Source organism: Pseudorasbora parva, chromosome 14, assembly GCF_024679245.1.
Source record: "Pseudorasbora parva isolate DD20220531a chromosome 14, ASM2467924v1, whole genome shotgun sequence".
Classification (NCBI taxonomy): Eukaryota; Metazoa; Chordata; class Actinopteri; order Cypriniformes; family Gobionidae; genus Pseudorasbora; species Pseudorasbora parva.
The window spans coordinates 30328096-30400184 of record NC_090185.1 but is presented as its reverse complement, the minus strand read 5'-3'; the positions used below and the strand labels follow the sequence as shown (position 1 = coordinate 30400184).

The 72089-nt window shown below is 39.7% G+C and overlaps 2 protein-coding genes across 2 annotated transcripts; both read left to right on the top strand.

Moving 5' to 3' along the window:
* The first annotated feature begins 34764 nt into the window (after positions 1–34764).
* On the top strand, positions 34765–55682 carry col8a1b (collagen, type VIII, alpha 1b). The gene is made up of 3 exons (XM_067414891.1): positions 34765–34996; positions 49476–49770; positions 52448–55682. The coding sequence occupies exons 2-3, from the start codon at positions 49479–49481 to the stop codon at positions 54355–54357; spliced, it is 2202 nt and encodes a 733-aa protein (XP_067270992.1). The 5' UTR covers positions 34765–34996; positions 49476–49478; the 3' UTR covers positions 54358–55682.
* A 3067-nt stretch (positions 55683–58749) lies between these two features.
* jagn1b (jagunal homolog 1b) lies at positions 58750–63222 on the top strand. The gene is made up of 3 exons (XM_067414890.1): positions 58750–58871; positions 59994–60105; positions 62316–63222. The coding sequence occupies exons 2-3, from the start codon at positions 60017–60019 to the stop codon at positions 62776–62778; spliced, it is 552 nt and encodes a 183-aa protein (XP_067270991.1). The 5' UTR covers positions 58750–58871; positions 59994–60016; the 3' UTR covers positions 62779–63222.
* The last annotated feature ends 8867 nt before the right edge of the window (positions 63223–72089 follow it).

Below are 72089 nucleotides of genomic sequence, written 5' to 3'. Positions count from 1 at the left end.
GCCATCTGTGCTGACTTTCCGCCATTAAACTGCCTCTCCACCTCAAATATAAAGGCCCTAAGGGGAGTACATTTCGGTAATAGACTCATCACAACCTCCATACTTTCACCGCGAGCCAGGCGAGTTGTGGCTTTGGTTGTACGTCTTCGGTTGGATGCAGCACTTCATCGTCCAACAAATTTTTCATTTCTTCTCACCTTCATCATATACGGCTGACATTACCGTGCACTCCCGCTGCACTTGTCTGCTTTTATCATTAACTTAACGACTTGAAGGGCTCGCAGGTGCTACAAACGAAACCGCAAATGTTTCTTCTTGAGTGAAAATGTCTTCTGTTTCACAAACTTCCAATCCTTGATGAAATAAACTACCAGGATGTGACATTTATTCTACTACGTGTCATGTTTTGGAACAGACACGAATAACAAAAACCTATGTTCTGGTGGGTGCATTTGGAGATAAACTGATTGGTTATAATGATTCTTTGACCTCATAAAGATACTAAGACTGTCTTCTAGAGTCTCTCAAAATATGCTGAAAATATATATGAAGACAAATATACACTTTCATAAATAGTCTCTGGTACAAAACCTAGTGAGCTACTACCTAAGTAGGGTGTTTTCCAAGTTAACTTCTAAGATTACTTTTTTTATCCACATTCTAATGCACTTTTGCATGTATTGCTTGCAGTAAGACAAATTCATCAAGCATCACGAGCCTCTTATATTAACCAAAAAATTGTTGAATGTAATTAACTTTGTAATATAATTGAACTTTTTTTTTTTAAGTAAGAATATTTGTGTGCTTAGCTGTGTGATGTTTATCAGAGTGTTGTGTTGTTAGCTTAGCCACATGCTAACGGTAAATCTTTTGTGAGTTGAGTCTGAGACCACATGCTTAAGGTACTAACAAGGTTACATTTTATTTAGTTTGCTGCCTTAGAAGATACCCTAGCTCACTAGGTTTTGGAAATGAGCCATTTTAAGCATTACTTACATGTTTTCTCCATGCGGCTTCATGCTAAGCAAGCTACAACTCACCTTTATAATGGCCCATTGAGAACCCTCTCTAAAATGACATTGTGTCACCGGTAGTTTTCCAAAGATTTTCCTGTTTTGGGCTACAAACAGAGCACTATGCGTTGAATGACAGCAGAGGGGAACGGGCCAAAATTTGGTCCTGACAAAAGCCATTCAAGCATGTCTGACAAGAAAATTGGCAAAGTTTAGTTTAGTGCTGCTCGGTGATATTTATATAAAAAAAGGTTTAATGCTCTCCCTCTGTAAACAAGCAGGATTTTACACGTCCCATTACCAAGAACACAGACAATGTGACTTAATGTAATATTATGCACAATATTTGGCATGTTTTAATATCTGGACACTTACCAAAAGTACATTGGCAGTGATGACGGTACTTGATAATATATATATTATTAGTTTGAATATACATTGAACCAAACACTATAATGATGTCTTAGTTGATGATTCATTATACTTTATTTTTGACAAATCATAGCATGTTTCAGTCATGACTGCACACATGGGTGTGTAGTCTCAGCCAATGGACTAAAACACACACTGTTTATATATTCCATATAATTCCATAAATCCATTCATAAGTGGTTAGGGTTCAGGACAGTCACCTCCCAATTGAAAGTAACTGATAAATTATGATTTTATATGTATTAAGCTTATGGATAGTTTAAATATTATTGTGGGATTAAATAGATAATAGAAGAATCTTAGTTAAGATTTGATGCTTAAATGCTTTTTAAATGTGTTTTTGGTTGTGGGATAACAGTTTGCACCAATTCTGTAGAATGACCTTTATATGTACAGTAACACACACACACACACGCTCTGACGCACGCACTCACAAAGGCAATTACTGCATTCAGATACCCTAGTATTTAGAATGGTACATGACCAAAAACCACAGTACTTTGTTGTAAGTGATATATGTAGGCCTAGTTAAAACTTAAATGACTCCAGAAGCAGTTACAGAAATCTGCAGCATGTTTACACGGCTAGAAAGGAACCGTGCAAGCGTATATATTTTTACGCTTATTTTCTTTTGCAAATTACTGCACAAACATTAATTTTACAGAGCCATGCCTTTTTAACTGGTCAATCTGTCAATTAACTTCACAATTTGGAATGGCTCCAGCTAATGTGGAAATTTACGTCTTTGCTATAACTTGACCATAGGTTTTTTTTTTTTTTTGGCATAGAGTCGACATTACAGGGATAAGTCACGCAAAAATGAAAATGTCATCATCATTTACTCACCCTCATGTCGTTCCAATCCTGTTTGAATTTCTTTATTTTGTGGAACATGTGAAGATGCTTTCGAGAAATGTCGGTAACCAAACATTTTTGATCATTTAACTTCCTCTGTATGGACAAAAAACAAAAACAAAATTCTTCTTTTTTATATCACGCAGAAATGAAGTCAAACAAGTTTGGAATAAATTATAAACTTTATTAAAAACAAGACAATACATAAAATAAACAACAAAACCACAAAAAGTATAGCAAAATGTATACAAATCAGTGTGTTGCAAAAATACTTGCAGACACAAGAGGTGTTTTGTCCATGTGATAATAGTAAATCGTGCCAACATATTTCAAAAATATAATCTGTGTGATCAGCAGAAGAAAGTCATACTGATTTGTAATGACATGAGGGTGAGTAACTGGTGACATAATTGTAATTTTTGGGTGAGCTATCCTTTTAATATTGCTACCTGGGGGGCGGGGCCTGTCTAAAAGAATGCTTAAGGGGGCAGAGCCCCACAGATTTGCGGTGCACCACTGATAGCCAGATAATGGTCTGTTTCCTTTGATTTAAGTGCTGTTTTACCCTGTCCTGCAAGCGGTCCTGACCTCATCCACCGCAGCGAGGGCGTTCCAGTGCCTTATGAATTGAACACAGTGATCTCGTAATGTTTTTATACCCTTCATGTCTATCATCACGTGCACTGGCTCATGAGTTCAGCATAAATGGTCTGTGGTGACGACTTTTATTACTCTGACTCAGGACGGACAGGTCGACGGAGAATAAACAAGGATGTTGTGAGAGCAGTTAGGCTCATTTTCACAAAAACGGGGCCTGTCGCCGGCACGTTAATGTTTGCTGTGGACGTCTGGAAGGGAACCTTTATAGAATTTCAGAACATGTGAATGCCTCTTTGATTTATTTGACCTGTAAATGATCGTTTCTGCGCCGTCAGGTCTGCACTCGGACAGGTCTTCGATCACAGAAGAGACGGATTCCAAACAGCAATTTCACACTGGGTGGTTTTGTGAAAGTAAAACCTTTCTCTAGTATGATGATGACTGAACAAAGTTCTGCATCTTCCAAAGCTGCTTCATTTTTTTAATACAGGTTTTAGTCCTACAGAAAATCTGGAAACGAGTCATGGGTTCATTTGTGCAATTTTAGAATAACGATTTACATAATATACTGTCAAAAAGACTTTCATATTCGGTACAACTTTCAGTGAAAATGGGTTTTATGGTCAGATGAAACCAAAATAAAGCTTTTTGGAAAAACACCACCAGAAAAATAGCCATGTAGAAAAGTACCTAATCCCCATTGTGAAGTATGTTTGTTCAAATGTTTTGTCCTAAGACCCTGGACAACTTGTTGGAATACATGGGGCCAGATTTACTAAGAGTTTGCGCCAGCGCAAACCCTCTTTTGGCGTTAAACTACTGTCAGGATTTACTAAAGACAAGCAGTGAACAACTAGCGCTGAAAAGGAATGGACGGTTATTTTTGCGGCTGACCTTATTGCATATGCATTTGTACACTGAAAAAAAGAAGCAAGTACAATTTACTTAATTTTACAAGTAAAATAGAATAAAGTAAACTCTACTGAACTAAGTTCAGTAAAATGAACAAATAAAATAAACTTTAAATTGGCCAGTAAAAGCTTGAGTAAGTTCTACCTAGAACTCAAACAATATAACACTGAATTAAACCACACCTTTAAAGTGTATGCTTTACTTAGAAACATCTTGTAGACAAAATATCTACGTTATAGTAGTGAATACGCAACTAAACACATATACATCAATACTTATTACCCAATACACAATGACGATAACATTCGATGGATTGTTTTTTGAGTAGAAAATGAATTCCAAATGTCACAAGATAGCAAGTTACTAAACCTAACAATAAAAGCAACGATAAAACATATATATACTGTTATCTGAGGTCAACTTATGACGTTTGCATTTTTTTAATATTCAAAAACATCATAATGAATATGTAAGAGGCCATTTTCTACCCTGGTTTTGAGCCTAGCTCCTGGAACGCTCAGTTTTTATGGGTGTGTCGCATTAAAGTGAACGCCCACTGCTATGATTGGATAACAGTTTAGCATATTATAATGTGCTTTGGCTTTGATTCGCCCTCAGGGCTCGCAAAATGTCTTTATCAATCAAACAATGATTTACAGTATTGTTCAAAATAATAGCAGTACAATGTGACTAACCAGAATAATCAAGGTTTTTCATATATTTTTTTATTGCTACGTGGCAAACAAGTTACCAGTAGGTTCAGTAGATTCTCAGAAAACAAACAAGACCCAGCATTCATGATATGCACGCTCTTAAGGCTGTGCAATTGGGCAATTAGTTGAATTAGTTGAAAGGGGTGTGTTCAAAAAAATAGCAGTGTGGCATTCAATCACTGAGGTCATCAATTTTGTGAAGAAACAGGTGTGAATCAGGTGGCCCCTATTTAAGGATGAAGCCAACACTTGTTGAACATGCATTTGAAAGCTGAGGAAAATGGGTCGTTCAAGACATTGTTCAGAAGAACAGCGTACTTTGATTAAAAAGTTGATTAGAGAGGGGAAAACCTATAAAGAGGTGCAAAAAAATGATAGGCTGTTCAGCTAAAATGATCTCCAATGCCTTAAAATGGAGAGCAAAACCAGAGAGACGTGGAAGAAAACGGAAGACAACCATCAAAATGGATAGAAGAATAACCAGAATGGCAAAGGCTCAGCCAATGATCACCTCCAGGATGATCAAAGACAGTCTGGAGTTACCTGTAAGTACTGTGACAGTTAGAAGACGTCTGTGTGAAGCTAATCTATTTTCAAGAATCCCCCGCAAAGTCCCTCTGTTAAAAAAAAGGCATGTGCAGAAGAGGTTACAATTTGCCAAAGAACACATCAACTGGCCTAAAGAGAAATGGAGGAACATTTTGTGGACTGATGAGAGTAAAATTGTTCTTTTTGGGTCCAAGGGCCACAGGCAGTTTGTGAGACGACCCCCAAACTCTGAATTCAAGCCACAGTACACAGTGAAGACAGTGAAGCATGGAGGTGCAAGCATCATGATATGGGCATGTTTCTCCTACTATGGTGTTGGGCCTATTTATCGCATACCAGGGATCATGGATCAGTTTGCATATGTTAAAATACTTGAAGAGGTCATGTTGCCCTATGCTGAAGAGGACATGCCCTTGAAATGGTTGTTTCAACAAGACAATGACCCAAAACACACTAGTAAACGGGCAAAGTCTTGGTTCCAAACCAACAAAATTAATGTTATGGAGTGGCCAGCCCAATCTCCAGACCTTAATCCAATTGAGAACTTGTGGGGTTTTTTTTTAGCACTTTGAGATTTTGTTTAATATAAAGTGCATTATAAATAAAATGTATTATTATTATTATTATATCAAAAATGCTGTTTCTGAAGCAAAACCAAGAAATGTGAATGAATTGTGGAATGTTGTTAAAGAATCATGGAGTGGAATAACAGCTGAGAGGTGCCACAAGTTGGTTGACTCCATGCCACACAGATGTCAAGCAGTTTTAAAAAACTGTGGTCATACAACTAAATATTAGTTTAGTGATTCACAGGATTGCTAAATCCCAGGAAAAAAAAATGTTTGTACAAAATAGTTTTGAGTTTGTACAGTCAAAGGTAGACACTGCTATTTTTTTGAACACACCCTTTTCAACTAATTGCCCAATTGCACAGCCTTAAGAGCCTGAATGCTGGGTCTTGTTTGTTTTCGGACAATCTACTGAACCTACTGGTAACTTGTTTGCCACGTAGCAATAAAAAATATACTAAAAACCTTGATTATTCTGGTTAGTCACATTGTACTGCTATTATTTTGAACAATACTGTATCTGTCACGTCACATACAATGGAAAAGGGTGCGAGGACTCAAGTGCAGAAAAGGATATATTTATTTATAACAAATAAAACATAAACTCAAAACAAAACCCACGAGGGGGAAAAACACACAATAGAATAATAAAATATAAACTTAAACAAACCAACAGAATCACAGGGAGAACGGGAGACGCAGACATTACACAAGGATCCAACACAGACTGACAAACACAAGGAGCTTATAAGGGGAAGAAATCAAGAGGGAACAGGTGGGGCAAATTAACCAATAATCAGATAACAAGGGGGAGGGATCAGACAATGACAGAAGCACAAAGGCCATACTGACAAAACCCACATGTGCACACAAGACAGGACAGGCATGTGACATTACCCCCTCCTTAAGGAGCGGCTACCAGACGCTCCACTAGGGACGGGAGGGACAGACCAGGGCGGGACGGGCGGGACAGACCAGGGCGGGACTGACCAGGCCGGGACGGGAGGGACTGACCAGGGGGGCACGGGAGGGACTGACCAGGGTGGGAAGGTTGGGACGGGAGGGACAGACCAGGGCGGGACAGGAGGAACAGGGGAAACAGAGAAGGAAGGAACAAACAAGGGAAGGGTCAACAAGGAGGGAATAGGGAAAACAAAAAGTTCAGGAGGCCATGGTGGCACACAAAGTTCGAATGGCCAGGACAGCCCGCAGAGTTCAGGCGGCCAGGGCGGCGCGGTGAGAGCAGGACTCCTGGGTGGCGCGGTGAGTGCAGGGGGCGCCAGGGAGGAGCGGTGAGAGCAGGACGCCTCAGCGGCGCACGGAGAGCAGGACGCCTCGGCGGCGCACGGAGAGCAGGACGCCTCGGCGGCGCACGGAGAGCTGGACGCCTCGGCGGCGCACGGAGAGCTGGACGCCTCGGCGGCGCACGGAGAGCAGGACGCCTCGGCGGCGCACGGAGAGCAGGACGCCTCGGCGGCGCACGGAGAGCAGGACGCCTCGGCGGCGCACGGAGAGCTGGACGCCTCGGCGGCGCACGGAGAGCTGGACGCCTCGGCGGCGCACGGAGAGCTGGACGCCTCGGCGGCGCACGGAGAGCTGGACGCCTCGGCGGCGCACGGAGAGCTGGACGCCTCGGCGGCGCACGGAGAGCTGGACGCCTCGGCGGCGCACGGAGAGCTGGACGCCTCGGCGGCGCACGGAGAGCTGGACGCCTCGGCGGCGCACGGAGAGCTGGACGCCTCAGGGGCGCACGGAGAGCAGGACGCCTCAGCGGCGCACGGAGAGCAGGACGCCTCAGCGGCGCACGGAGAGCAGGACGCCTCAGCGGCGCACGGAGAGCAGGACGCCTCAGCGGCGCACGGAGAGCAGGACGCCTCAGCGCCGCAGGCAGGGCGTTGGGGAAACTTCTCCAGTCCAGCAGTATCCACCGGCACTGGGACCACCGGAATACGATCTGCTGGCATTGGGACCACCGAAACATGATCTGCCGGAACTGGGACCACCGGAACACGATCCACCGGCACAGGGACCACCGGAACACGATCCACCGGCACAGGGACCACCGGAACACGAGCCGCCGGAACTGGGACCACCGGCACACGATCCACCGGAACTGAGACCACCGGAACTGCCTCCGGGGCTTCGGATAAAGCCCTGTGCTCCTTCCACGCATGCAGGACTGCCACCACAAAGCATCCCATCACAGCCCTCCAGGCCGTTTCCGGACTCGGGACCACCGGAACGGAGTCCACCGGCACAGGGACCACCGGAACGGAGTCCACCGGCACAGGGACCACCGGAACACGATCCACCGGAACTGGGACCACCGGAGTGGTGGATGACACCCTGTGCTTCTCCCAAGCATACAGGACTGCCACCACAAACCCTCCCATTACGGCCCTCCAGGCCATGTCTGGACTCGGGATTCCCGGACTCGGGACCCCCGGAACTGGCACCGAGGGAGAACTTCTCTGCTGAGTCCTCATAGTAGGGTTGGATCCTTCTGTCACGTCACATACAATGGAAAAGGGTGCGAGGACTCAAGTGCAGAAAAGGATATATTTATTTATAACAAATAAAACATAAACTCAAAACAAAACCCACGAGGGGGAAAAACACACAATAGAATAATAAAATATAAACTTAAACAAACCAACAGAATCACAGGGAGAACGGGAGACGCAGACATTACACAAGGATCCAACACAGACTGACAAACACAAGGAGCTTATAAGGGGAAGAAATCAAGAGGGAACAGGTGGGGTTATTTAACCAATAATCAGATAACAAGGGGGAGGGATCAGACAATGACAGAAGCACAAAGGCCATACTGACAAAACCCACATGTGCACACAAGACAGGACAGGCATGTGACAGTATCTCTCATTTACCCACGATTAATGAGAATGTTATTTTTTTATTACTTTGCCCGTTTGATCAGGGGATATAACCGCGAACCACAACACACACACACACACACACACACACACACACACACACACACACACACACACACACACACACACACATACACACATAGACACACATAGACGCGGACACGCACAAGCATCTGAAAAACTTCACTGCAGACAAATCCGCATGCTCAAAATGTTGATTTTCTCAATTCATGACTCCTTTAATTATTCAAACCCCAGTTGGGAACACCCGTATCGGAAAAAGTTGAGTAGTTTTATTTAATTTTATATAGTTTATATTTACGCTTTAATTTCTACAAGCTTGAACTAATATAGAATATTCTTAAGATTTTTCTTTTTAATTCTTGCCTGAACTAATGTTTTCTTTAGTATACTATTTACTTCACCACAGAATATATTATTTTTTATCAGTTTCCCTTTCAAAAGGCAAAATTGATAGGAGGAGAGTATTTAAAGGTGCTGTATGTAAGTTTTTCACTTTACTAAAGCATAAAAGTAACCTTAATATGTTGGCAGATATTTAGGATGCCGAGTTAAAAACTATACCAATATAAAATCAATGCTACAGCCAGTTATTCTACTTTGAAGTGTGCATTCCTTGTCGGAATGTCTGTTTTTGTTTTGGTATGTGCAAAATGGCACACTGCCGGTTTACCCAATAGTATTTCGACACCACAGGTCGCAAATTGGGTGGAAACCAACAATCTCTAATATTTAAAAATTGGATTGCAGTATCTACTTCGACCACAATCTGTCAATCCTATATACCGCACCTTTAAATCAATCACACAAGGTGATTTACTAAGGTTTATGCTCGTCAATTCACTGGTATTTGTCATTATTTACCGGCCGAAAAAAGCATGTCTTAAACCAGATGCTAATTTGCGCTGCTCTTGGCAGATTTCGTTGGCCATTATGAAAATGATCCGTCAGCATCTGTTCTTTAATTTGCACGCCGTCTGGCCCATGAAAAAAGAAGGTTTTGCCATGGACAGCAGTTCCCTGGGGGAAAAAAAACCTGTGGGATGAGCAGAAGAAATGATTCCTCAAGCATGGACCTCTGAATCTGAAAGATCTGGGGCCTCATTTATCAACAGTGCATAAAAAAAGTTCTATATGTTGTCCGTGGAATGAAATTTCAGAATGAGCCTAAGGACAAGAAAATCTTTATTTATCAAACATGCGCACACAGTTCTTCCGCACACGAGTAAGCAATCATTGTTGACGAATCCCACGTGTGCGTAATATGCTCACTCATGGTCATTAGTATTCGGAAACGCCTCCAAACAACCAAATATGCTGACAACACATCCCTTTAAAAATCACGTGATTGTGTTTTTTCCTCACCGCAGTAATGGCAAAGAAGAGGAACTTCCTCTTCTTTGCCATTCAAGCAAGTCGAGCAACGACGGTTAACAACAACAAATTTTCATCACAAATGATTTTCACTTTTCTATTTACATCATTAAATTTGTTGGTTGACGGTGCTTTTATGTGGGTACAGTCTATGGTTCCAGTGATGTTTGGGAATCTGGTGATAGCATGAAAGCCCCATTTTATTCCGGCTTGTTGAGGACTTCGGTAAGGGAACTGGGTGTAGGTTGGGGCCAAGGAAATAATTGCATCCAACATTTATCACACGTCTTTTATAGGGTTTGACACCAATTATGCATCGTGTTTAAAACTACAAAACGTATAAATAGAGTGTTTTTATAATTAAAGGAAACAGGACAAATGTGACTTGCTTAAACTGTGACATTCTTATATGCTTTATGTGTAGTGTCGCTATTCTACCACTAGATTCTCTGCGTAAGCATGCTCATATGTCTGCTTATATTTACACATTTATATGTATAAGTACAAGTTGGTAGATCCCACACTTTGCGTGAAATTGTTCTTACGCGCTTATTACGCACAGATCTGTGCGTATGCACCGTTGATAAATGAGGGCCCTGGAGAGGTTCTGTATGGAGGAATGATCTCAGATCTCTTGCCATATGCCACAGGAGAAGATCCAGAGCTGTTATCTTGGCAAAGGAAGGCTGCACAAAGTATTAAAAGAAGGTGCGCCAATAATTGTGGAAAATGCATATTTCAGAAAAAATGACACATTTTTTGGTAGCACTTTACATTTCTGTTCCGAATGTAATATTATCTATGTATTGTTATAGCAATTAGAATAACTGGGTTATAACTAGGTACTGCGACTAACCCTGAACCTATCCATAAACCAAACCTAAACCCATGAAGTCGCCTTATATTACCAGTACTTTCTTTGGTAACTACACTTTAAGGTCATGTACAATAAAATAAAGTGTAACTATTTTTTTAAATTTATTTTAACTTGACTTTAATTAAAGGGATAGTTCAACAAAAATGAAAATTCTGTCATTAATTACTCACCCTCACGTCGTTCCAGACCCGTAAGACTTTCATTCATTTTCAGAACACAAATGAAGGTGAAGATTGAAGATTTTGAAGACTTTGACTCTTAAAGTTAATAAAGGAATCTGAAAACGAATCCATTACAACTGAGGGGTTTAGTGCAAATGTTCTGAAGAGCACAACAAGCGTGCTGCAGTTCCACGTAACACACGAGAATGAACATCATTGGTTACGCACAACATTTGAGCTTCAGCTCAAGGTTTTTTGCAAGAATCATCAGCAAAGCTTGGCTCAGTGATTTACTGCAGACCAAGTACTGAACGCAAATATTACTGTCACTTGATGGTGGATCTGGTGAAGAAGCTGTCAGAGATCACAATATTTATTTTAAAGATGTTGAAAATGATAGTTTTGAGATTATGTTTGAGGTGGTGAATATGAGCCAGATGCTGAATGTACTGGGAAATGAGCTCTGACGAGGACCGTGATGATGGTCAAGTCAAGTCAACTTTATTTATGTAGTGCTTTTACAATGATGATTGTTTCAAAGCGTCTTCACAGTGTAAACAGGACAGTATTGCAACAAAATTTGATTTGGCTGTACAGTCGCTTTGGAGAAAACTGATGTTATCAGCTCATTTCAATTTATCATATAGCGACAATGTGGGCAGATCAGTAATATAGTTGATACAGTTAATTTAGTAATTCATAGTATTTGTATATTTAGTTGAAAACTAAAATAGAAATGTTAGTGTCCCCAACTGAGCAAGCCAAAGGCGACAGTGGCAAGGAACCAAGACTCCACCAGGGCATGATGGAGAAAAATAAACCTTGGGAGAAACCAGACTCAGTCGGGGTGCCAGTTCTCCTCTGGTCTATTAACACACAGTGTATGATTATTATTCTGGCAACCTTACAGGTCAGAAATCATATTAGATCAAAACGTTTGAGGTATCACGCAAGAGACGGGTTTATTGAGGATGTGTCGATTACACAAAAATATGAATATTTGAAGGATCGGAGTCATCTCGCCGGAGATGGGTTTATTTAGGATGACGTGTCAAGTAAGTAATTATTAAATATGAATATTCAAAAGATCGGAGTCGTTACGCCGGAGACGGGTTTATTGAGGATGACGAATCGATGAGGCAAATTCAGAGAGAAGGGTACAGCTGCAACTTGGCCATTCCCGTCATGAAACAAATACGCCTTTTGGGCGTTCCTGGTAGTGTCTCATCGACCAATCACAATGAGCCTCTCAAGGCACACTGGGTATGATGTCATTTTCCCTTCCATATGCGTGCTTTTTTCCCCCCGAACCAGTTCAGCGGAAATGCCCCGCAACTGATTCTTTACATTTTCATTTGGCCATGTCAATCACAATAACGATTGCCTACAACTAACCCTGATCCCTAAACCTACCCATCACAAGAAACATTCTGCATTTTTACATTTTCAAAAAAACATAATTTTGTACTTTTATAAATCCATTTACATTGTGGACACACACACACACAATGGTTTGTTTCGGCGTAGACATACACGCAGAATCACATGCGGGGATGATGGACATTAATGCAGAATCACACGGCGTAGACATACACTCGGATAGCTCAAATTGCGCACAGATAACACGCCACTTGGCTTTAGAAAGTGATATTGAATTCAGAGGAGACACCAGTTGACACGGGCTCAGCAGACGCTCCAGGGATGCGTTGGTCATGTCTGGGTGCAGGTCCACCATCCGGCCTGGATACGGCTGACTGCAGTATAGTATAAAACATCTGCTCAAACTGAACCCTTCCAAGCTCCAAAAGTGAACAAAAATATGCTTTATTTTATTCTTCTCTATTTGTTACTCTAATATCAGGAGAGTTTTATATTATCATGACAGATAGTGATCTATCCTTGTTAGATATAGATCCGGGTCGCCGAATATAATAATAATAATAATGATTGCTGAAACACTGTTGAACTGAAGGGTTAAACAGCTTTATATTCTTCATAGAAATTTCCATGACTTTTATGATTTTGTTAAAAGGCTTCCCAGACCTGAAAATCACAGTTTTAAAAGGTTTTCATGACCGTGAAACCCTGTAATCAATTTCATTAGTAAACTGCTGCAGCTTAATTTGTGTGTTCTACTGCAGAGTGAAAATGAAATGTCTCGTAAAACGTTTTCCTAAAGAAAGTTCGGTCAGGTGCAGATCGACCCAGACGAACCCAAACTGACCCTGGTGCTGTTCCATAATAGATAGTCCTGTCCAAGACTCCCCTAGTGGTTTACTGGCTGTTGTTGCTCTGAAAGAATGCTCTGCTTGCTCTACAAGCTGGATGTGTGGAAACTTCTTCTTTTTAGACATCAAGGAGGGTTCGTTGTTGTGTTTGATAAAAGACTGCTGCTCCCCGTGATGAATCACTTCCCAGAGAGGAGGAGAAGAATAACTTTGCTCATGTTTTGTGTTCATGAGAGTCGAGGTCCAGTTTTGCATAGGCATTGCTAGCATAAATCATTTACCTACAACATTGCTCATCTTGGAGCTTTTTGGACTCCGAAAAAACAAAGAAATAATAACAAACTAATCCGTATGCCATATGTGACTATTCATGGTCTTTGGCAATATGTGGACTAAGAATTGATTTAGTTCCTCAAAATTAAAATGAAATTAAATAGAAATACAAACCCAATTCCACAAAAGTTGGGACACTGTACAAATTGTGAATAAAAAACAATGCAATGATGTGGAAGTTTCAAATTTCAATATTTTATTCAGAATACAACATAGATGACATATCAAATGTTTAAACTAAGAAAATGTATAATTTTTAGGGAAAAATAAGTTTTTGAAACAGTGATTGTTCAAGATTCTCTGAATCTTTGGATGCACTGTAGATGATGATAACTTCAAACTCTTTGCAATTTTTTTCTGAGAAACTGCTTTTTGGTATTTCTCCACTATTTTTCGCCACAGCATTGGGGGAATTGGTGATCCTCTGCCCATCTTGACTTCTGAGAGACACTGCCACTCTTAGAGGCTCTTTTTATACCCAATCATGTTGACTATTGACTTAAGAAGTTGATCCTCCTGCTTTTCCTTGTATGTACATTTAACTTTTCCAGCATCTTATTGCTACCTGTCCCAACTTTTTTGTAATGTGTAGCTCTCATGAAATAAAAAAATGAACCAGTATTTGGCATGACATTTCAAAATGTCTCACTTTCAACATTTGATATGTTATCTTTATTCTATTGTGAATAAAATATAAGTTTAAGAAATGTCAATTATTGCAGTCCTTTTTTATTCACAATTTGTACAGTGTACCAACTTTTTTGAAAAGTAACCTGCACATGGGTTTTTTCATATGCTGATGTATATTTAGTTAAATAAAACACAGGTAAAGGATAATAGAGTTGATGATTCACCTTGGATATGAGTTAGAGAGAGCCTGCAATGTATTCGTGTATTCGTGTTGACCCGGACAACAACAAATGTGTGAGTTTAAAAACACCTAAACTAAAATGCAATTTTGCCCCATATCTGTTACGGGTACAGACGGACAGAGACAAGATGTAAGTCAAGCAGGTTTTATTCTTAGCACCAGTAGAGTGATAACAGTGACTGAGTGTTGACGTGACGGTGACTGGGCTTCTCAGGGTGAACTTCGGTGGATGTTGGAGAGACTCAGGAGGGGAACGATGGAGAACACTGAACACACACATGCTGGACACAGGAGATCGCTGGAGACTTGGAAGCAGACGTGGAGATGGGTAATTCTCTTCGAGGGAGTCCTTAAGGTAAGCATAACAGGTTAGTACCTTAGTGCAAACAAGACCGGACAGTGACTGGGTGCGTGTGTGTGTCTTTTGTGCTACTGGTGATGGGCGTGGTGATGTGCATCAGGTGTGCATGATTAAAACTCAGGTGAGAGCGATCGTGGAGTGTCTGTGACGTGGGAGCCTGGCGTGACTGTGACAATATCTTGAATTTTATGACCATTCTATCTACTCTATAGGCTTCATTTTACAGTGAGTTGTTGCCCTGCATCATATTCTTCATCAATCAACTTTATGAAATGTAAGATGACCTAAGTAGGTCTTGGGCGGGGGTAAGTGCATCAAATGCATTAATAATTTGAATGCGTTATTTTCCCAAATAACTAATTCATCTAATTAAACGCCTTAAATCGACACCTATAGTTTAAAAGGTTTTACGTTTTTTTAAGTTATTAAAAATGTGACGGTGTGTTCATTTACATTTTCATGCAATTGCCTTTCCTTGTGCTATCACAGGATATAGACTGTAAGTTAGCGTGCATTACCATATTTGTTAATTTTGTAAAAACAAAAACAAAACAAAAAACACTTCTACTGTGCTATTTTTCCATTCATTTTCTATGTGAACATGTGTTTGAAGAATTTTGACCGTTGCAGTTTTCTGGTTTACCAAGCGCACATTTCTATTGTCATGTACACTTATTATAGGCATCTTTGGGCTTGTTATTTTTTCCCATATTAATAGGTACATTGACAATTTAGTTCAGCTGGAGTGTGTACATAGCCTTTGTGCCTGTGTCACTTATTTGTAACTGAGAAAAATCAGCTGTTAAAGCGCAACAGGGGTGACCAGAGGGGTGAACAAGCTTAAATCAGGGGTACCCCGTAACTACACCCCTGCTACTGATATATACCAATGTCAATTAATGACATAATATTCAGTCTTTTCTTCACACTTGGCTGCTGTACGGCTTCAGAAGACTTGGAATATGGCGCAAAAACCAACCCAAAAAATAGTACATATAAACATTTGTCTTTTAAATGTAATTGCTATCAGATTTGCACTTGATTTATTTTCCCAAATCCAGAACTGATGTTATCGTGTTTGTTCAGTAGTCCATGGTCTCATTTTTAGCGCCGTCAATCATTGCAATGACATCATAAGCGTATAGCGTGAGTCGCATGTAAGAGGGCGATGACAGGCACATCCTTTCAAACTGAATTTACCCCCCAAATACGTTCCACATGATTTCTCCTCAGCCGGGACATAAACCAGAGGCTGACCGTGATAGCAAACACCAGAAAACGAATACAAGCCTTCAGAGAATTGCAGACTCGAGCTATTTAGGGAAACCCGCATGAAAGCTTCTCTTTGTTACATTTAGCCTTAATGTGTTTTTCACATTCACAAAGCGAGACCTGTTTTACATCGTTTGCTCAATTTGTCATGTAATATACCATTGCAGCATACTTTGTCATTCTCTTTGGTTTTGGTAGTATAATTTTAAGATAGACGACTGGGTCAGAGCATCTCCAAAACTGCAGCTCTTGTGGGGTGTTCCCGGTCTGCAGTGGTCATTATCTATCAAAAGTGTCCAAGGAAGTAAAAATGGTGAACCGGCGGCGGGGTCATGGGTGGCCAAGGCTCATTGATACACGTGACTGACCTGTGTGGTCCAGTTAAACATACCAGCTACTGTAGCTCAAATGGCCGTGTGCGTGTGCGCCGCTTAACTAGGGGAACACATGGCACCAGGATGCATTCTGGGAAGAAGGCAAGCCGGTGGAGGCAGTGTGATGCTTTGGGCAATGTTCTGCTGGGAAACCTTGGGTCCTGCCATGCATGTGGACGTTACGTTGACATGTACCCACCTACCTAAGCATTGTTGCAGACCATGTACACCCTTTCATGAAAATGGTATTCCCTGTTGACTTGGTCTCCAAATTCCCCAGAATCCAATCGAGCATCTGTGGGATGTGCTAAACAAACAAGTCCGATCCATGGAGGACCCACCTCGCAACTTACAGGACTTAAATGATCTGCTGCTAACATCTTGAGGCCAGATACCACAGCACACCTTCAGGGATCTAGTGGAGTCCATGCCTAGACGGGTCAGGGCTGTTAGGGCAGCAAAAGTGGGATCAACACAATATTAGGAAGATGGTCATAATGCTATGCCTGATCGGTGTATAAACAGATAAAAAAACTTGCTCACCTAGCTTATGTGCTAACCATATAAGCATGTTATCTTATTTGCTTATTAAACCACCAAATATGAACTCAAATTCACTTTAAATGCCAAATATCATTGAAAAAATATGTATTTAGCTACACTTTGTTGGTCAGATGTCTAATTTTGTTCATATAAATATGTCTCCTTTTAAAATCTCATCTTCTCATGTTAGTTCACTTAAGTGAGGATGTTAATGCTAACACAGCATTTTCTATGCCTCATGGTAGTTAAAATTTGACTTTCCCCAGAGCTAATCAACCAGCAGAGGCAAACTAGATCATGCTAACTAGCCAAAACGTGATCTTTCGGTGTATACCTGCAAAACAAAGTGTTTTTTGTTTTTCAGTTCTCTAGCCAATGATTTGAAGAAAGAAGATTTGCCAGTCTCTTTCGTTAGCCAACCTTTTTCAGGGAGAAAAATGTTTAGAGTAAAAATGTGCTGTTGCAGCGGTTCTTCTGCTAAGCGCATTCATTCAGAGCTGTCTGTTTACGTCTCCAAGACTTGAACAAGTGACTCTCACCGGCTATTAGAAAAGATTCAAATACCTTACAGACTTGAAAAAGTCCTCTGCTGTCTCAGACATGCCTTAATATTTCAGAAACCCCACTTGAGTGTGTCATGATGTTTTTATCTGAGCCTGTTTTATGGACTTTCTTCAGGTGCTGTGTTTGTGCTGAGAAAGCAAGAATTGTGAGAATTAGAACGAGGAAATGATCTCAAATATTTCCACAGCTGCATTGCATCCAGAGTAAGGCCTGCAGCGTAACTACAACAGCAGGCTCACATTGTGCTTTCACACCGACTACAGTTCAACAGAAACGAGGCTCTATACAGAAAACAATGCTTTATTTTATCAGCATTTCTTTCCATAGTCCCGATGAACTGTAAAATAGGGAGTGAGAATTATTATGAACTTGATGTCATTGCAAACTACTACAAATGTTATTCATAAAACATATGGTTAAAACAAGTTTCCAAAACATTCCCCTCATTTAGATTTGTGTATTTGTTGAATTATGATTATTGCAGTGGGACAAACTTGTCTTTTTCACCTCTGATCCCAAAGACCTATGATCTGAAACAGAAAAATGTTTGGGAAATATGACTAAAATGCACCTCCATTCAAGGTCAGGGATTGGATTTCCTTTATAAAAAATTATAAACTGAACGTGCCTACAGTTCAGCCAAATTGTGAAGGTGCATTATTGTTTGTTGACAGCAGGGGGCTCTATAGATGGGCCATTCTTCAATTAGACGAAAGTTTCTGTTTCTTAGGATGATTTTAAAGAATACATGGTTTTTGTTTAAATGGTCGTTGTTTTAAAATATAGATGATAATATATTTTATATTGCATAACAGTTCATATTGTTACTTTAAAACATTGGATATTTCATAATGTTGTGTTCCCTCTATAAGTGTATAAAATATATCTAATTTCATAAATACTTTAATACAATAGATAATTCAATAAATGTCAAATGTATTCATCATAGTCTGAGATTAGCTTTTTCCAAAGTTATTTCCTAACCAGTTTGTATTATGAATATGAATTATACTGTCACTACAGTGGACAGCGATTCAAAAAGCATTTTCTTGCATATGCATGGAGTTTTTGATGGCATAGTTTCACATCAACCTCTATAGTGGACGCTAGTGCATCTTATACACTGCCATCAAGTGGCAAGCTGTTGTATGTAGATTTTTTTATCCAAACCAAGATGGTCAACGGCCATTCAGAAATGCCACGTTGCTCCAGAATATCAATCCATTCCTTCTATCCTAGGAAACTCTTGCAGGTAAAAAGAAGAAAATAAAAAAAGTTGAATTCTGTAGCATAAAAGTAACTTCTAAGGAGTCATATCATTGTTAAATTTTCCAAGTAGTGGTTTTAGATTAAGAGTAATCATCTGTTCACTAAATTGGGCATCATGCATCACAACATCACTGTGACTGTTGCTCTTGAAAATACTTCATCTGCGTGAAATGTTTTGGCTGTAAATAAATACATTTGTGCTATAAGAATGTAAATTGCAGTTACATAAAAAGTAGCTTGATTATGTGCATGTTTCTTGTAATGCATTACTTTACTCTTTACTTCATAAAAGTAGACGGATTATGTAATGCATGTTACTTGTAATGTGTTACTTGTTAAATCAGAAAAGTAATGTGATTACTAATGTGTTACTCTTTACATCAAAAAAGTAGTCTGGTAGAATGTAACTTATAATGAGTTACTATACACATTATATCAAAAAGTAATCTGATTTTATTATGCATATTACTTGTAATGCTTTACACATTACATCAAAAAAGTAATGTGGTAACAAATGTTACTTGTAATGCATTACTTTACTCATTACATCAAAAAAGTAATCTGGGAATGAATGCTACGTCACTTTTCACTGTTGATAGTTTCACTCAAATCATCCTTGTTCACATTACTTATAAAACTCACGTAACTACATGAACTTAAATTTACTTCTTGAGTTGTTTCTACTAAAAATGAATATTATCAGCTTAAAGGGTTAGTTCATCCTAAAAGGAAAATTCTGTCAATAATTACATACTCTAATGTTGTTAAATACCCGTAAGACCTCTGTTCATCTTCGGAACACATTATATTTTTGTTGAAATCCGATGGCTCAGAAAGGCCTTCATTGACACCAATGTAATTTACTCTCTTAAGACCCATAAAAGGCACTAAAGACGACTTAAAAAGTCCATCTCACTACAGTGAGACAAGAATAGTGATGAAGCGACAAGAATATGTTTTGTGCGCAAAAAAACCCCCTAAATAACAACTTATATAGTGGTGGGCGGATTTCAAAACAAAGATTCGAACGGTTATGAATCAGCGTATTGATTCAGGATTCGGATCGCCAATGTCACGTGATTTCAGGCGTTTAAGCGGTTTAACACGTGATATGAATCCTGAATTGATACACTGATTCATAACCATTCAAATCTTTGTTTTGAAATTGGCCCATCACTATATAAGTATGTTATGTCATAGTAGTTCAGTTAGTTATTTAACATGAAGCGCACACACACAGCTGAACGGATAACCACTTTACTAGTCCTGTGCCACTCATTCTACAACGCATGCACACACTTCGACCAAAAACACCCCCTCAAACCTAGTGGCTCACACCCCCAAAAAAGAACTAAACAAACTGTGCTCTATCAAGCCTTTATTAGAGAAAAAATGACCAAACACCTAAGCATTGAAGTCAGTGATAAAGTCCTTTAGGTATGCAGGACGAGCCCTTGCTCGAATTGGCCGGCTCTCGGTTACTGTCGACTGCGGCACCTCCTGGCCCTCCTGATTCTCATCAAGCAGTGACTGGAAAGGTTGAGGCCCCACAGCTGGTGGAGATTGTTGTGGGATCACCCTGACAGGGGAACCTTGATGCACCCGGCCTGTCCATGGTTGTACTGGCCCTGGTTCAAAAGCCATGTTGTGTGTTGGTCCTCCACTAGGCTCCCTTGCCTGTGAGCATATCTTTGATTTGAAAGGGGTTGGTACTTTCCGCAGTCTGCTTTCATGCCAGCAAGAATCATCATTCAACAAGAAAGTGGCAGGCCCTAAATGATGATCCACCTGGAGTCGTTTAGACCAAAACAAATCCCATTTTGTTGCAGCGGTGGGGTCTCTGGACCCGAACCCAGTCCATAACTGTTATCTTACTGGGTTTGGCCTTATGTCTTCTGTCAAAGTTCGCCTTCATTCACTTCTGGTTTGAAGCTACGGCAGCTTTGGCTGCTGCCCTGGTGCCACCTGCCACTGCGGCCAACAATTCTTGTGGTCTGAGTCTGTCCAATGGCAATTCCATCTCTCGGCCAAGCATGAGCAGAGCAGGGGAAGCCTGAGTGGTGGTGTGCTGGCTAGCTCTGTAATGTATCAGTGTCAAGTTGAGTGCTGTCTGGAATGTATACCCCTGGGCCTGGTGTGCACAAATGTCATTCTTAAGGCTTTGATTGAATCTTTCGACCCCACCATTAGCCTGAGGGTGGTAGAGTGCGGCACGGAAATGCTTAATTCCTTTACTGCACAGGAAGGTGAACTCTGCAGAGGTAAACTGCGGCCCATTGTCAGTAGTGATGGCACGGGGCATGCCCAAGCGAGCAAACAGACTCTTCAGTATCTGAGTGATTGTCTGTGTTGTCACTGTTCCGGCTGGTATTACCTCAGGCCATTTAGAATGGAGATCATACACGACCACCAGAAAGCGCTAATTTTGGGGGAAGCCATGGCCATGAATTTCCCCACAAATGTCCAGTTGAAGGTGCTCCCAAGGATGAGATGGCCATGGAACAGGCTGCAAATGGGGTGAGACCGGTTGTCCAGTCTTTCCACTTAGTAGACATGGTTCACAGTCTCTGACAAGTCCTTCAATGTCGCGATCAATGCCTGGCCACCAGACCAGGTCCCGGCATCTTTGCTTGAGCTTTACAATACCCAAATGCCCCTCATGCGCCAATGATAAGATGCGTGCACGCAGGCTGCCCGGCACAACTGTACACAGGCCTCTAGAGACACAAACATCGCCCCAATATGACAGTTCATTTCGTACCTTAGCAAAAAGGTTTTAGCTCCTCAGGCACCCGTGCTGGCCATCCCGAGCGTATAAATGTATGCAGTGTTGACAGTGTGGGGTCACACTCGAGATAAGAGGTCAGCAACCACATTGTCCCTCACTGGCATGAACTTGTGTTGGTAGTCATACTGCCTTAGACGCTCACCCCATCTGTGAAAACGCAGGGGTTTATGGCCCGAGCCAGAGGGTGACAAAAGAGTGGTCAGAGCCTGATGGTCTGTGCGGAGGGTAAAATGCCGACCATAGAGGAAGAGATGCCACCTTTCAGTTGCCCAGACACACGCAAGGGCCTCACGTTCACCTACAGAGTAACCCTGTTCTGTGGGGGTCAAAGCTCTGGAGGCAAATGCCACAGGTCTCTCCACCCCCTCCTGCATCTGCGACAGCACTGCTCCCAGTGCCTGTGTGGAGGCATTGCAGGTGATGATAGGCTGACTGTTGGGATCAAAGTGAGCTAGAACAGGAGGTGTGGTAAGCTGGGACTTAAGTGTACGAACGGCCTCGGAGCATGCACTAGTCCATTTCCATGGCTCTTCTCTTTTTAGTAACTGGCGAAGGGGCACTGTGGTTTGGGAGTACTGAGGCAGGAAACGAAGGTAATAGGCCATCATGCCCAGAAATGAGGCCACCTAGGAGGTGGAGGGGGGCTCTGGGATTCTGTGTATCGCCTCAATTTTTGACTGAAGAGGGGCGATGCCCCTAGACGTGAGACGGTACCCCACAAAACCTTCGAACCATACAAGTAAGCGGTCAGTTCCTCAGCTGTGGGCAAGGGGTACTTGTCTGGGATAACCGCCTTATTTACAGAGCGCAGGTCAACACAAACGCATATTCCTTCCGATTTCTTATTTGCGATGACCAAATTAGAAATCCAAGGGGATGCATTGAATGGCTCAATAATTCCCATGTCCAGTATCATATGGAGCTCCGAAGTCACTTCCTCCTGCAGAGCTAGGGGAATTCTGCGCTGGGGCTGAATGACTGTAGGCACGCCAGGGTCAACTAAAGGCCTATGGGTGAATGTTTTAAGGCAGCCCAGTCTGTCGAACAGTGATGGCCATCTCTGTTGCCAGGTGGAGGTGACATGGTGGATATCAGAGCCCTTTTTATCTCGAAGTGTGAATCCCAAGCTTGTAAATAGATCCCATCCCAGAAGGTTGGCTCCCCGCTAAGTAATGTGGAAAGGAAATGATGGCAGATGTTTAGAGCCGTAACGCACTGAGACCCGGAGAACGCCAAGCATCACAATCTTGTGGCTGTTGTAACCACAGAGGGAGGTGCAGGGCTTCTGTAATGGCAGATGTGAGAAAAACTTGTAATACGTACTGGCATTAAGCAACGATGCCGCTGCTTCTGTATCCATCAGGAGTGGAAGGCTCACCTCCTCCAGCAGCACAGTACATGTCCTAAAAGCTGCCTGGCCAGCTGATCCATGTCTAATCTCAGTGTAGTCATTACAGACAGGTGAGGGTCTCCTTCGTGCTGCTTGTGTAGCGGGAGCCAACCGGCAAACTTTAGCAAAGTGATTTTTTTTAAACAGTTCCTGCATGTCTGTCCATGTGCAGGGCAATTTTGGGCTTTTGAATTGTGCGAACTGGAGCCACAGTTGCCACAAAAGCTCAAACTGCGTTGATTTCTCTGCAACTGTGCAAACTGCACTGGAAAACCTGCATTGTCATCTTCAGTCTTTTCTGTGGGTAAATGGCAGTGGCCTAAATGGCAGGAAGATCGGAGCTGTTGCTTGGGAACGTCCACAGGGGGGCGCGCGCCAGCGAGCAGTGTGGAGCATTCAAGAGCAGACTCCACTTGCAGTGCAATTACAACAGCTTGGTTTAATGTCCTTATGTTTTATTATATTATCATATATTTTATTACCATATACATATTATTAATGTTTTTCCCGAGTCTTGTCACATAGTATCCCTTCAATAAACTGATCACGAACAATGTGATCTTGAAGTGTTCCATAATTGAATGAGCCATGTCACGCAGATTAGTCACGTAATCTTGCACAGACTCACCCGGCCGCTGAAGACGCTTGCGTAGTTTATATCGGCGGAGTATGACTCGCTGTTGGCCCGTGAAGTGGTCTGCGAGAAGAGCGACTGCTTCCTCGTATGTCTCAGCATTCCCGAGAGCACAATATATTCTCTGTCCCTCAGCTCCAAGGCAGTGACGAAGCAAAGTGATTTTCCTCCGATCAGATATATTATCATAGTTCATGGCCTTGAGATACACTGTGAAGCCATCAATCCAGTCGCCCATGGAATAGGCGGTTCACCAGGCACGGGAAGAAAAGGGGCCGGCGGTGGTAAGCTAAACTCAGCCATCCTTGTCGCCAATGTTATGTCGTAGTAGTTCAGTTAGTTATTTAATATGAAGCACATACATACACGGCTGAACGGATAACCACTCTACTTGTCCTGTGCCACTCACTCTACAACGCATACGCACACTTAGACCAAAAACACCCCCTCAAACCTAGTGGTCGAACACAACAAAGTCGTTGTTTATTTATTTTTGCCCACAAAAACTATTCTTGTCGCATCATAAAATTATTGTAGAGCCACTGTAGTGAGATGGGCTTTTATGGGTCTTGAGAGAGGAAATGACATTGGTGTCAATGAAGGCCTTTCTGAGACATCGGATTTAAACAAAAATATCTTAATTTGTGTTCCGAAGATGAATGGAGGTCTTATGGGTTTCCAACGACATTAGGGTAAGTAATTAATCACTGAATTTTCATTTTTGGATGAACTAATCCTTTAATAAGTGTTTGTTCTGTTAACTTAACATTGCTGAGTGAAACAAACAAACTGGGCAGTGGATCTGTAGTTCCCAGCATGCTTTGCATGGGACTGATGCTAGTGTTTATGTTAGTATTAAATGTTCAGTTGCTGGACATTTAGAGGAGTTTCTGTAATTTTGTGGTAACCATTATATAGGAGAATGGTGCCTGTGTTTAGGCTTTGGGCACTCTTACTAATTTATTGGATGGAATTCCTGCCCTCAATAATAACCGTTTGTAATGATAAACCGTAATGATAAATTAAAATAAGCTGATAACATCACTGTTTTCTCCAGAACGACTGTACAGCCAAATCAAATTTTGTTACAATATTGTCCTGTTTAACACTGTGAAGCTGCTCTGAAACAATTGTCATTCTATATAAATAAAGTTGATTGATTGTTTGAAGTAAATTTAGTTTGTCCAATGAGTTATTTTTGCATTATATTTGTAAAAATTACTCAATTTAGCTGTGTGAGACCACTTGATGCTGCAATTTTAAGTAAATTCATCAGGTCATTTTTTTGAGTGTTGTAATGATTTACTTAACGGTTACATCAAAAAGTAATCTGATTATGTTACGCATGTTACTTGTAATAAGGTACTCCCTACACTGCTCGTTTCAGATGAAATTTGAAAACACCTGAACGCTAGTTTTTCCACAGTCTGAAAACATCAACAGATGACCAACAGATGACAGGTGACCAAATATCCTGTTCCCTATATCGAGGGAACTTCGCACTGCGTCGGAACGACGATTTGGGGATACTCCCTTAGCATGAACGCGTCTGAAGTATGAATGAAACTAGTCCAATCCTTATTGGTCCTACGTCATGACGTAGATGTGACGGCATACCCGGAAGCTATAAAGGGGAGCCCGGCGCATAGTAGCGTCAGTTATCGCTCTTCAGCATAACGCTCTGTGTGTGTTTGAACATTGTCTGTCTATTTATTGTTGTCTGTCCCATATAAATATATATATATTCAGTAAAAAAGAGACCTAAGAACGAAGATAATATGTCTAGTTCTGAGTTTAAGAGGTGCGTGCATCCGTGTCCCCGCTACATCTCGGGAACGGACACGCACTCTCTTTGTGTACAGTGCCTGGGCGTTCAGCATGCTCAGGCGGCTCTCGAGGGAGCCGCCTGCAGCCACTGCGAGCTGCTGACGCTCAGGGTGCTGAGGTCTCGGTTGGCGGTCTTTGACGAGGCCGGCCAACCACGCGAGCCCCGTGGTTCTGGGCCTGCGTCCGCTGAGGCGGCGCGGCGTCGCAGATCATGGGGCTCGCAGCTGGACGTATCAGCGGAGATTGAGACTGCCGAGGCACTTTCTCAATCTTCCTCTGATAGTTCAGAGATTCTCCCACCTCGTGTGGAAGCCCGCGAAGCGGCTCCTTCCCCCGGGGTGGAGAATCAGATGTTGATTCTCTCCGGATCCGAGGATCCGGAAGATATCAACATCGAGGCGGGTGGGGCCGCATACATGTCACCACCGCACCCACCCGCCCAAGAGGAGCTTATTGAGGTACTGACTCGTGCCGTGGCCAAGTTAAATATCGATTGGCCACAAGAGAGGCAGGAAGTCCAGCCATCCAGTAGGCTGGACGACCGGTTTCTCTCGCGCCGGGCTCAGTCGCCTCGCCGGGGCTTGCCGTTCTTTCCGGACCTGCACAACGAGTTGTGTAGGTCCTGGAATAGACCATACTCCGCGCGCATATCCAACCCCCCAGTATTAGATTATGCTAATGTCTTGGGTGCGCGCGAGGCAGGCTACGGGACGATGCCACGGGTGGAAGATGCTCTCGCGAGCTATCTGTCACCCGAATCGGCAACGTCCCTAAAAGCCCCGGTACTGCCCACCAAGCCATGCAGGGACACATCAGCGTTGGTGGGCAGGGCATATATGGCGGCGGGTCGGGCTGGTAGCGCTCTGCACACGCTATCGATATTGCAGGCGTACCAGGCCGACCTATTTAAAGAGCTTGACGAGGGAGAAGGTCCCTCCCCGGAGGATGTATTAGAGCTTAGGAAGGCTGCTGATCTGTCTCTCCGCGTCACCAAGGAGACGGCCCGTGCCATCGGCCGCTCCATGGCCTCTATGGTGACAGTGGAGAGACACCTGTGGCTAAATCTGTCGGGGATGAAGGAGAAAGATAAGACTTTTCTCTTAGACTCCCCGATCTCGCCTTCTGGCCTGTTGGCGACGCCGTTAATTCGGTCGTCGACAGGTTTCAGGAGGCGAGAAAACAGTCAGCAGCCTTCCGACAGTTTCTCCCCCTTCGGCCAAAACCAGCAAAGGCTGCCACTAGTGGGCAGCCGCAGCCGTCAGCCAGCTCCTCGCACCGTCAGGTGCAAAAAGAGAGCGTCGCTTCTAGAGCCCCTCCTCCGGGAGCTTGGCAACAGAGGCGGCGCTCTCACCAGCAGGCTTCCGTGCAGAAGGCCGATCTAAGGAACGTCCTTCTCGCTAAAAAGGCTGCTGGGAAGAAGTCCTAGCTGTGGTAGGGCTTCAGAGAGCGGTCCCCCTCGCGCGGGAACAACCGAGGTTGTCTCTCGCGCGACGCTCTCGAAGGGAAAACGATGTGGTAATCCCGCCGTCACAGACGCTTCGGGCCACATCGTTTTTCCTAGGGCACGTTTCGATCCAGTCGCCTCGAGTAAGACCTGCGACTGGGCGGGACGAGTGTCCAAATATCGAAAATCGTATTTCGTCCCCTGCCGGGCATCCGCTTCAGGGGACGGGAAACGAGACTCAAATAACACCCGAGACCAGCCTCGAGAGGCTGATTCCCTTAGTAGATTATCTCGGCGCATAGAAATGCCTTCCGAATATATCCACATGGGTCCTGCGTACTGTAGAAATAGGGTACAGACTGCAGTTCGATCACCCCCCGCCAAAGTTCAATGGGGTGACATGGACTGCAGTGGTGCCAGAGCGGGTTCGGGTAATGGAACAAGAAGTAAAATCCTTGTTGGCAAAGGGGGCCATAGAGTGGGTCCCGCCGTCGGAGAGGGAGGCCGGGTTCTACAGCCGGTACTTTATAGTTCCAAAAAAAGGATGGAGGGCTTCGGCCGATTTTAGATCTGAGTTATCTGAACCGGTCTCTAAAGAGATTCAGGTTCAAGATGTTAACCATTCCCACAATCGTGAGTCAGATCCAGCCCAAGGACTGGTTCGTCACGATAGATTTAAAAGACGCCTATTTTCATGTCTCCATCCTTCCATGCCACAGGAAGTTTCTGAGGTTCGCTTTCGGGGGCGAAGCGTACCTATATCGAGTGCTTCCCTTTGGTCTAGCTCTTTCCCCTCGCACGTTTACCAAATGTATGGATGCAGCTCTGGCTCCATTGAGACTTCAGGGCATCCGGGTACTGAATTACATCGACGACTGGCTTATACTGGCCCAGTCGTCCGAGATGGCAGTTCAACATCGAGATGTAGTTCTAGCACATATCCAACGCTTGGGGTTGAGGCTCAACACAAAAAAGAGCGTGTTGGCGCCAGCCCAGAAAACGACCTTTCTGGGGGTGGTATGGGATTCGGTTTCGATGCGGGCGCAACTCTCCCCCGCACGAATCAAGACCATCCTGGCGGTAGTCTCAAGAATAAAGCTAGGCCAGAGTATCACTGTGAAACACTTTCAGATAGTGTTAGGGCATCTAGCGGCAGCGTCCAACATTATTCCGTTCGGCCTGCTACATATGAGAGCTCTACAGTGGTGGCTGAAAACCAAGGGGTTTTCCCCCAGAGGGAACCCATTCCGTATGATCAGAGTCACGCGCAAATGCCTTCGGGCTCTAGGTATATGGAAGAAAGCTTGGTTTCTGTCCCAAGGGCCAGTCCTGGGAGCATCATGTTGCCGGAACACCGTTTCAACAGATGCTTCCCTAACTGGTTGGGGCGCGGTCATGGAAGGCCGCTTTGCAAGGGGTTTATGGGAGGACCATCATTCGACCTGGCACATAAACTGCCTGGAAATGATGGCGGTTTACAGGGCTCTCAGGAGTTTCCTCCCAGAGCTTCGCGGGTACCACGTTCTAGTCCGTACAGACAATACGGCTGTCGTGGCATATCTGAACCACCAGGGGGGGTTGAGGTCGCGCCCGCTATGCAAACTGGCGCATCTCATTCTTCGCTGGTCACAAGGCAGACTGTTATCCCTCAGGGCAATGTATATCCCGGGGATACAGAATCAGGGGGCAGATATACTATCGAGGCAAGGGCTGAGGCCCGGGGAATGGCGGCTCCACCCAGAGGTGGTGGAGGCGATTGTCAGGAGGTTCGGCCCAGTGGAAGTGGATCTGTTTGCGTCTCGAGAGACGTCCCACTTTCCACTGTGGTTCTCCCTCACGCACCCAGCCCCGCTGGGGTTGGACGCCATGGTACAGACGTGGCCGAGGCGGCGTCTGTATGCATTTCCCCCCGTCGCTCTGCTCCCAGGGGTCCTGGAGAGGGTTCGGCAACAGGGAGTCAGTCTCCTTCTGGTAGCTCCTTGTTGGCCAACTCGGGTATGGTTCTCGGACATAATAGCGCTGCTGGCGGATCACCCGTGGCAGGTCCCTCTGAGGAGGGACCTCCTATCACAGGCGGGGGGCACAATATTTCACCCCCGCCCCGAAATCTGGAACCTCTGGGTCTGGCCCCTGAGGGGGCCAGGTTCCGAGAGGAGGGCCTGCCGGCAGACGTTATAGAGACCTTACTTAGCTCTAGGGCCCCGTCTACTAGGAGATTGTACAGCCTCAAGTGGAATGTTTTCGTCACTTGGTGTAGAGAACGAGAGGTGGACCCAGTTAACTGCCCAGTGGCTTCAGTACTGGAGTTCCTCCAAGATCGTTTCTCTGCAGGGCTTACCCCGTCCACACTTAAGGTGTATGTGGCAGCTATTGGAGCTTTCCACGCTCCGTCAGGTGATGGGCCTTTGGGTAGGCATCAGTTGGTTGTACGCTTCCTTCGTGGGGCGCGTAGGTTAAGACCTGTAGTGCGCACCAGAGTTCCAACCTGGGATCTGACAGTGGTTCTCGAAGGCCTGGCTGAGGCCCCCTTCGAACCACTGGAGACAGCAGAACCTAAGAATCTAACGCTTAAAGTGGCGTTCCTCCTAGCTATTACCTCTCTCAGGAGAGTGGGAGATCTTCAAGCTTTGGCCATCACGCCAACCTGCTTGGAGTTTGCCCCGGGAGGAGTAAAGGCCGTACTACACCCTAGGCCAGGGTATGTGCCGAAGGTTCCATCCAGTACGGTCAGATCTTTGGTTCTTCAGGCATTTCATCCTCCGCCCCACATGACGGCGGAAGAAGGGAGATTATTCCTTTTGTGTCCAGTTCGGGCCCTAAGGATCTATCTGGAAAGGTCAGCTCAGTGGAGGAAATCAGACCAACTTTTAGTGTGTTTTGGCTCACCCAAGAAAGGGCTGCCTGCGTCAACCCCTACTATCAGTAATTGGATTGTGCAGGCAATAGCCTTGGCATATCAGGTGCGCAATCTGCCTTCACCTATTGCCTTGAGAGCCCACTTGACTAGAGGCATGGCCTCCTCGGTGGCCCTTCTGTCCGGAGTCCCTATGCAGGACATCTGTGAAGCGGCTGGCTGGGCTACTCAGCACACATTTATAAGGTTTTACAGCCTACACCTCCCTGCAACCCCCGGCGGCAGGGTACTCCAGTCCTGATTGTGCCTGGTCTCCAGCTCACAATAGGGCAGGCGTATCCTTGGTGTGGCCTAGTGGGTACTCGTTCCCCAAATCGTCGTTCCGACGCAGTGCGAAGTTCCCTCGATATAGGGAACGGCTCGGGTTATGTATATAACCCTTGTTCCCTGAGAGGGAACGAGCACTGCGTCTCGTCGCCACACCGCGTATCGCCTGAGAGCATTATGCTTCATCGCGATAATTGACGCTACTATGCGCCGGGCTCCCCTTTATAGCTTCCGGGTATGCCGTCACATCTACGTCATGACGTAGGACCAATAAGGATTGGACTAGTTTCATTCATACTTCAGACGCGTTCATGCTAAGGGAGTATCCCCAAATCGTCGTTCCGACGCAGTGCTCGTCCCTCTCAGGGAACAAGGGTTATATACATAACCCGAGCCGTTTTCCCAGGACATGTCCTGTTTTCAAGTCCTGTCCTGGCCTGGCCTGGCCTGGCCCTAATATAACAATTTTCTATCCATACAGAGGGGACATACTTTAAATGTATTGAAATTAATAAGGAATATTTAAGTAAACTTTGAGTGTTATTTATGTATCACATTGCCAGGCTGAGTGTCCTGGTTTTTGGTAATCAAAATATGGTCACCTTAGTAGAAATGTGTCATTTTAGAGCATATTCTGAATTATCAGCCAATAAGGGTACATACATTACATACTCTGTTAGACTGAAGAGAGCATGAGCGTTTTCTACATAGTCTGAGTTGGGTTTCCTCAGAGCTGTACCTTCACTGGTTTTAGAGATATTTGATGGAATAACATCCTCATGTTCTGATATCAAAGACATGCAAAGGTCAACTTGTATAAAGTTATTCATCTGTTGGTTGAATAGGAACAAACTCAGTTGCGTTTGCAATAACTCAAGCTGTATTATATTTTTTGTATAGCTATATTTTTCACATGATGGTTTTATATTGTATATATTGGTTAATTGTTCAATACAGTATCTCTTCAGTTAAAACAAAAGTGCACATCTGAAAATCTCTTTGAAGAATATGTGCAAATAAATACAATTTCAAATCATGGTTTTCATGCCCTAAGAACAAAAAAAACTGAGGCTGTCATAATTCATGCATAAAAGGTTTAATCAAGTCCAGGATGATAATCAGATTCATATTCTATTGTATGTCATGTGATTGGGTTGAAACAGTTCAAGAAGTCAAAGGTGCACCCAACTGAAGAATCACCCATAAAAAGCTGGAAAGGAACCTTTGAAGTAGAAAAGGCTGAAACGGTGTTTTCTTGTGCATTTTCTTGTTGCATTGCCAACTCTTTCTAAAAATGAATTTTGAGAATGTGAACCATCCTTTCTGCAAGTCAGTATAAAATAGTTTCACCACATAAGAATGATTCTTAACTTGTTCATTTGAGTATTAGTGTGAGCACTGGGAAAGATCGCGCCATTTACGCCATTGTGAATCCAAACAACATGATTAAACACGGTGGGTGTTTGGCTGTGTATGGCCGTGTGCGGCAACAGCAAATAATATCCCGCCATACAAGGCAACATTCCAAAACACAATAGCATAAGCAGCTTAAAGGGAATGTTGCTGCTTAAAAATCTGGCATTTGGTTTTGCCAAAAGGAAGATTTTTGCCACGCTTTGGAAAACACATGGGTTGGTGTTTGACACAGTGTTCTCTTGTCTCAGGAATGGAGGGGAAATGAATCGAATCAACAGCAGTCTAAGTCTCATTCACCCTCTTAAAATGAATAAATAAACTCAATTTTAGGTCAAATATTTGAGTTGTTTTTCAAATGTCAAGAAATCTCGCCCCACAACTTGTTCCTGACCTCTCAAAAGTTTGCTTTTTCCGCTGTGGAAGAAATAATCCAGACGCCTTCAGTCCGTTGACACTGAACACAAGAACAGAAGGGAATAACAGGAGGTTTACATACACCTGCTAGCGTGAGTCACCGGATTCAACTGCCAATCTCACAGATTAAAGTCGTTTCATCGCACAGCAGGAAACAGAAGATTAATAACAGCAGGCCCGGCTCCACAGTCAGGAGCTTCACCCACCCTGCCTACGTCATATAACAACCAAATGCAAGATTGGTACCATGTTTAATTCAGCTCGCATGTATACTGTGCTTTTTGGTTTCTTGGAATCAAAAATCAGCTTGTTATTTAAAAAACTAAAATGCCCATTTTGGCGAGTATCCTCATAAGCACAGTACATGAACAGTAGTGAGAAAATCAGATCCTTGTATTTGATCTTAAAGTGAAAGTAGCTTTATATACCTGCTGCTGTCTTGTGTTTTTATATACACTCACCTAAAGGATTATTAGGAATACCTGTTCAATTTCTCATTAATGCAATTATCTAATCAACCAATCACATGGCAGTTGCTTCAGTGCATTTAGGGGTGTGGTCCTGGTCAAGACAATCTCCTGAACTCCAAACTGAATGTCAGAATGGGAAAGAAAGGTGATTTAAGCAATTCTGAGCGTGGCATGGTTGTTGGTGCCAGATGGGCCGGTCTGAGTGCTGCCCAGTTACTGGGATATTCACGCACGACCATTTCTAGGGTTTACAAAGAATGGTGTGAAAAGGGAAAAAACATCCAGTATGAGGCAGTCCTGTGGGCGAAAATGCCTTGTTGATGCTAGAGGTCAGAGGAGAATGGGCCGACTAATTCAAGCTGATAGAAAAGCAACTTCGACTGAAATAACAGATATTTCAGATATTTTAATAACAGATAGCTGAGGTATCCAGTAAAGCATTTGTGAAGCAACAACACACACAACCTTGAGGCGGATGAGCTACAACAGCAGAAGACCCCACCGGGTACCACTCATCTCCACTACAAATAGGAAAAAGAGGCTACAATTTGCACAAGATCACCAAAATTGGACAGTTGAAGACTGGAAAAATGTTGCCTGGTCTGATGAGTTTTGATTTCTGTTGAGACATTCAGATGGTAGAGTCAGAATTTCGGATTAAACAGAATGAACACATGGATCCATCATGCCTTTTTATCACTGTGCAGGCTGGTGGTGGTGGTGTAATGGTGTGGGGGATGTTTTCTTGGCACACTTTAGGCACCTTAGTACCAATTGGGCATTGTTTAAGTGCCACGGACTATCTGAGCATGGTTTCAGACCATGTCCATCCCTTTATGACCACCATGTACCCATCCTCTGATAACTACTTCCAGCTGGATAATGCACCATGTCACAAAGCTCAAATCATTTCAATTTGGTTTTTTGAACATGATAATGAGTTCACTGAACTAAAATGGCCCCTACAGTCACCAGATCTCAACCCAAAAGAGCATCTTTGGGATGTGGTGGAACGTGAGCTTCGTGCCCTGGATGTGCATCCCACAAATCTCCATCAACTGCAAGATGCTATCCTATAAATATGGGCCAACATTTCTAAAGAATGCTTTCAGCACCTTGTTGAATCAATACCTCGTAGAATTAAGGCAGTTCTGAAGGTGAAAGAGGGTCAAACACAGTATTAGTTTGGTGTTCCTAATAATCCTTTAGGATTTCTATATATATATATCCTATATATATATATATATATATATATATATATATATATATATATATATATATATATATATATACTAATCAGGCATAACATTATGACCACCTTCCTAATATTGTTAGTCTAAATTTTACTGCCAAAACAGCCCTGACCCGTCGAGGCATAAACTTCACTAGACTCCTGAAGGTGTGCTGTGGTATCTGGCACTAAGATGTAAGCATCAGTTCCACAGTCCTGTAAGTTGCGAGGTGGGGCCTCCATGGATCTGACTTGTTTGTTCAACATCTCACATAGGCTCCGGTTTGATTGAGATCTGGGGAATTTGGAGGCCAAGTCAACACCTCAAACTCATTGTTGTGCTCCTCAAACCCTTCCTGAACCATTTTTGCTGCAAGAGGCAACAGTCACCAGGGAATACCATTTCTATTAAAATGTGTACATTGTCTGCAACAATGCTTAGGTAGGTGGTACATGTCAACGTAAATACGTTAAATAAATAAATACGTATATATATATATATATATATATATATATATATATATATATATATATATATATATATATATATATATGTCTGTTCACTCATCGGTATGCTGATCTGAAAACCAGCTGTGTTCAGGCGCATTATTGGCGCGTTGCTTTTTTGAGGATCTGACACGCCCTTCGGACATGCCCTCAGTGCACCTGCGCCTCAGACCATGCGCTCAGATTGTTAAAATAGGGGCCAAAGTATAATTTACTCAAACACTTCAAAACACTTAAGTGTACTTATACATTCAGGAAATAAACACTTGCTCCAACTTCCAAGATGAAGTGGAAGATCCTGATACTGGTAATGAACATATACTGAAGGAAGAAAGGTTAAGTTTAACATCTATAATAATCCAAAAATCAATATCACATTAATAATGAACAACTTCAGATCAATTTAACGCCCCTCCGTTTAACGCCTGGTAAATGTTTTTTATTGTGTTTACCAGCACTGTGTATTAGTGTACATATGAATACAATCATAAAATAAATAATTTTAAGATAATTTAACATGCAGTTTATTTATCACTAGTTGTTGTTACTCTGAACCCCCATACCCCCCCCCCCCCCCACAAAGTATTCAAAATAGCTTAAATAAGTATATGTTACAAATATATATTAGGCTACTGTGGATAAATGTCATAACTGAACCAAATAGCTACTGCATCGACGCCCTGGGTGGAGGCTTGCGTGAACGTTTTTCTCTCTTTTTCTTTTCCCCTCTGCCCACCTCCTTTGAGGAGTTGCCTTGCCCCTCCTACCTGCCCATAAAAGTGGAAACCATGCTGCCTGACGCCTCCAACTACATTTCTCCTTCTGTCTTCTGGATCGTCGTCACTTCTCACTCAGAGAGAGATAAACAGAAGGCAGAGACAGAGAGAGGCCAGGAGAGAGAGAGAGGTGAGTGCTGCACATACTGTATTTAATGCACGTTGTCAGGGGGAAAAATAATAATAATAATGAGTGACGTGAAATATTGCATTGATATTGATCTGAATGGGAGTTTACAAGCAAAGAAAAGTAATATCAGTTTATGATAGATGTTTCTTGTTGTTTGATGGTGCAGCTTTTGGGTTATCCGTCATTTTGGATTTGTAAAGATTGTGGAGTAGGGCATGGTCTGGGAAATCCTGTGGATATTAATGTTGATTTCCAGGCCTGAAAAAAAAAAGTTATGGTATTTATTTAAAATATGAAAAATTATGGTATTGGGTGTGAAATATTTCATTGACATGAGTACACAAATTATTTTTCCTGTTTCAAATGACTGGAAAAATATTGGAAAATCCATGGAAATTCAGTGGTCAAAATAGTTGGGAACCTAGATACTTGATTATAATTATTTTATTTAGGAAACTACCTTTATAAACCAACTTTTTTCTTTTAATCTTTACTAACAAGAAACCCAAGTTGCTGTCCAATCCTTTTGACAAATTAGATTTTGGCTTGATTATAAGTGTGTATTCTCATATCCTGCTGCATACCACACCTGCTGTTGTGCAAGAGTCTTTATCCAGCTCTGCTCAAGGGTTTGTATATTTCTCGAGCCACATTCGCTTTAGTTTCACTTTGATTTTCCTGGCGCTGGGCATGGCTGTGAGCCGGAGGACGGCTGTGTGTGATTTTCCCTGCTTCCTACAGCGATCAGTGCTGGATGTTATGTCTCCAGGGTTCAGAAGATCCATTCCTGTGGGCACACGACCAGCTCTGGACACTGAGGGAAAGCTGTGGTGCTTGTCAACCTTTCTTCCATTCCCGTTTCCTCTTGATCCAGATGGATTGCAAAAATGCAGTTTTTTTTCCTACTCCGGTCTTGACATTGATCACTAAATTGATTAAACTGTCTATGCAATTCAAATAGTGATGTAGTTTAAATCCAGGAGAAGTTTCTGTAGAGTTTGTGTTTGTAATAATGATTTTCTTATTTGTTTAGTTTGACGATCTTTAGCGATTAAAGTATTTTTACAGTACTTTCAAGGAAGCAATGCATTGATATTCCTCTAGATAATGAAGATAATTTCAATACTGGATTTATTGCAAACTTTATACTTAAAAGGATAGTCCACCCAAGATTTTAAATTCTGTTATCATTTACTCACACAAAAGAAAAAAAGAAAAAATGTAACACAAAAGAACAATGTTGGTAACCAAACAGTTTCTGGTCCCCAGTGACTTTATACTATGGGAGCACCATACAGTGGGGTCCATCAAATGTTTGATTACCCATATTGTTCAAATGTCTTCTTTTGTGTTCATCAGAACAAAGAAACTCAGGTTTAGAACAACTTGAGGGTGAGTAAATGATGACAGATGTTTCATTTTTGGGTGAACTAATCCCTTTAAAAGAAATTTTATGATTCTATTCTATATTCCAATTGCGGTTCCTTTATGATTCCATTACTGATTTTGTATTACTTGAAAAATAATTTTCCCAAGCTATATACTTAATAAATAGTGCTGTCAAAACGATTAATTCTGATTAATCACTTTAAGCTATAGCATAAAAGTTTGTGTGTGTATATATATATATTACTACCGGTATATTACTATATTACTATATATACAATATACAAACTTATATGTTAGATGCAATTAATTGCATTAATCGATTTCACAGCACTATTAACAAATATATTAAACAGAAACAATAATTTTTTTGTTAAATATTAAATATTAAAACTGTTTTGAATATGCATAATCTGCATATTTAACACATTGACATAAGAGCAACCAGCACCAGCATTTTTATTTTTATTTTCACAAAACTTTCATGGTCTCTGGAATATTTAGATATGAATATATGAACATGCAATATGTCAAAAGAACAGAGCTTCTGCTTTAAAAACAAACAAATACAAAGTAGCTTTTGCATAATTTTTTTATCAACAATATAATGTGGGTTCGTTTACTAAAAAAAAATAAACATTTTGATTTGAAAATTGCGTTTTTGTCAAAGACTACAACGTGCATAAGCAATGCTTTTATCACTTGTTTCTGCTTCCTATTCTTTTAACCTGTGTTTTGATCGGGAGATTTGGTACTCTTTCAGAAGATCTGTAATAGCGCCCCCTACCGTATAACAGCGAACGCATGGAAGTCCAGAAATTTCTGTCAAAGAGTTAACATGGCACAGTAAGGTTTTTTCTATACATTCAGGGAATAACCCTTCTTAACGATTCCGCTTCATTCAGTGAGTGAACCATTAGATTCAATCTTTCGGTTCTGGGGTTTTGGGAACCAAATGGACCACGTACTGTAGTTTGGATCATGAATGCAGCTATTGTACTGACCTCTATCCGAAGGCCAAAAGCTGTGTACCGTACAAATCTTCTCCATCGTAGACTATAGAATTACAGGTCTTCCCTGGAAATAGTTTCTCATGTCAAATCAGCTTTGTACTGAAACGAGAACACCAAAATGTGGCGGGGACCAACAGTTCTCTGTTTAAAGAGAGGTTTGGCTCCGCGCTTAGATTTGGTTTCTAAGACGCCAGATATTTGCAAGACTGACAAGGTTCAGGGCTAATCAAAAATAGCATTTATTATGTATACTTTCCTTGGAAAAGCCCAGAAATCTGTTACATATAAAAATATATATAAAAGTATAATAGGAAGCAGTTTGATCTTGTATAACGGCATAATTTGCGGTGTGCACACCCAACTAAAATAATGAGAGGAACTGAACTGGTCAATCCATTTCATATACTTAATGAGCTATCGAAATAGTTCATAGATTATAAAATAGATTTATAATTGTGATTTTATAATTTACATTTGAGTTTTGACTTGGAAATGAGCAAATACTCTACCGCAGGCTTCATCTCCAGATCAATACATCACATAGACTATTTATTTGTAAAACTATTAAATAATAATGTTCACGCAGAACCTAATTAATACTCATGATTAGCATTTTTAAATGTTTTATGACATCCAAACCTGCGCATAACTTGCAGAACACCTTATAGGTGTGAGGAAAAGCTGGATTTTAGACTTAATTTCCGTCAGGTCTCTTTTTTGGTCCCCTGTTTGCCCAGCCACTCGCTTCTGAGCGTGTGCAGAACTAGGGGACGTGGGCTTGGAATCTGACACATATACGCTCACCATGCACCAACACACACCTCTGATCCTGGTCTGTGTTTGCACTGATATAAATCACTGGCATCAGTGTGCATCAACAATGAGAGTCATCTGAGGCCATTTAATATTGCTGATATAGTAATCAGACAATAGAGATTGAGAAATTGATTGGATCTAAAGGACTGCACCGATGTCATTGGGGGCCATGCTGCTTGCCCTTTGAAAGCTTCAACTCTGCAGTAGGCGGAAACATATTTCATTTCAATTTTGGTTACATTTTTAGTTTAATATTTTTACACAAAAAAATCTAATAAAAAAAGTCACAAAATAGCAACAAATCACCATTACATCGAATTTACGTGTTTGTGTAAATCAAAATCAAATTACACCTGATTTGTACTTTTATATCCTTTCACTTGTGTGTGATTTTTTCATAAACTCCTTAAATCCTTATCATTAACAAAAACTAAAACCATAAAAAACAATGTTTTGTTACATGAAATAAAATAAAATACAATAAAATATAAAAAAAACTAAAAATATATTTAGTTGCAGCATATCTAATTTTCGTTTGGTTTAGATTGAAGTAGTAATTAATAAATAATAATAATGTTAAAAAATAATAAAATACAAGATAAATGTACACAAAAAAAGTTAATTATTGAAACTTAAACTGAATTTAAAAGGAAAAATATTAAAATAAAAGCTAATTAAAAATATTAATTAAATAAAAGAATATATTAATAACAATAAAATATAAAATATGTCTGTGTTTTACCCAGTTAAAACCCTTGGCCTCATATTTGGCTTGTTGATATACTGTCAACTCCAAAACGTGTGATCAATGTAACAGATCTGTGTGCTCAGTCTACACAACATGCTTTGAAAGAGAAATCAATTTTATTTTATTATTGTATTACAGCATTTGACTTAATCACAAGGCACACAAGAATCTACTGCCAGAGTCTGTATGGTATCAAAACATTATTATTTTTTTTCAGGCACAAATTTAACTAGTTCCAGAGTGGCTTTCTGCTACCTCATAATGGTTTATATACTGCCCCAAATCTCTTATTCCCCATTCACTAAACCTTATGGTTACATGAAAATCTCCCCTTCTACCTGAGAGAGAAGTGTGAGTTACTGAGTGAGCGAGGGAATGTGTTTTACAGCAGGCAACAGTTCTGGCTCATGGTCCGTTTTGTCAGCTGATTCTGCATTCCGCTGTCCTGAGGAATAACTGCAACTCAACCTCAGTGTATCTGTGCTATATCACACGAGCAAGAACGCAACTGTGCTGAATATCATTGCGATGTCTAGATAATATTTTGTAGCTTATGAATTTCTTACGAATTACTTCATTCTAAAAAGGCAAGATTTATGTTTGGCGTATATGAGAATTATATTTTGGGTTAGTAAGTAGTATTTTTTTAAGTAGCTTTATAAAAAAGCTTACGGTATGTGGAAATTTAGATAAATTATTAAAAAACAAGTTACAAAAAAGGCTTTTTGCAGCGATGCCATCATGAAGAATTTTTGTGCCATTAAGAACCTTTCAATGCCACTGTAAACTCCAATGCTCAACATAATTAATTGGTTTGAGTAATGCCAACTCAAATTGAACAAATTAGTTCAAACTAATGAACTTTTTTGAGTATTTAGACCTGAGTTCTCAAAACTGACACATTTTAAATAATCTGAATGGTTTCGTTGTTTTGAGTTTCATGAACTTGTTTCTTTTAATTTAGACTAACTTAAAAATAACCGAAACTGGGCTGGGATTTAGATTTCCCAGCATGCTTTGCCATGACACTCAAAAGAGAGAGTATTTGCCAAAATTAAGTGCTATGTAATGCTTTTTTTTTGTTTGTTTTTTTTTTTGCGCAAGATTAATTTTAAGTGGGAGATTTAGTAGTGTTTAATGTTTTTTTATGCTAGTTTAAAAGCTAGTTTTTGTAATACTAGTTTTTTTTTTTTTTTGTAGGGTTACTATCATGGTGACGAGTAGATTGTGAGCTTAATTTAAGAACAGATGTTAAAGGGGTCATGAACTGGCTTAAAAAATTATATTGTTGTCTGAGGTCAACTAATGATGTTTGCATGGTTTTTACATTCAAAAACATCATAATGAATAAGCAATTGACTATTTTCTATATTGGTTTTGAAACTCTGTCCTGCATACTCAGTTTGAATGGGCGTGCTGTACTGAAGACTTGGAAGTAAACGCCCACGGCTAGGACTGGATAAGATTTGCATATTTAATGAGCTTCAACTCCCTTGTTAGTACATCTGAGAATTGTTTTGAAAGTGTGTGGGGAAACGCTCACAGAGATTGCAAAATGTCTTTGTTAAACAAACACAAAGATTCATCTCTCATCCACCCACGAATCACAATTGATTGGAATGTTATTTTTTTATTAGCTGCTTGGCCCAACCATTGGTTGATATAAGCATGAACCACACACACACACACACACACACACACACACACACACACACACACACACACACACACACACACACGTATGCATTTCAAATATCAAGTCAAGACAGTGAACAACGCACATCAAGAAAGTTATTTCACTATTCAAGATTACGTTTCGGTAGCCCGTCTGAAAAACATCCCCAAGCCCTGGCCCATACATCTCCGAGTCTGATCACACAATGACAACACCTCAAATAAAGCATTATTCAGCCTTTGAAAGCATGCTAAAGTATGTTAATCAGTTAGACACATACACATTTTTAATACAATCTGTAACAATGCAATACTATCACATATAAAAACATGTTTTACTCACATAAGTGTGTTGCACCATTCCTGTCGGATCCAATAAAGAAGGCACAACATTGTGTTTTAATCTCAATATGTCTACAAATCCAGCTCGATTAGTGTCCTGTTCAGAAACTGTTCAGCTATGAAATAAAGCAAACAAACGTGTAATGTCATATGCACGTGAACTGGAACCGGCATGTTTATTGCTTGGTAGCACGATCCGTTTAGCTCCATGAGTCGGTGGGCGGGCTTGAGGCGGCAAGGTTTGGCATATTCTGAGATCTCGCGTTTTCTGGGCCTGCTGTCAATAAAAGTAAAAGCTTTTCTTTTACTATCAAGGAAGTTTTCAGCTCTGAAACGTACAGGATTTTGTTATATTACCATGACCTTTTATATATCAAAGGCTCAAGGAAAAGTATATTTCTCCATTCATCACCCCTTTAAATATATTATATTGCTGCCCTCATTCAGCAAGTAAAATGTTACTTAAACATTTCAAGTTCAGATTAATTTAAATGTATGATTACAAAATAAAAATCCTAAAATTTACATTTCTTAACTTAAAAAATATGATCCAAATTATTGAAATTCTGCCAACTTATTCAGGTTTACAGTGTGAACAGTTCTCAAAGAACCAATTCTTTCTTAATGTAAAGAACATTTTCCAAGGTTCTTCATGAAGCCATAAATGCCATTTTACGTTTAAGAGTGTAGGTAAATGGGTGTGTGTGTGAGAATTGTAGTTTCATGGGAGAAATGTCTTGACATTCTCTCTCACTCTTCCCATTTCCAGAGAAAGCAAGACCTGTAGTAATTGTAGGGTGGAAACACGGAGCGGTATTTGGGTGGGTGAGTGTGTTTTTTGGCATCTTCTGCTGTTTACTGTCAGCACTTTATTATCACGGTCATGCTGACTATAAAGCACCATAAGGTTGTTCAAATTCAGTAGCCAGAACTGAAAGAGAAACTCCAAAATGCTCTATCATAAATCCATTTGCCAGCATTATGGAGTACATCAACCTAAACCAGGGGCTTTCAACTCTGGCCTTCAAGGTCCTGCAGAGTTTAGCTCCAACTTTTGATCAAATTTCCCCTACTTATTAATCCTGAAGCTAAACCTTGATTAGCTTGTTCATGTGTTTGATTAGGATTGGAGTTAAACTCTGCAGGAAAGTGGATCTCGTGGCCCAGAGTTGAGAACCACTGCCTTAAACTAACCACTCTTAAAAAAATAAATAATAATAATTACATTTATGCATATTACGGACACTTGAATCCAAAGAAACTTACATTGGTTTTATCAGTTCATGCATTCCCTGGGAATCGAACCTATGACCTTTGTTTTGCTTGTCTGTTTGAGCTACAGGAATGTAACTGTACAAAATTATAATCACTATTAAAAAGACATTTGCATCTGTTCCATCTCATTTGGTTTAGTTGGCATGCTACAGATTATTTTTATCCAAAGTGTCTTGGTAATTTTGTTACATTGACTATCGCAATGTAAAAGTGCAGGGTTCCCTTTTTGGCTCACGAATTTCAATTACTTTTCCATGGCCTTTCCATTCATTTTTTTTAATTCCCTGAGCAGAGCATAAGAAAAAAATGGATATTCAGTATAAAAATATTAATGACAAATAAGATTTTATTAACTCTTTCTCCGCCCGTTTTTTTTTTAAAAAAAAGTTGCCATTCAACACCAGACTTTTTTTTAAAACAATTTTCACAAAAATTTTGTTTTATAAATATCTGAACATGCATTATGTAAAAAGAAAGAGCACAGCCTCTGCTTTTAAACAAAAAAGTGTTATTTTAGCTTAATGCATTTTTTTTGTTAACAATTGAATGTGGGTGTTTAATTAAAATATTCTATTTATTTACTATTATTTTAATTAAAATATAAAAAAAAAAAAATTTAAGACTACATTCTGCATATAAATATATATTTTAACTTGTTTTGATCAGGAGATTCAGTACTCTTTCAGAAGGTGTGTAATAGCATCCCCTACCATATAATCGTTAATACACGCAAAGCCGGAAAATTCTGTCAGTAGTGGTGAAGCATTTCGTCAAAAATTACGAAAAATTGTGCCGATTGCGAGCAAAGAGTTTATTTCTATGTATTTACTAGGCACTGATATGTTTTAATATTCTAATATTTACAGGTTTCACTTGAACATGGGAACTCTGAAAGTGTCTAAATGCAAAATGTACTGGATTGAGTTCAGATCCCGGATGAGCCCCCAATTTATGTCCTCGTAACGCGATATGTTGTTCAGGGAAGAAAGAGAAGGGAACTGTCGAACATTTCAAAACTTTAATAATAAATATATACAAAATGAAGGTAAAAGTTGCAACCCCTCACGGACGACAGCCGCACACACATAATAAAACATACAAAACACAACCTGGTCCTCTCTCGGCCTTCACCGTTGTCGTGCCTCCTTTTATTGAAGCTCCACCGTGAGAGATATGTGGCATGCAGGTTACATTCATTCTCAATCACGCCACTGGCCTTGCGCTGTTCTCTCGAGGCTCTCGGCCCCGCCCAGCTAGCCACAGTCCTGTCTGTTGTAAGGGTACGTACACAGGTCCCCAAAAATTGTTTAAACAATTTTAAACAAACATGTGTGCAATGTTTTGCTGTAAATTGTACACTGAAGCCAGAAATCAAAAGCAAAGGCTTCAGAGGTGAATAGGCCAAAATAATGTAAGGTTGAACATATCTTACTTTCTTTTCATGCCATCATCAACTACATGGTTGACACCCAGCACGTTCTTCTTTATTTGTTTATTGTGAATTGATGTGCACATCTGGAAGCAGTCAGAGAAGTAGGAATGGAAATTTGATTATATTAGAATCGGGGCAGGGCGATAACAGAGCTGTGGCATGAAACCAAGCAGACAAATGCTGCGGTTGTAAATTTTGGCCAAAAAGAGTGGAGGAAAACATTGGTTCCTGCTCTTCGTAGTGGACGTGTAGGGTTGCTGTTATTCCGTCATGCTAGTCCTTGTGGTTTTGACCCTCGCCTTTGGCTTCAGCACCCAAATCTGTTCAAGAGATTTTTCTGGAATCATGGAACATCCAATGTTGGCCAGGGGGAACAGCGTGAGATGCTTGCTTTAGCCTTGTGAATTTGATAAATAATCACAGAGATTTGACTGGGCCTGGTTGTGAACAGAGCTGTTGAGTTCAGAACGAACAGAAGCTTTTATTGGCCATGTTTTTTTTGTCCCCCCCCATGACCTCTTGAAATTATTCTCTTGAGATTGTTCCTGCATCTCATTTCTGATTAATGCCGGGTGGGTATCACAGATTCAAATGAGAGCTATTGATTATGATATTCTATGTAAATTTTCAGACACAGCCAGCAGCAATTGAGAAATGTTCAGATGGAATGATAATTTTTTGGGGATATAGGGTACGTTGTTGAATACAGACAAAGTATTGTTTTTTTTCCCAAAGTTACAGTTCCAGGCCAGCACTAAAGATGACACAAAATCCTCTGAAAACATCTCTGTGTGATAAAGAGGCCTAAGGAATGAGAATCATTTCTGAGGAATGAAGTGTATGGGTTGGGTTTGGTGCCGAATGATTAAAGAAATTAACAAATTAGATTAGATTAGATTAGATTCAACTTTATTATCATTACACAAGTACAGGTACAAGGCAACGAAATGCAGTTTGGGTCTAACCAGAAGTGCAATAGTAGAAAGTGCAGTATTTACAGTGGTTGAATAAGTGCAGGACATGGTTATGTACTGATATAAATAGAGATGATTATTGCTATAAACAGAATATACAGGTTAATATGTAGTATGTGAATGAAGAAATGAATGTCAACGGTTAAAACAAATAGGAATCAATTATCTCTTGAATAAATAGTTAGATAAAATATGTATTTAAATGAACCATTAAGTTCATTTGTTTAAAATGTTGCAATAAAAGAATATATTAATTACGTTTTGAAAAAGGGAAACTAATTTATATGTCAATTTAAAAGAGTAATTGCTCTTGAATAAATTGAAGTGTCACTCCTCATCATCCATACTAATGTGTTGTATTTTATGTCAGGATCTTTTTTTTAATTATTCATTCAATTCAGCTTCATTATTCATTGTTGTTAACGCATATGTTAATGAGTTTTTAACATGGTTAAATAAAGGTTATTAATTACATGCCTTAAAAAAAATGGGCTCCCCCTGAAAGAAACTGAACAGAGTAATTCTAAACAGATGATACTGAAGAAGGTTTAGATATGTGGAAGAGGTGGAAAGTATCTTTAGAGTCACAATCAACCTGGCTGGCAGCATCCCAAGAAAAATGGTTTACGTTACCTAGTCTTTTCATTCTATTCATGCTAGATCAATCAAGATCTCTGTTTACAGTAGCTCACAAAAAAGAATCAAAGCCCTGGCATCCCACCCACACACTGATCCCAATACGTCTGTATGTATTAGAATCAAGAACTTCCATAAAAAGCATTCCCGCTTTTAAGATTTTTTCCCCCCCGCTCTCAATCAAAGCAGTATGCCCCCTCCACTCTGGGGTCGGCTTTGGTTTAGGCTCACGGTTTGGATTGTACCGCAGCTGTCGGCTGGGTGCTAAAATGGCAACTCTGTAACGCAGTGGCTGGGTTTCCCATTCATCAGAGTTTCAGGAAAAGGGATGTGGCTGTGAAGCAACAGAAAGAATGTACAAAAAAGGTATAAATAAATCAAGTTGTCTGTACCGTAGTGTTTACCTTGACAATATGTAGGCCTTTTTCTGTATTTTGTGTAACTTTGAGTGTAAAGTTTTGTAAAAGTTGCAGTTCACATTGTGGGAGTTTACATTTTTTGTGCTTTATTGGTATTATCTGTGATCATTTATGATTGTTTCCCCCTTCTGAACAAAACATTGGATACAAAACAGTGAATAGTGGCTTTAAAGAAACAGTGTTTATATCTGTTTTGTGGGCAGTTACTGACCTCTAGTGCTCATGTTGTACAACAAACGTATTACTTCTGTTTTGGGTCTGTTACTGCAAACAAAGTCACTCTTTTTAATGCATAATTAATGTGACACTTCAATGCTGACTATAGTTTGGCATAGATTATGTAAGAAAACAATTTGCATCGTGACAGTGGTTATTGGTATTTTTGACGCAGTTTTTTTCTCTTCTATTTTTATGTATTTATTTTACTTTTATGTTATTAATTTATTGTTATATTTCAGAAACATAAACTTTTTTCTTGATCTGCTGTGAACTAAATTGACTCAATACAGTCTTTATATAAGTTAAGTAACTGTATAAAGGGCAGAATTGAATTGACAAAATATGAATATGAATTGATAAAAAAAGAGATTTTTTTTAAAGGGCTTTATATAGGATCATGTCATGAAGAATCACATTTTCCTTAAAAAATAAATAAATAAAGCATTATAAAACTGTATTTGCTATAAAACGAATTGAATCTTTTAGATGTTAAGACAACGTCTCAGCATTTATTGAAACGCAGCTGTAAAATAGCTAGTTCTAAACTTCCATAACTTGACATGAGAAAAATGGAAAAATTAAAACACCACCGTCGTTTTGCATGTTAAGAAAACCTAATAGATATTCAGAAACTTATTCTGTGCAGTCAGGAGGGGCTAGAAGTATGATAGATGTGGTTAATATTAAACAAAAGTACACCCAAGTTCACTAAAACGCCGTTCATTGCTCTGCATAGCACCTTCCACTCTACATATGCTTTTGAAGATAACAACAATATTAGAAAAGGATCTAGCATTTCAATTGTTATTAGTAATTTATGGTTGATTTTGTTGCAAAAAAGGAGCATGTTTACATGCACACCAATATGCTAATGATGATTACCAAAAATCAGTTTAATTGAAATAACCTGATTTACTGGTATACATGCAAACCAATGCAAGTAAACTGTGTTTACAAGACAGTATTAAAAACAGGTTATTCACCGGTGGTGACGTCAAAAGCATCATGCATTTCACTCAGAGTAGGGCTATTTGATTTATTATGCGTGTTGTGTCTCACGCATGACACAACATTCTAAAAACTTTGGGCTCAAGTATATATGTATAGATATATTGCCAAAAGTTTTGGGATGCCTGCCTGCTTTAATGACACCCCATGCTTAATCTGTAGGTTTTTATATGGAGTTGACTAACCCTTTGTAGCTATGACAGCTTCAACTCTTCTGAGAAGGATTTCCACAAGGTTTAGGAGTGTGTTTATGGGACTTTTTTACCATTCTTCAAGAAGCGTATTTGTGAGGTCAGGCACTGATGTTGGATGAGAAGGCCTGATCGCAGTCTTCGCTCTAATTCATCCCAAAAGTTTTCTGTCGGGTTGAGGTCAGGACACTGTGCAGGCCAGTCAAGTTCCTTCAGACCAAACTCACTCATCCATGTCTTTATGGACCTTGCTTTGTGCACTAACTTTACACTTGGCACAATGCAGTCAGGCAAGTACCATTCTCTTGGCAACCACCAAACCTAGACTTGTCCATCCGATTGTAAAGAAGCGGGATTGGTCACTCCAGAGAACATGTCTACACTGCTCTAGAGTCCAGTAGTGGCATGCTTTACATCCAACGCTTTGTATTACACTTGATGTAAGGCTTGGATACAGCTTTTCAGCCATGGAAACTCACTCCATGAAGCTCTCTACACACTGTTCATGAGCTAATCTGAAGGCTACACTAACCCCGCTCTGTGATTTTACGTGACCTACCACTTCGTGGCTGAGTTGCTGTTATTCCCAATTGCTTCCACTTTGTTATAATACCCCTAACAGTTGACCATGGAATATTTAGTAGTGAGGAAATTTCAGGAAATGGACTTATGGCACAGGTGACAACCTATCACGGTACCCCGCTTGAATTCACTGAGCTCCTGAGAGCAACCGATTCTTTCACAAATGTTTGTAGAAACGCCTGCATTTAATAAACCTGTGACCATCGAAGTGATTGGGACACCGGAATTAAATTATTTGGAGCGGTGTTTCAGTACTTTTGGCAAAAAAGCGTACATCACAGAAAATGACATGCATGAAATGTGAATCATTGTCCATCATTTTGCAAGCAACTGGTGATAAAAGAAAATGCCACGTCGCATTATTGAAAATATTGCCATTTTAAATCATAGAGGCGAACCAGTGGATATCACACAAGAAAACTTTGCATGAATTATGCTGGTGAAAAAGTCTCAAACTCCAGTCAATTACTCACTACAGAAACTGAAAGTAAAAACCGAATGAGCCTTTGATTTTTGATGGTGCATCAACGGCGCATATCTTCTTTGAGACTATGGGAGAAGAATTCAAAAGTGACTAACTGTTTTATCCAAATCCACACGCATGGAAAGTTCAAATTTCAGTACTTCAACGTCCAAGAGTCTCTCCTGTCTAATCCTGTTTCCCATGTTGTCACTTGGCGCAAGCAAGACGTTTTTTTTTTTTTTCAAGAATAACTTAAGGGATAGTTCACCCAAAAATGAAAATTCTGTCATTAGTTACTCATCCTCATGTCATTCCAAACCCGGAAACCTTCATCTTCCAAACACAAATCACGATATTTTTATTTGAAATCTGAGAGCTCCTATCAATTGGAGCAAATTTAATGAAGCGATAGTATACTTTTTGTGTGCAAAAACAAACAAAAATATTGACTTTCTTCAACAATTTTGTTCTGGCCTGTGCCAGTCTCATATGCTGTTTACGTATATAGTGCAGCTGCTGTGCATGCGTTGTGGTGCTCACGTGAAAAGCATTGGCTGACGTAGATCTTAAAAGCGCGAACTATATAAATGCAGACACTGAGTAGGAGACTGGTACAGGCCAGAACTATTTTTGTTTTTCTTTGGCTACAAAAAGTATTCTCGTCGCTTCATAAAATTAGGTTGAGTCACATTAACTATTTTAACAATGTCTTTACCACCTTTCTTTAAAGTATTAATTAAATTGCTGTCTATGGAGGGATCAGAGAACTCAAAAATAACAATTTATTTTCAGAAGATGAACAAAGTTCTTACAGATTTGGAATTAAATGAGGGTGAGTAATTAATGACATAATTTTCATTTTCGGGTGAACTATCCCTTTAAAGAGGCTGCCAATGTTTCCTACACTGTGGTTTGACTCTCTGAACAGTGAGTTTTTCTTGCTTTCACCATGTGGATTGGATTTCGCTCAAGACTCAATGCCCATGGGGGCCTGACTAACTGCTCCAAATTGCAGCAAAGCTGTGACACTTCTCTGTTCAGTTACCTGTCCTCCATCAGCAATTTGTTTTTGTTTTAATGGAGAAGTAATTATCTTGTGTATTGGGATGCTTAGCCATTTTGTCTTAGTACTAATGGTTGATTAAACCCATAACCTTATGGATGCCAAATCCTTAAGCAAACTTCTCTAAGACAATGTGCTGATTGAGCAAAGCATAAAAGTGCTCTACTACATTTAGGTGCTAGCCTTTTTTGTGTTTTCCCAAGACTACTATCCTTCTCTCCTATTCTCCATTCCACAGGACATGGCTGGGCCTCTCCTCTCTGCCCGCTTGTTTGTACTGGTGGAGCACTTGTGTCTGCTACATCATATCCATGCGGGGGCATTTTATGGACTCAAGCAACTGCCTCAACAGCACCAGCCTCTGCCTCAGTTACCTCTCCTGTCACATGGCAATGAGGGGATACCCCAACACCATTATCGTGGAAAGGAACTGCCACATGTGCCATACGGAAATGAGATGCCTTTGCTTCCTCAGTATGGAAAAGAGCGTCCACATATACCCATGCACATGGGTAAACCCATTGTAGGAAAAGGTTGGTATTTTTGCTAAATCTTTTATAATAATATTGTGCTCAGCTTTAATGAAATCATATTTATTTAGAGATTATTGTTATTTATAATATTGTTTTATAATATTAATATTATTACTCGTAAAAATGTATTTTAATGAACAGTGTAGGCAATGTTGACTAATGTTGAAAAGATTTTCAACAACAAATAATCATAATAATAATCAACCAAATTTGTTACATTAAGTGCCTCAGGTACAAAAGTAAATTCATAAAGATGTGTGGAACATCTAATTCTCCTTAAACACCGCCCCAGGGGCATACACTCGAAGTCCAAATGCAACGGGTGTGTGCTGTCTCCAATTATTTTGTGCGCCATTTTCAGCACTTGCTGTTCATAATACGATGTAAGGCTTTGTAAGGGAACTCCCATTATTTTTGAGCGCATAGTAATAATACCTTGTAAATGATTTCTGTTCACTGTAGACAGTAATGAAAACCAACAAATAAAATGACAAAATACTTTCAATGAATGATTTGTAAAATTATCTGAGAATTCATCTCTGTACAATAAAATAATTAAGCTTTCGTAGCACAAACAATCTCTGATGTAACTTCCCAAAAATCATTCCTAGGTACTTATACAGGTCCTTTCTTAAAAAAATGTGCATATTGTGATAAAGATCATTATTTTCAATAATGCAATGATAAAAATTAAACATTCATATATTTTAGATTCATTGCACTCCAACTGAAATATTTCAGGTCTTTTATTGTTTTAATACTGATGATTTTGGCATAGAGCTCATGAAAACCCCAAAATCTTAAAAAAATTAGCATATCATGAAAAGGTTCTCTAAATGAGCTATTAACCTAATCATCTGAATCAACTAATTAACTCTAAACACCTGCAAAAGATTCCTTAGGCTTTTAAAAACTCCCAGCCTGGTTCATTACTCAAAACCGCAATCATGGGTAAGACTGCCGACCTGAATGCTGTCCAGAAGGCCATCATTGACACCCTCAAGTGAGAGGGTAAGACACAGAAAGAAATTTCTGAACGAATAGGCCGTTCCCAGAGTGCTGCATTAAGGCACCTCAGTGGGAAGTCTGTGGGACGGAAAAAGTGTGGCAAAAAACGCTGCACAACGAGAAGAGGTGACCGGACCCTGAGGAAGATTGTGGAGAAGGACCGATTCCAGACCTTGGGGGACCTGCGGAAGCAGTGGACTGAGTCTGGAGTAGAAACATCCAGAGCCACCATGCACAGGCGAGTGCAGGAAATCGGCTACAGGTGTCGCATTCCCCAGGTCAAGCCACTTTTGGGCTACAGAGAAGCAGCACTGGACTGTTGCTCAGTGGACCAAAGTACTTTTTTCCGGATGAAAGCAAATTTTGCATGTCATTCGGAAATCAAGGTGCCAGAGTCTGGAGGAAGACTGGGGAGAAGGAAATGCAAAAATGCCTGAAGTCCAGTGTAAAGTACCCACAGTCAGTGATGGTCTGGGGTGCCATGTCAGCTGCTGGTGTTGGTCCACTGTGTTTTATCAAGGGCAGGGTCAATGCAACTAGCTATCAGGAGATTTTGGAGCACTTCATGCTTCCATCTGCTGAAAAGCTTTATGGAGATTAAGACTTTGTTTTTCAGCACGACCTGGCACCTGCTCACAGTGCCAAAACCACTGGTAAATGGTTTACTGACCATGGTATTACTGTGCTCAATTGGCCTGCCAACTCTCCTGACCTGAACCCCATAGAGAATCTGTGGGATATTGTGAAGACAAAGTTGAGAGACGCAAGACCCAACACTCTGGATGATCTTAAGGCCCCTATCGAAGCATCCTGGGGCTCCATAACACCTCAGCAGTGCCACAGGCTGATTGCCTCTATGCCACGTCGCATTGAAACAGTCATTTCTGCAAAAGGATTCCCGACCAAGTATTGAGTGCATAACTGAACATAATTATTTGAAGGTTGACTTTTTTTGTATTAAAAATACTTTTCTTTTATTGGTCGGATGAAATATGCAAATTTTTTGAGATAGGAATTTTGGGTTTTCATGAGCTGTATGCCAATACACATCAGTATTAAAACAATAAAAGGCCTGAAATATTTCAGTTGGTGTGCAATGAATCTAAATATGTGAAAGTTTAATTTTTATCATTACATTATGGAAAATAATGAACTTTATCACAATATGCTAATTTTTTTAGAAGGACCTGTATTCCTCTACTACATCCACTTGTGCAATATTAATGATCACAGGTTGAGGCGCCAGAGCTCTTAATAAAATCGTACAAAACTGAACCATGTTCCTGATCTGAATGAGAAAGTAAAGAGAGAAATATGCAGTATCATATGCATATTTGACTAGATAACTATTATCTTGTGAACTCTGACAATCATTTGTATATAGTATGAACAAAATAGGAGAGAGTACACAACCCTGTGGTGTACCTACAGAAATATTTACTATATCTGATATGACCCCATTAACCCTAACCTTTTGTTGCCTGTTTGTTAAAAAGATTATTATCCATGAGACTATACCATGATTAAAATTAAACTGACTAATACATTTTTGTACTAAAATAACATGCAGTTATTTTAGGACAAATGCAGTTTTTATGCAGTTTATTCATTCAAACATGCAAATAATCTGTGTTAGTTTTTTGAAGTGCTGACTGGTTACTCTTTTCAGGTGAAACTATTCCAAGAGGAGAGAAAGGTCCCTCAGGTGAGACTGGTCCAAAGGGACCTCCAGGGCCTCAGGGACCTCCTGGACTCCCTGGCCATGGCATCCCAGGTCCTGCAGGTAAACCTGGTTCTCAAGGTCCACCAGGGCTCCCTGGAATTGGAAAGCCAGGAATGCCAGGTTTGCCAGGAAAACCTGGAGGTATAGGTTTACCAGGACCGAAGGGTGAGTTGGGGCCAGTTGGTGGTGAAGGGCAGATAGGAATGCCAGGACCTCCAGGTCTTCCAGGGCCACATGGCCTACCAGGTGTGGCGAAGCCTGGTGGACAAGGACTTCCAGGACAACCTGGCCCTCGTGGAGAACCTGGACAAAAGGGATTCCCTGGAATCCCTGGTCTCCCAGGGCCAAAAGGTGAAAATGGGATTGGTCTCCCAGGACTGCCTGGTGTAAAGGGACATTCTGGACTTCCAGGACCACCAGGACAAGTAGGACTGCCGGGAGTTGGCAAGCCAGGACTAAATGGACTACCTGGGGCTCCTGGAGGGCAAGGTAAACCTGGTGAACCTGGAGAACCAGGATTGGCAGGATTCCCAGGGGAGAGAGGACAAATAGGCCCACCAGGACTACCAGGCTTTGGGAAACCTGGTTTGGATGGTTTGCCAGGGAAACCAGGTCTCCCAGGTGGAAGGGGTGAACCAGGTCCTTCTGGTTTACCTGGAGGCCCAGGCTTGCCAGGGTTTGGCAAGCCAGGATATCCTGGCCCTAAAGGCGAAAAGGGGCATGGTGGTTTGCCTGGCCCTCAAGGCCCAAAAGGTGAAATGGGTCATGATGGCCTTACTGGAATGATTGGACCACAAGGCCCAAGTGGCCTCCCAGGTCCTACAGGTCTCATGGGACCCCCTGGAGGTATTGGTTTCCCTGGTCCAAAAGGAGAAGGCGGCGCACTCGGACCTAAAGGACAACTGGGTCCAAAGGGTGAACCAGGGCCCCCAGGACATCCAGGCAAGCCAGGATTCCCAGGGGAATTGGGGCAACCAGGACCTAGAGGCATACCTGGTTCTTTAGGACCTAAAGGTGAAAATGGACACAAAGGCTTACCTGGCTTTCCTGGAGCTCCTGGAAAGCCTGGTGTAAAAGGAGAAGGTGGATTTCCAGGAGAGAAAGGTCATCCAGGGCCAATGGGAATCCCAGGATCAGTAGGTCCAGCAGGACCAATAGGCCCACCCGGTCTACCAGGCCCAAAAGGGGAATATGGACCACCAGGAAAACCTGGAATGCCAGGTGAGGGAAAATCAGGGCTTCCAGGCCCAATAGGTCCTCCTGGTATACCTGGAATGGGTGGGCCCCCTGGTCAACCTGGAATACCTGGTCCTCCTGGCCCACCTGGCCTACCTGGACCTCCTGCTCAGTCTCCGTTTATTGGACAAATCCTTCCTGAGACAGGTCCTGGGCTAGATGGGGCAAAAAGTGGTTATAAGAAAGAAAAGCCTGGAGGAGCCATTATTGGTAGGAATGGCCTAGAGATGCCAGCATTTACAGCTCAGCTGACAACCCCATTTCCTCCAGTTGGGCAACCTGTTGTTTTCAACAAGATTCTGCACAATGGCAACCAGAATTACAACTCTCAAACTGGCATCTTCACTTGCAAAATACCTGGAATTTACTACTTTGTCTACCATGTTCATTGCAAAGGAAACAATGTATGGGTGGCCTTATACAGGAACAATGAGCCAGTAATGTATACATATGATGAATACAAAAAAAGTTATTTGGATCAGGCATCAGGGAGTGCAGTGCTGCCCTTACATTTTGGAGACACTGTTCATGTTCAGTTACCATCAGACCAAGCTGCAGGACTTTACGCTGGTCCATACGCCCACTCATCATTCTCTGGGTATTTGTTATATCCCATGTGAATATGTGAAAAAAGTCAGCCATATAAAATCAATGTTACAATTTTCTTTAGTAAACTGTGTATGTGCCATCAATACAGAGCCACTTTATATATCTGGAAAAAGGTAAGAAATTGATAATTAAGTCAGAGATTCAATCAGGTATGTTTTATAGCAGATTGTGCTAAAGTGGCAATGGAACTTCATACATAATATACAAGATAATGTTAAATATATGTTTTAAGCATACATAATTACATAATATAAACAGTCTATTAACATCTTATGGTATACATTCAGCCATACTTTTAGCACTTTGTTAAAACTATTATCACATTATTTATTTGCATATTTCCTATTGTTTGACAGTATATTGATTGTATATAGATGGGGTCACATTGACTACATATCAGTCTAAAATGAAGTGATGTTCTGTCATAATGAAGAATGTTCAGATTGTTGGATATGCACTATTTTTTCTGCTGTCTTAGTAGTTTCTCATTGTGCCATCTCAATGAACTTCAAGAGAGTATGTGAGCACATAATGGTTTATGTTTTTTATATTTTGCTTTGCGACAATGTCATTAACTAACAACATCACGTCAGTAAAATATATGAAATGTCCTGAACCTTACATTTAGGTTCTTTCTCACCCAATTGATTTTAGTCAGATCATTGTTTATCAAAATAAAACAAAAGGGTATAGATTTGTTAACGAGTACAGTTTATCGGTATTTAAAAGTCAATAGGGCCAGTGTTGGGTTAGTTACTCTAAAAAGTAATTAATTACTAGCTACCAATTATATCTTTAACAGTGTAATTAGATTATTGTACTAATTACTCTCTCTAAAAGTATTCTATTACTTATTACTAATTACTTTCAAAATTCCATGCAATATCAACATTGACCAGTTGAACAATACAAGGATGGACATGAAACTGCTCTAAATATAAAATTAAATAATTCTTGACCTGGCCATTGTAGGAAAAAGGTTACATAAAAACATACATTTTAATATTAGACATGACATTTTGATTTTAAATTCACCATTGTTTTATATAGAATTGTTATAGTCTATACAGTATTAAATTAAATTACATCTGAAGTAACTGAAATAATTTTTTTAAAAGAGTAATCCCTTGATGTTTTCAAATGGAAAAGTAATTGAATTACAGTAATTAATTACTTAGTAATGAGTCACACCCAATGTTGGATAAGGCTACATGAACACTCTAGGTTAAACAGAAGCAGTCTTAAGAACCTCTCTGTAATTTATTTTTTATTTGTACTACTGAATTACTAAATTTGTATATGTGCAAAGAGATGATAGCGCAGAAAAAATACTTAATGTCATTGTTGTTGAATTTTTAATAAAAGGAATAAACTGAAATTGTGTAATTAGGGAATTCCACAAAAAATAAAGAATCCCTGTTTTCAATCTTGATGCTGACCATCATTTATGGAAATTTGTGTCAAAGGACACACTTAGCCAGACACTAAGGTAATGCACTGCACAAACAACCATGCTTATATTTTCACTATTATGTGTGTGAGTGTGTGACCTATTCAAAAGAGAAAATTATGAAATTCTGATTTTTGCCTATCTCTGACTCTCATTGAGCTGCTGCTTTTAAAGTAGCCTGACATCGTCATACTCAAATTCTTGTCAGAATATGAGTCTGATCCTGCTCCACTGGGCTGTAATTATGGGGTGTTTCAACCGAACCAGGAAAGAAAATGCCTCTGCACTCAATTGGATAGACTTACAACCAGTCAGAGCAACGTGGAAGTGACTTATGTTAAGGGAAGCATAGTTGTAAACAGAACTCAACTGCATGCATGCTGGAAGAAGTAGAAGAAGAAGAAAAGGAGTTTAAATGACCTTTGCCAGGGTTATAAAAATAATTTAAGGATACACAAGTACTTACCAACCCATTTTTGAGAGAAATAGTAAAGGTGAATGAATATGAATAAGTTTTCTGCTTAGGATTAGAACAAATTCAACCCAAACGCCTTTGATGACATGGATGATTAACCCTCGCACCCCCCACCCCCACCCCCACCGACAATTTGATTGGTCAGAACAGCTCTGGTTCAGGTATAATTACTCCACAACAGATCAAGTCCAGACCGAACTTCCCGACCTCAAATGTGTGAACGGAGCAAAGTTCGGCCGGCATCCAGGCTACTTTAAAAGGGTTTACCCAAAAATGAAAATTACCTCATGACTCACACTCAAGCCATCCTATATTAAAAATGTACTGGCTTATCTAATCTAATGCAGTGAATGGCAGGCCCAAATTTGAAGCTAAAAAGGTGCATCCAGCCATTATAAAAGTAATCCACACAGCTCCGGGGGTTAATAAAAAACTTCTAAAGCGAATCGATGGGTTTATGTAAGAAAAATATACATATTTAAAGCTTAATAAAGTAAACTATCTAGCTTCTGGCAGAACGCCTTGTCTGGAATGCCCTGTGCCGTATAGATTGTACAGCCCAGTTGCAAGTTACGTTTTTTTGGTAAGTTGAATATGATAGGCGATCTGGCTAAAGCTAGATATTTTACTTAATTAAGTGTTAAATATATGGCTGGGTACCAAAACCCTATATAACCGCTATGTAACCGGATTGAATCAAAACAAAGATTTCCGTGCCTCATTTTGATGCCACTTAAATTCAAACGTGCTTTCATGCTTTGGTTGGCGCCGAGCCAGAGACAGACGTCACATATCTAGCGCTTGTCACATATCACAACTATTCAGTGTTTTCACCCACATCATGTTCATTTTAGGTTCCAGACATTTAAATGCACATAGATACTAGCAAAAAAAAATACATGTCTATGTAAATACAATACTATGGAAGTGGCAATAACAATCCTTTCAGTTATAATTTGACTACATCTCTTATTTATATCAGATACAGTATATAGTATATAAATATAGTATATATTATATAATATATATAGTATATGCTATATAATTTACTCTATTCTTCTTCCAGTTCACTGGTCACCGGACATGGATATATTTACATAATGTACAACAGATCCGATTCTCTGAATTGCGGAGCAAACTAACTAATTCACTTACACATATTTGAAAATCCAGATCATAGTTAACAAGTTTGTGAATATTTTGAATAAAAAAGAAAAAAACTAAATAAAACCTATACAACTGTCATACAGCACAATTGCGCTGCTGTCGCAATGGAAACAATAAGGCGTTGCATTCGAAAATTTTTAGCCAAAGAATATGGTCATATTTCTGCAAATTAATGCTGAACCTTGAAGCTGGTTTGTAGCTTACCAAGAATACCGACTACTGCTGTTATCAGTACTGTAACTGTTAGTGTTAAATTAGGAAAAAAACACACAAAAATAGTGCCTATTGTAGTTGTAGTATAAGCATATTGTAGTATAGGCTTTACTGTGAATTTGTTAAGTAAATATTATCTTTTTATATTTATATATTTAATTTAAGTATACTAAAAAATAATTTGGAAAAAAAATAAAATAATAAAAAGCTATTCTTTAATGTCATCCACCGGTTTTTGTGGCTTTCGTTTTGTGGCGTTTTTTTTTCAGGCAACAATACTGTTTTAAAAGTATCGGTTTGGCACCAGTATCGTAAAAAACCCAAACAACCTAACCCTAGTTATTTATGGATATTTTTCTTACACAAAAACATCCATATCTTCAAAAGGCCTTTATTAACCCTACCTGTGGAGTATGTTTATAGGGATGGATGCACTTTTTTGGGCTTCAAATTTTGGCCTGCAATTATAAAGCTTGGATTAGCCAGGACATCTTTTATATAACCCAAATTGTATTCGCCTGAAAAAAGAATGTCATAAACACCTAGGATAGCTGAGTGAGTAAATCATGGGTTTATTTTAATTTTTGAGTGAACTATCCCTTTATCCCTTTAACTATTATACTTTTTAATCTACAAATGTGGTTCCTGGTCTCTTAAATACACCTCAAACAGACCAAAAAAAAAAAAAAAAAAGAGCTTAAAAATACACAAAGGTTTTACATATTTTTCCAAATGATTTAAAGGGATAAGTCACCCAAAACTTAGATGTGTATCTGCTTACCCCCAGGGCATCCAATATGTTGGTGTGTTTGTTTCTTCAGTAGAACACAAATTAAGATTTTTAACTCCAATTCCCAATTGACATGCACTTCATGAGCAACGTGAGCAACGATTGGAGTTAAAAATCTTAATTTGTGTTGTACTGAAGACACAAAGATGCCGTCTTCGATGCCCTGGGGGGTGAACTATCCCTTTAATCAATGTAGTGCATAATTTAATAACCACTCCACGCGTGTATATCCGCTGTATCAATTCTCAAAGCAAATCTACTGGAACTATTTTCATAATCATTAATCGTTTCCACTCCGCACCAGTGAGGGCGCTATTGAAGTATGTTGAAACCAAGGCGAGTGTAGAAGAAGAGCTACTTTGCTCACGTTTCCACTGTGTGTGTGTGTGTGTGTATATGAAGTTGGTTCGCTGGTTCATGCCAAAATAAGGTAGGTGTATTATACTATGGGTGTTCACTGTTCATAATTTTGATGTAAATTAGTGTGCTTCTGCTAATTTTTAAAGTCAATTATGACTTTGAATGAGCGTGTCTCTTAGAAATCACTTCTACTGTAACTTACCAGTAGGAAGCGTCAGCAAAAGCTGTAACGTTTAGAGGCTGGACTGAGTGACAGCAAGCTGTGATCTGATAATTCATTGTTTTATAATAAAAATACCTTGACAATCTGTAAAATCCGGTAATTATATCATACTATGTGTGGATTAATTTAGTATCGACCAAGCTGTTTTATAGAGAAGTACAAGGTCGTGAACTCTACAGAGAAGTTTAAACTTTTAAAAAGCTTAGTATAGGATAGTAAAGAGCCTTTACTATCAGCTTATAGTTTGGTTAAAGTCAATAAAAAGCTATATAACGTTATTTATGGAAGCATATGTCTACAAAATTGCATTCATAGTGTCATTCACTTTTCATTTGTATTTCTAATAATTACGTGTAAGTTACAGTTACCGCGCCACAAAATAATTGCAGTTTGTTCCATACATTCTCTTCTTCTTTTGTTTGTATTTATTAATTGTCTTTTATTTCTGTGGAACACAAAATATATTAGGCAAAATGGTCCCTTACGAAAGGAAAATATATTTACCAATATATTTTCTTGAAATATATTTTAATATATGGAATAATATATTGATGGTATTATAAAATATATTACATATTCATGCAATATATTGCAAAATATACAAATGATTGCCGCTTTCAATATATTGCAATATATTGGAAAATATAAATATTAAATCCCATGATTTTCAAATATATTGCAATATATTTTTGTTTCGTAAGGGGTCACCTTTTACTTCATGTATGAAATAAAAAAATATGAAAAGTGACAAGTCTGTGAACCTCCAGAATTCTGCCTCGAAAGACCAACATAACTTACCAGTAACGCAAGAGTTTTTAGGGTTCCCCGCGGTTTATACGTGCACGTTGGCACATTTCGTATACTTACAACATGTACGCTCGACAAACTGCAACTCTTGTGGTCGGTTTACCTCATGTAGACTTTTACACAGAAGAAGTGAGGTCAATTTAGAGTTTACTTTTACCTCAGGTTGTCGACGGTGTTGGGTTGCCATGGCATCACGAGCAGGGCCGCGCGCTACAGGAACAGACGGCAGCGACTTTCAGCACCGCGAGCGCGTGGCGTCACATTATCAGATGAGGTACGTATTTTGTGAATTAATGTAAACAATATGATTCTTAGTAATATTTTTTAATCTAGTATTTACAGTGTCACTTCAGTGTATGGTAGTTCAGTTAGGCTAATGAAAAAAACACCAAAGAAAATCCATTTGTAATATTTACTAATATCTATGTGTTGTACTATATTTATAATATTTTTTTTGGCAAGTTGTGAAAACATCAACACTAAAGTATTTATCTAATGTAGTCTCTCATTCACCTATGGATGTTTAGCCAACAATGACCACTACCGCTTCTGAGAAAACCCAGAAACGTGAAAAGGGTCAATGATCAGTTTTTTATGTTAGGAAGGGCTTAGTACCTTGAAACTTGGCATAATCCACTTGTAACGTTAGTCTTAGGCCAAGTACTTACTTAATTTAAAATTCATCACTGTTCACAAAACAGGGATATTATTATAATAAAAAGGTAATCAATTTGTATGATTATTAACACATTATCCACAGGAGTGGATTAAGGTCTACGCAGGCCCCCCAACCCCCAAAATATATACAATATGCCAGAAATCGAGCGTGTGAGAGAGGGCCTGTTTCCACCTGATTTTAAAGAGTTTTCGGTGATCCGATCACATACACCTGGTATTATCATGGCTTTCTGTTACCATTTGCGTTCAGATTTTATGGAGATTTTACAGTAGGCTACTAATATTTACCTCCTAACTATTTATCATTGGTAATACCCATAGACTGTAAAAAGACATGGATGTCATGTCTGTGACGTCACCCATAAGACTCTGCAGAGCAGTTTTGAAGCATAAAGTAGAGACGAGCTGGCCGTTGCCATCTTGGCAGCGTGTCAACGCCCGGATAACATAAAATGGGCAAAGAAGCGGGACGTAGGCAGAGCTGAGGTGACGTGATGACTAACAGAGAGCGGATAAATTGCTATCCACCTGTCACTTGAAGTGGCCACGCACTTAATTATGCTGAACTTTAAGGCTTTATATAATTTCATAATAAAAAATTCACACTTCTCACAGTCAGGAAGGCCAAAATTAGCCGTATAGACCAAAACCACAATTTGTACTAGGCTGTAAACATTTTTTTCTGCTGTAAAGTTGGGCATTTTAACACGGAGCTCAATGAAATTCTGCTCCCTTCTGGAGCCTGTCCTTTGTGGCCAGTCAAATAATTGCAGTTTAAGTTACTTCCGAATTAGCTTCAACAGAAGCTGGGGGAGGTTGCCACTTGGTAATACCAAGGTGTATAGCCCTATAAAAAGCTATAAACATGTCTGTGTACATTGCTTTTGAAACAGAATCATTTATTTGTATTAGGTTTTGCATTTGGATATAGCCTATATTTGGACATTTATTACAGACTTTCAAATTTGAGATTGTTTTTGTTAATTTAATTTCAAGTGTCAGTTTGTGCATTATTATTACAGTCAAATCTGGACACAGAGAAAGCATTTTGTTACTCATCATACTAGCTACGTATAGCTCGATCTGTCACATGAAAGTGATCCGGATATAGTTATACCACACTCAGGCATATAGTATGCATGTTATTGTTTTGCCATTGTTTAGCTTGCTGGATAATATTCAGCGGTGTTATGAACGTCACAATATCGTGTTTGCCTGCTGCCGTCGTGTTCTTTGCGGCGTCTAGATAAAGATACGGAGCAGAGACTGCGCAGCGAGTGGTGTTGACAGAGTTTAGTGATTTGGAGAAGAGAAGACTTCAGAATAATGCCATGGAGTTGTGTGAACAATACACAATGTCCTTCCACGCACATGCACAGTTTGGTCAGAATGGTAATAATTAGGGATGTAACGATTCACTCAACTCACGATGCTATACAATTCACGATATTAATTCCACGATACGATTTTCTTACGTTTTAATTTTTTACAAAAGGAGACAAATTATAAAATAAGTCATTTTTTCCCCCAGACACATTTCTGCGTATTTCTTTGTGAACTGTAAATATATATTTGTATTCAAATAAAAACTGAATTAAGCGAATCCTCAAAAAGTCCCTTTGAAGGATATCTTTCAATTGTGTTGTCTTGGGAGGAGGTTGTTTCAGCATTGTTCACCCTCATCCAATAAAGGAAATGACCCCTTAAAACTACTTAAATAAATACAGGGTCTATTGCAGGATTTAATCTCTGAACTGAAGTTAGTCCCTCTGATCCCATTGAACTGACTCTTCTCAATCCTCCTAGTGTGGCCCTGAAGTCTGAGATCAAGAAGCTGAACATCGCTCATGCAGTGGTCTGGTTTCTTGTAGCAGCACAGGTGGTGGTCAGCCATCTGAACCTGGTATCCCATAAAGTGGTGGCCTCTCCGTACCAATGGGAGTACACATACCTTCTGAGCATCATACCTACTGTCTTCAGCTTCATGGCTTTGCCCAAAAACAACATCAGTTACCTGGTCATCTCCATGATCAGTGGCGGGCTTTTTTGCGTCGGTCCTATTCTTTATGGAGGGATGGAGATGTTTCCTGTGGCTCAGCAGCTTTATCGCCACGGCAAAGCTTATAGGTTCATCTTTGGCTTCTCTGCCGTGTCTATAATGTACTTAGTCTTGATTATTTCAGTTCAAGTACATGGCTGGCAGATCTACTACAGCAAAAAGCTGCTGGACGCCTGGTTCACCAACACACAAGAGAAAAAGAAGAAATAAGAGACTGCTGGCGAATTTAGCTTAATAGTGTCTTGGTTTCTTCTTCCTGAGGGCTCTTTGATCACATACGTTTTTATAATTACCTGACTAACTAATTGAGCCTAAGAAGAGATCAGATTTGTTAAACCAGGATGTTCAGTGTCAATCTTCTCATGTACTGGCTCTCGGCCCAGATTCTGCTTAGGTTTGAACGGCTGCCTTTGTAATCCCTGTCTGCTCCCACAACGTTTTCCACATGCTGTTGAACAGATACCTCAAATCTCATCCACAAGGGAGTCAGTGGGATCCAGACATCCCTGGGAAATAAATCTTTAATTATGAGAAAGCATGAGGTGTGTGTGGGATAAATCCACTTCAAAGTAATCCATTTACTACAGTTATGTATGTAAGACAGCCAGCTTTTTTTCCACGAATCCTCTTACAATAAAATTATTAGAAAATGTACTGTGTAGTAAATGCATTTTGTCTTTTTTTTTGTTCAATATTTACACATGAATTTACTGAATTGTATATGTATATATGGGATTTTATAAAACCCACTCCTTCCAGCGATTGAAACAGCCACTGGGGTATTGTTTTCTAGAAATGGTCAGCAGATAATTAACGTAGGTTTGTGAGGTAGTAAGGGTTGACATTGGGTTTATATATTTGCTTAAGATTTGTAACTCTTTTTATAAGAAGCCATAATTTGTGACTGCAATAGTGTACTCCAAAAAGTACTTGAGTTAATTTGACTCAAACTAGCCTTTAATAAATGATTAGTCTAGATGTACCAATGTCCACAAACTCCTTCAACTTATAATGAAAATAAAGTACTTCTAATTGACTTTAAGATATTAGAGTTTTATTATAGTTTCAAGTTGACTTGCATTTGCTGTCATTTGACTGATATTTCAAAAACCTTTCTTAGCCATGATGTGAGTGGATAACAGCTGAGTTGTGAAGGTTTCTAGGTAAGTGCATATCCTCCATCAGTCTCATGGATGCCTGGGTTCTCAGCTTTATTAGCTTACACAGATTAACGTGCTTAACCTTTGCACCTCAGTCTTATTCCTTTCCTATGGGCAGCACGTTTCTGTCAGTAATAATCACAGTACGCTTTCAACATTAAACCATCAAATTGATGTATATGGGTTCAATGTATATCAGTGTTCACAAGCATGAATTTCGATAAAACTATCCTCCTGGGACCCAGGAATAGATCTTTGTCTTCTGTAGTGGACATTATATTTTTGTAAATTTCTCCGACAACACAGTGATAACTGCCTCTCCTTGGACTTTAAAAATGATTGACATCTATTAAGTGGTCAAAGGTGGTCACCCTTATGGAAATATGATATTTTGTAATCATTTAAATCGGACTCTTTTTAAAATCTCAGGAAAATGTTATGGGGGTTCAATTTACAATGTCTTTCTATTACGAAAGAGGACATTATTTTCTTTTTTTGTAATTGAAGTCTTTATTTATTTTAACTTTTTAACAAAACCAAACCAAACATCCTTAAAAAAAAAAAAAAAGACCGCTTCCGAACACATGATTAATTCACATTTGCATTTTGGGCCCTTTATCAATAACCCCTAAAGTCAGACACACACACAAAAAGATACAGTAAAATCTAATTATCAAGTGCCTATACATGTAACACCAAAAAGTAAATAAAAGAGAATTACCAAAAGAAAAGCACACTTTAAAAAAATAATAATGAATCTCTCAGTCAAAAACCTGTCCCCAAGATTTGTCAAAACCCTCCATATCATCATTAATCCTGGCCAAGATTTTTTCATATGACACAATTTTCAGAATATTTTCATTCCACTTGTTAATCTTTGGAGGAGATGGATCCTTCCACACACTGAGAATCACTCGTGCAGCTGTAATCACCCCCACCTTAATACAGGACATTATTTTCATACATTTAGATGACACCAGGACTAAAATCATGTTTATCAGGGCCTGTGTTCATGAAAAATCTTAATGCAAAGAGTAGCTCCTTGTGACAAAATTCTAAGTGGCATATGTAGCAACGGGGTCAGCCCTGCCTCCTCGCTAAGATACAAGTTTTTGTATTTTCTTCACTTATAGTTTCTCTCAGATCGCTTCTGAATCACTCTTCAGAAAAAAGACTCCTATGTAGAAATGTTTAAGGTAAATTAGGAGCTTTCTGAGAGGATTCATTTAGGAATATGGGCCCAGGCATTTTGAGAGACAAGTGAACAGGGAAATGATATTTCAACATTCCAAAATATATTAGATAATATAATGAAAATCTTGCCAATTACTACTCCCATTTACACTTCTCTTTTCATTACATGTTGCCCCAAGAACACATGTAAATCAGATGTATACATTGTATAGGCCTATAAATGGAAAACCTGATTTTTTACACACATATTGAATAAAGCAAAATGGTATATCAAATAACTTTGTTATATCTTTAGTAACATTGTATAAAGTTGATTCTTAACTAAGTTTGGTGTAAAAAATCAAATTTGGTGTTTTTAAAATCCCAGTTTTCGCCAATGCCTTATTTAATTTTTGTTGTACCTGGTGTCCACTACACTTGACACAGCATATAACTACATAGCATATAGCATATACATTTTTCACAAATGTTGTTTTTCCTTTTTTTTTCTAATCCTCTAACAAATGACACAAGCTTATTAAATGTACTAATAACCTTTTTGGGGGGTTCTCAGGAGGATATAATGATATGAGAGACAAAGTAACAACCATTCATAGTTTGGCTAATACCCCTGCACACAATTTTTGACAAATTTAGGCCTCATTTGTGGAGAACAATTGGTGGAAAAACCACTGACCTGCTGACAGGAAAATAAGCCACTCGCTTCGTGTGAACGTGTAATCGTCCAGGTGTCTACCACGTCCATGCATTTAGGCTACTAATTATTTCTAAATTATTTCTGATTCTGATAAATGAATGCAGAAACATTTCTATATCATGCTAGTTTTCTGGTATTGGGGTTTTTGCTTGCATTGTCAGTATAGAGAGATATGCGCCATTAATTGTCCTATTGTTCAATGGCATAGCCTACCTATGTGTGAATGCTGACAATAATTTGCATCTTGAACAAGGCTCGCTTTGAATAACAAAATGAAGTTTAAAAAAGTAATTATTTAAAGGTGTCCCATACGTCAATCTTTTACACAAAGCAGTGTTTATTTGGACGTGAAATCAGTTTGTTTGGCAATGGCGTCATATCGTGATTGTTGTTGTAATTGCGTGCACCTGCTTTGAATCTCTTGCACAGATTTATTATTATATAAAGACATATGATGACTTGTATACAAATTTTTAAGTTATTCACAATATATTTTGCCTTTCTAGGCACATTTGACATATTGATTTAAAACCCTTAAAGTGATAGTACACCCACAAATATAAACCAAATACTCACCCTCTCACCCAGACCTGACTTTTCTGCAGATGAGGCTAGGGTGGCATGAGGTTGAGTAAGTAAGTTTAATAGTTTAATGACTACACTTTTATCCTAACTAGTTAATGCCTGTGTATGTGTATTTTCTCTAATTATTTTAGTTCAACAGTAGCCTATTGCAGTAATGTCAAATGTTATCAGGTTTATTAGCACATCAGCTTTTCTTATAATGATTTAAATATTTGTTTCATCCTGTAGTATGCCAAACAAATAGCCAAGTAATGATACCACCTGCCTGCCTGCCCTATGTTTCTTCTCATTTTTGTTTTTTTGCAAAACATTGCATATTACCGTGTCCATAGCTTTTTCCCACTTAGAAATGCAAATACATCATGTCAAACTCAACATCTGAGATCCTCCTACATAACTCACCACCAGACATACTCGAGAACTAGATCTGGATCATTAATGGGGAGATGATGGATCGCTCCGTTCTAGTGCTCATATTTCTTTCAGGTAAGTAATTGTAACATTACATATACATTTTCAGAAACATAGATGGGGTATGCACAGATTTGTTTTAATCTATATTGGCACCTCTCGCTTTATTTAACACAGTTCTTATTTACTGGTATTAAGAAATGTGTGTGTGTGTGTGTGTGTGTGTGTGTGTATATATATATATATAATACACACACACTGCTGTTCAAAGGTTTGAGATCGGTAAGATTATCTTATTTTTAAAAGAAGTCTTTTATGCTCCACCAGGCTGTATTTATTTGATTATCAAAAGAAAAGCTGTATATTATTATAAAATGTAATTTATTCCTGTGAATAAAGCTGTATTTTCAGCATCATTACTCCAGTCTTCTGTCACATGATCCTTTAGAAATTATTATAAAATGATTTGCTGCACAAGAAACATTATCAATGTTGAAATCAGTTTTTCCCAGGATTCTTTGATGAATAGAGTTCAAAGGTACAGCATTTATCTGAAATCAAATGTTGTTTTGACATTGTAAATGTATTTACTGTCACTTTTGATACATGTAATGCATCCTTGCTGAATACAAGTTTTAATTTCTTAAAAAAAAAAAATCTTAATGACCCCAAACTTTTGGAGGGTTTGGGGTCATCAATTTCAAAAAATGTTACAGACCTTTTTTATTTAAGATAAATACAGTTTATATTTTTACTCTCTATTCAACAAAGATCCTGGGTATATATACAATATATCTATGTTGTATGGAACTGTTTTCAACATTGATGATGATAAATGTTTCTTGAGCAGCAAATCAGCCAATTAAAATTATTTCTGAAGGATCATGTGACAAGACTGGAGTAATGATGCTGAAAATTCAGCTTTGATCGCAGGAATAAATTACATTTTAAAATATTATCAAATAGAAAACAGTTATTTTAAATTGTAATAATAATTCATAATAATACTGTTCTTTTAAATCAAATAAATACAGCCTTAGTGAGCATAGGAAACTACTTTAAAAACATAAAAAATCCCAAACCTTTGAACAGCAATTCATTATGTATTTTATTAGTGTTCTATAATTTCTATATATTTATACTTATAAAATGTTTTAAAAAAATAATATTGAATTAATTAACAAAAAAAACAAACACATTTGTGTAATAACAGAACCCAGTTGATTTGACTAAATTCCACTGTTATTCTTAGTGGTATTATTGTATATTTATATTCATATTTATTCGACTATGGTAAAGCCAGATTTACTTGTCAAAATCATTTTTTGAAATATCCCATTGTCAGTTAAATTTTATTGGCTGGCATCCTGATTTGGATTGTCCCAGATTTGCATTTGTCACGGTCATTTTAAGAATTATGTGCAGGAATTTCACTTGCAAATGACCTCATTGTGCAAAGCTGTCATGGGGTGGTCTATCTCTATAGTATACCATACTTACTGGGCTAGGGGAAAAGCGGCCCATCCATAAAAACGTGTCTGGCTCTGTGTGGGTGCATTTAAATAAATGCCAAATAAAGTTTAACTGATAGAGCTTTCATTATATAAAATGGTTTACAATACAATAGGTCTATATAAAATCACATTGTACCAAAAATGTAGTGCTGATGTTAATCCAAATGTTTTTTTGTTGTTGTTTGTTTTGTTTTTTTAACAGCATTTATAAATGAGGTGTCACTAAACAACACAACAACAGAAGACACCACTACTACTTTTGCTACTACGTTTACTACCACCCCTATGTCTACTGCCACCCCTACTACCACTACTACCACTCGTACTTCTACTACCACTCCTACCTCTACTACCACCTCTACTACTACTACTACCACTCCTCCAACTTCTACCACGACTCCTACCTCTACTACCACCTCTACTATATCAACTACCACTTCTACTACATCTGCTACCCCTACTTCTACTACATCTCTTACCTCTACCACCACTGCTACTACTACCATGTTTACTACTACTACCACACCAACCACCACCAAGTCAGCCACTTCGACCACTTCGTCTACATCAACTATCATCCCTAACCTGCTTTCAACCACCCCTAATCTTACAGGTACACATTGCAGTGTCGTTCTCTGAAACACCATGTCAAACTCTGGTCCTGGATGGCCACAGTCCTGCAGAGTGTAGCTCCAAAACACATGCCTGGAAGTTTCTAGTAATCCCAAAGTCCTTGATTAGCTTCCGTTCTGGTGTGTTCAAATAAGGTTGGAGCTAAACTCTGCTGGACTGTGGCCCTTCAGGAACTGAGTTGCCTGTTCCCTGTCTCAAAACTTTCCAAGTTGTGCGTCCCAATCAGCTTCCGAGCTGTGAATCAGGATATTGCGTTCAGTGCCGGACCTAGAATTCTGGGGGCCCTAAACAAAAGGGGACCTTGTCAGTGTGTTTATAAAAAACCCAAAATGACCCCCAAACCCCTTAATTTATTCTTTCAGAGCAGTTTCACTGTCAACCAACAATGGTGAGGTGAAACGGTCAGTAATACAATAAAAAAATAAAAACATTAATGATAATTTTCCGAGATGTTCATGTCTTAAGTTTTTTGAGGAAAACATTCCAGTATTTTTCTCCACATAATGGACTTCAATGGTAGGTCCCACATTCACTACTGAGGAAACTCTGGTCCGGCGCTTACTACTGTGCAGACTTAGGTCCTAAATCAGCTCAGGTTTATGACCTATCCAGGGACTAACCACATGGGTGTGATCAAATGTTTTGACTTCACTTTTCAGGACCGAAATGTAACGTCATTTCCGGTAAGGGAGCATAGTGAGCATTGATGCTCCCGTGTTTTTGTGGTGCGTTTTGGGATTTTCTAGGACACTCTAGGATTGATACAGCCCTTAAAATGTCCGACTTCCTGATCAGTGCCCTGCTTTCTGAACAAGGGAGCTGATTGAGACGCACCCCATTTCAAGTTTTGGTCCAGGAGGATGATGACTTGGTGATTATAACAGTACCCAAAATGTTCTTGTTGCAGGTAATACCTGTCCAGAGGAAACACTATACGGTTTGACCTTTCCACTCGCTTTGATCGGGCAGACTAGTTATTCAATACAGCTGTGCCCTCCAGGAACAACCAATGGTATGTAATATTATAAAAAAAAAGGAATAGATAAGCATGATGTTTAAGCATACAGCTATTTTTAAGAAAACCAATATTTTTCACACTGGGATCATTAAGATTTATTTATTTTTTAAAGAAATACTTCTGCAAGATGATATATATAACTGTTTATATATATATATATATATATATATATATATATATATATATATATATATATATATATATATATATATATATATATATATATATATATATATATATATATATATATATATATATATATATATAAACAGTTTCATGTATATGCTGTTCTTGTAACTTTCTATCCATAAAAGAATCCTGAAAAACAATTTTCTTTTTTTTTGTCCAAAAAAATATTAAGCAGCACAACTGTTTTCAACATTGATAATAATAATAATAATAATAATACAAATTTGAGCACCAAATCAGCATATTAGAATGATTTCTGAAGGATCATGTGACACTAAAGACAGGAGTAATGATGCTAAAAATTTAGCTTTGAGCACAGAAATAAATTACATCTTAAAACTCAAATTTTAATACTATTTTACAATATTACGGTTTTACTGTATTTTTGACCAAATAAATGCAGACTTTAAGAGCAGAAGAGACTTCTTTCAAAACCATTTAAACTCTTACCCCAAACTTATAAATGGTTGAATTTATTATTTAACTTTTTATATTTATGCCCTAAATCACTCATTATTATATAATTACACATTACGTTAGACATGTCTAAGACTCGAGCTCAATCTATTGTACCTCTTCTTTTTTACAGTAGAAATTGTATAACATCTGTACAGTGATTAAACTTAATTTGTATCCGAGGTACATATAAAAATATGCATGTCATTTTTTATTTGTGTTGTTAATTTAACTTGTTTAACCCTTTTGTTTGTCTTTATATGTGTCCTTTAGCTGGTATTCCTTTGGGCTTTGCTGATTGTTTGAACTTCACACTCTTCAACGCATTTGGTGATGTTCGAATTTACTACTGTAATATTACCCTGGGTATGGTCAGCAGCGTCCACAATAAAGTCAACGTATGTATTTATGTCTTTAAAAATAGGGGGCAGTTTGAACAAATTAAATGACAAAAGTTGATACTGACATTTTTGTTTTATTTTAGATGTGATGTTGGGAAAATTGTAGCACCATGTTTATGTGTATATTATATTTAGTGCTGTCAAGCGATTAATCGTGATTAATCAGATCAAAACATATACATTTTTATACACACACAGATCAGGCATAATATTGGTCACCTTCCTAATATTGTGTTGGTCCCCCTTTTGCTGCTCAAACCGCCCTGACCCGTCGAGGCATGGACTCCACTAAACCCCTGAAGGTGTGCTGTGGTATCTGGTACCAAAATGTTAGCAGCAGATCCTTTTAAGTCTTGTAAGTTGTGAGGTGGATCAGACTTGTTTGTTCAGCTGATCCCACAGATGCTCAATTGGATTGAGATCTGGGGAATTTGGAGGCCAAGTCAACACCTCAAACTCGTTGCTGTCCTCATTCCTGAACCATTTTTGCTTTGTGGCAGGGCGTACAAAGCCTTGCGAAAGTATTTGGCCCCCAGTAATTTCAGGCTTCAAACATAATGATATGAAACTGTAATTTTTTTGTGAAGAATCAACAAGTGGGACACAATCATGAAGTGGAATGAAATTTATTGGATATTTCAAACTTTTTTAACAAATCAAAAACTGAAAAATTGGGTGTGCAAAATTATTCGGCCCCTTGACTTTCAGTGCAGCAAACTCTCTCCAGAAGTTCAGTGAGGATCTCTGAATGATCCAATGTTGACCTAAATGACTAATGATAAATAGAATCCACCTGTGTGTAATCAAGTCTCTGTATAAATGCACCTGCACTGTGATAGTCTCAGAGGTCCGTTTAAAGCCCAGAGAGCATCATGAAGAACAAGGAACACACCAGGTAGGTCCGAGATACTGTTGTGGAGAAGTTTAAAGCCGTATTTGGATACAAAAAGATTTCCCAAGATTTAAACATCTGTTTTGTGAGCTTCCCAAGCTTTAAACATCTGAGCACTGTGCAAGCGATAATATTGAAATGGAAGGAGTATCAGACTACTGCAAATCTACCAAGACCTGGCCGTCCTTCTAAACTTTCAGCTCATACAAGGAGAAGACTAATGAGAGTTGCAGCCAAGAGGCCCATGATCACTCTGGATGAACTGCAGAGATCTACAGCTGAGGTGGGAGACTCTGTCCATAGGACAACAATCAGTCGTATACTGCACAAATCTGGCCTTTATGGAAGAGTGGCAAGAAGAAAGCCATTTC

Bases quoted from the DNA above. Each gene is read 5' to 3' on its own strand.
- col8a1b (XM_067414891.1), top strand. From the start codon at position 49,479: ATGGCTGGGCCTCTCCTCTCTGCCCGCTTGTTTGTACTGGTGGAGCAC. The intron at 49,771-52,447 runs GTTGGTATTTTT...TACTCTTTTCAG, and splicing joins TAAACCCATTGTAGGAAAAG to GTGAAACTATTCCAAGAGGA.
- jagn1b (XM_067414890.1), top strand. From the start codon at position 60,017: ATGGCATCACGAGCAGGGCCGCGCGCTACAGGAACAGACGGCAGCGAC. The intron at 60,106-62,315 runs GTACGTATTTTG...CAATCCTCCTAG, and splicing joins GCGTCACATTATCAGATGAG to TGTGGCCCTGAAGTCTGAGA.